Raw genomic sequence first — 72,089 nt, 5'->3', positions numbered from 1 at the left:
AAAAAATCAAAACGAGCTCTCTTCTGTTCTTATACTTTGCTTCCCTTCCCTCGAACATTCTTCTTCCTCTAGTGTTTAAGTTTTCTCACATACATACCAAGTTTCCTCATATTTCGATTCACATTTACCAATTTACCAATCCAAGTTTGTATCCAAGATTCCAATGATTCTGCTAGAATGCTTAAATTATTAAGTTCGTTATTGTTTCCAAGTTCATAATTCATTCAAGTTTCCAATTTGCTATTGCTTAATTACAATTTCTCTATGGAATTGTCAAATTTATTTTGTAACTTCCAGCTTTATGTCCTTTCCATTTCTTGTAAAGGGGTGAGGTTCAACAGCATTCCTATGAGGTTCAAGGTGGGCTCTTAGGCTCTGAAGTTCCGACAGTGACAACCACCATCTCCTTAATGGGGGTTTGAGTTTGTTGGTCGGCCATTTTGGGAAGGGCTTTCTGCATATACGAATTGTCACTTGCTCTCCACGCTCATCACACCAAATAATGGAGATGTGAGAACCTGTGATGACACTTTAAAGATTTGACTTCACGTGTGCGGGGAACGGTCCTCGAAAACATTTTGACGCACAAGTCAATAATAATTCTAGATAGAGAACGTCTTAAGTAGTGAGAGAGAAAAAGTAGACAGACCTTCTTATTAGGGATTGCAGGTCTTTATATAGAGCTGTTTGATTGGGTCAGGTTTGCTCCATGAATTTATAGCTGATTTGCGCTTCCTAAACCGGCTCCTCAAAGTGTTTGGGTTAGGTTAAGTGTGCTTGGCCCACATTCTTCGCCAACGATTAATATATACCAACAGATTACTATAAATTAACTACAGTAAAATAAAACCCCTTGGGCATGCATTTAATATAGGGTAAATTTTAAAAAAAACTCATGTGGTTTCACTAATTTTCAGATAAATGACTGTGGTTTACTTTTTGTCAAAACGATGATTGAGGTTTTCAACTTTAGCAAAATAAAGACTTTTTCGATTGATACTATTAAAATTACCCTTGACGACTTCAAAAATAACATATTTTAAGAACTACTAATAGTATAAGCAACTTTAATTCTTCAACTTTTTTATTTGGAGACTATTTAGATGATGTATGGTACAGAGAGAAAGTTAATGTTTAGAGAGAGAAAGTTTCAAAAAAGATGATTTTCGAAAATCGAAAATGTAGTTCCATAACAAATAGGAATATTGAACAACTTTAATTCTTGAAAATTTTTATTTTCAGGTCGTTAAAGATGGTTTTAATAGCATTAATTCAAAAAATTCAACTCCAAAAGGATTTTATTTGAAATTTACCTTTTAATATATGTACGATTAATTTAAACTAGTGATTATACAACTTTCGATTGCAATAAAAAAAAAAAAAAATTGCAATTTAAGTTTTGTGGTACTCTTCTTCGTGGAGTTGAATTTTGACAGGCTATAATGTTAGCTATTCCTATTTCCTACCTCTCTGTCACCTAAAACCCTAAAAATAAAGTAACTCTTATACAAATAAATAAAGAAAACAAAAGATAAAGAGGACAATATTATTTAGTTGAGAAAATTGATTCAACTAGCATCAAAATTAATCAAAATTTTAAAATAGTGACTACCATAGAATGGATTAAAATGATACAATGGGCTGGGCACAGTTCGGTCCAAGTCGGGGATTCATGAATCTCCAGTATTGGATTGAAATTCGGAGATTAATAAAAGAAAATCTCCAGGATTGGATTGAAATAATAAATCTCCAGAATTGAATTGCCCCAAAATTTCAGTCTAGTCCAGTTCGGGGATTCGGAGATTCGGTTCCGGTCCAATCCAATATAATTTTTCAGTGATTCGGATAAATATCTAATAGTTTAAGTCCTAAAAAATAAATTAAAAATTTAATTTACAAGATAATAAAATATAAAATTTTATTATCTTACATTACTTGAAATAATGATATTTTTTTAGAAAGTAAACAACATTTATTAAAAGTTACAGTAAACAACAAGGCTAAAAAAAAACCCCACAAAATCAAAGTATTAAAAGTCACGGTAGACAACAAGGCTAAAAAAACCCACAAAATCAAAGTTACAAAATAACAAATCCATAAAAACAAATAACCTTTAATTCAAAAAAGACAACACTTTATTAGCAAGATCTCTCTAATCATCATCCCAATTTATAATTGAATCTTCTTAACACAACAAATTCCTTATTTTCCAAAGCAAATGTAGTAAAAGCCAAATATCAACCTAAACATATAAAATTTACAATATTAGTGAATCAACAAATGTTAAATTAATTAGTTTTCACTTCAATAAAATTAATCAACACACTAGCAAAAAGTAAAAGAAAAAAAATATGCTTACCAAAGTGAATTTGATTCGGTTAAAAAAACCTTAGATGTCCAATTGAGGATTTTCATGATATTTATTGTAATCTCTATTCTTTTCTTCAGTGATATTTCACAATCACTTGAAGAACAAGATGTCATTGACAATTATGAATTCTTAACAAGTGATCAACAATCTGCTTTTAACAGAGAAGTTGTCCACTTTCTAATTATTCACAGAAGATTTGGATGATCAAATTTCTTTGATTCTTGGTTATCTGATTAAGGGCAGATGGGGTAGGCAATGATAACTGCATTTCTATAGGTTCAATTCATCAATGTCGGTATCTCAGTCACAGATTGATGTTGTCCTCCCTTGGCAGATTAAGCAAAACTTTTTCAACTATAAGACCCTATAATACCCGATTGAACAAGAGGTGATGAGATGGGAAAGGTGTGAGTGGCTGTCTAGAAAATTTTCCATGGCTGAAAAACCAGGTGAATAAAATTTTCCTAATTGATTTTCCATGAGAGGAAGCTTCTGTGAATTAATTAAGAACTATATCTAATACCCTAACATATAAAACTTCAAATATAACACAGAACATATAAAACTTCAAATCTACACAATGTACACAACACAGAGTTTAGAAATTGAAATATAAAAGTTCAGAGTTTAGAAAACTTACCAGAGTTTAGATCGGTAAAAGGTGGAGGTGGCGCTATGCAAGGTGGAGGTGGCAGCGTGCGAGGTGGTAGCAGCGGTGTGCGAGGTGGTAGCGGCGATGGAGTGCAGTGGAGGAGATAGAACCCTAGAAAAAAAAATCGAAGCAGAGAGAATGGGTAAAAGAAGCACGTGATTCTATTTTATAAAATGTTTAAAAATTTTAATATTTAAAACTTCTAATATTTGTTACTTAATTAAATTAAATGGTTAACAAGAAATAGAATTGGTTCAGATGGTTAAGGCGATTAACAATGTTCCATTTGGTTAGGTGTTCTAGGTAAATATTTTTTATTTCATTTTATAAACGGGAATTAATCGGGATAATTTATACGACTATATAATAATGTTATACCTTATTAATAAATTATAAATTTATATTATTGTAATTAGTTTACCAAACCTTACAAAATATATAACTATATATTATATAATATTTCTCCTTATATAAAGTTAATGTATGAAATATAAATTTATTATTGCTAAACTTTCGGTTATTTCAGTTCGGTCCAATCCAATCCAATCCAATCCGGTTATCGGTCCGGTCCTGGATAAATTTCGGTCCAGTTTTTTGACGAAAAGTCAACGGTCCAATCTAGTTCGGTTCTCCAAAAAAAGTCAACGGTCCGGTCCAATTCCGAAGTTTTTTCCTCGGATATTCGATCCGGTCCAGTATCTCCGGGATCCGCGCCCAGCCCTACAATCTACAACAATTTTGATCCTATTTATTGATGCGAGGCAATTTCTACTCATAAAACATAATTTATGAATCGGATTTTTTATTTGAATCTATAAATAAAGAAAATGAAACCTCGATTTATTTTCAACTGACCACTTACTTTTATTATTTATGAGATGTTGTTTGCATTTTCATATATATAAATTGTGTTTTTTCCTTAACCCAATCAAACGATAACGTTTTGCTTTTGAGTAAAAAAAAAAATTAAATCCAACTCATATAAATTAGGGTTCATTTATTACATTTCAAATAGTCAAAATTTGATTTAGTCACTACTAAATCAAATTATTACTATTTTTTACTTTATAAATATATCTAAATTTCTTTAAAAATATTAAAGTACGTAAAGACCTTATTCCAAAATTATAATTTAAATAAGAAAACGGATATCTTACCAAAAAAAATAAGAAAATGGATAGAAGAAATAATAAAAGGGATCGGGCAATTTTGTTTTTTTCTTTTGGTCATTTGAGTGTTTTATAAATAAATAATTACTGGAGGTGAAAAATGGGTAAAAGCAAATGGGTAGGAAAAGACAAGTGAATAAAGTGACGCATATCAATGAACCCAAACTGTCAAAAAATCTTTTCAGTTCATACTCAAGATTTGTGCCGAGTTAAAATTGTAAATGGTCCCAGTGAAAAATTCTGTTGCTGTGTACAAATCAATTTCTTTGTGGTAACAAGGGTGTAAATCAAGGATGGATGAGAATTCACAAACTATTCTAACTCGGTTCGTTTAAAGCTCGATCAAAACTCAATTTATGTAAGATATTAGCTCAAACACATTATCAAGTTGAGTCCGAGTTCTCTTAAACTCAGACTCGAAAATACACTAACATATTTGATTGTTTTTAATTATTATATATATTTCATTAAATTTTAATTCAAAATAATAAATAACTATAGAAAAAATGATAATTAGTCCTTAACCGTAACTCAAAAGAATTATAAACTGGAGACGTCATTTATTCAAAGAGTATGTGAGCTTTATTTTTAATACACTATCTGTTGACTCTATTTGTGTGTGGGTCATGATCATCTGGGATATTTGGATAGGTAGAAACAATTACATTTGGAACAATGTTAAGATGTCTCTAATAGTAGTTTTCCAAATGGCTTGTCTAAGTTTAAAGGAATGACAGGATGCACAAGTCTTGCATCACGGCATAAATGGTCTGACACAAAATTCATTAGTACATAGATGGTGCAGACCTCCTCTCCAGGTTCACAAGTTAAATGTTGATGCTTCTCTAATTCCGAGTTCTGGTTTGTTAGGGGCATAGGTTCTGCTTCGCAATATGAAGACCAGTTCTGTGGTGCGTTTTCTAAGCTTCTCCTAGGCGACTATCAAATCAGAGATGGAGAAACAATGTGTACAAGGGAAACACTGAGTTGGTTAAAATATAAAAGTTTGGAATATGTGAGATTGAATCAGATTTTGCTACGGTAGTTAATCATCTTAGGGAATGACCTTTTAGGTCTGCTTATAATTTTATATTAGAAGAGTGCAAATCTCTGTTAAGTTCTTTAAATAACGTTGGTGTCAATTTCGTTAGTTGTCTACGAATAGTGTAGCCCATGAACTTGCTCGGGTTGTCTACTCTATGTCAGGACTGATGGAATGGTCCTTAAAACTCGATAAATGCGTGATCAGCCAAAGCTCAATCAAAGATCAACTTTGGAAAGACTCCGTTCGAGACATTAATAAACTAATACTGAGTCTACCCAGAACTCGAATATTTATTTATTTATTCCTCCTCCAAAACATGTATTTTTCCATCAATTAATAATTTAAAAAAAAACATGTAATTCTTCTTCTTTATTTTAATTTTTGAAGTCAAACAAACATGTACAATATCAATCATAAGAAATTAGAGAAATGGAAAACATTGACTTCAGTTGGAAAATTAAATAATGATTCGAATTTGGAACCATAGAATAAAAAAGGAAATGGGGTTGTACCAGAGAAGAGAAGCACAATGTAGAGAATATATTCTCTTTCTATCCAAGTCGTTGTTGTCAACTATCCTTTTGAATCCATAGGATTAAACACTGCTCTTTTTAAATATATTTTTCAACGTAGTTATGATTAAAATTTATTTTTTAATAAAGGATTATATTTATTCCTCTAGTTAGGATCATTCCTATTATGACTCAATTGGGTGTAATTGATTTTATTTTATTTTTTAAAATATCAGAAAATGTGGAGAGATTAATAATATATTACAGAAATTTTTTTTTTTACCGAACACAGTAATGAGATGAGTCGTGGATGAGATCGCTCTCTTTAAGACGTTCGTGGAACCGCCTTCAGAAAGTGCAAGCAATCGTATAATCCGGACGCCTCCAAGGTAAACAGCTCACCCAGAAAAAATATAAATTCGTATTGCACATTATGAACTCGGTGAGAATACATGCAAATAATTGCTCAGTTTGATTTCGATTTTTAAAGGAAGCAGAATAAATTTTTTTCAGCGTATGGAAAACGAAAATAATGAAACTATATATATATATAAGAAAAAAAAAGTTGTTGTGTTTACTGGTCTAGTTGAGCAAAAGGTGAGAGTGAAAACAGAGAAGTGGGGAATAGGATAGACTGATTCAAGTGAATCAAATCAAAATATTTGTTGAGGAAGATAAAAATTATTTTAACTGAGTAGTGACATAAGGTCAAACATAGACAAAAGTATCTTACAATTTGAACCTTTGCATAATGAGTATAATTTAGATTATATTAGAGTGACTCGTAGTCGTAAACTCTATATCTGACATTATACCACGCCAAAACCTTTTCAGAGTTTAGTTCAAGTAGTATGTGCATTTATGGTCATGCACATCTATCCCAGTATAATGAATGCTCTAGAGTTTTATTTTAAACTCATAGGAAGCAGCCCCACTTTCATATTCATATAGATGAGTCAATGAGAAGTACTAATGTAAATATGTACTTCAGTCCAAAATGGAGTATATATCTCATTAAGAGTTTTTATTATCTCAACCTAATATCGCTTCAGGAAATTCATACTTCAAATGCATGATCTAACTCGTATTACATCAGAACTTATTATTACCCATTGAACATATTTCTTGGGATCTCCAGTCTATAGCTTGGGTTACCATTATGTGTAAAACATCACTGTAGGGGCTGTTGAAATACAATTTTCCAAAAGTTTTTTTATTCTGACAAAAATAATTTAAATAAGAACCCCAAATTAGTTTAAAAATGAAATCTTACGTTTAAATCAATTTATTATTTACTAACAAGTCTGTTAAGTGTTTTAATGAACTTAAGTGCAAGAAAATTGAATGGGCTTAATAAGCCAAGAAGTCCAGATACCATCTAGAGGCCTCAACAAATTCAGAAGCCCATAAAACAAAACGGATGGACAACTGGTGAAGTACGCGTGTTCCCAAGGCATGCCAAAAAGTATAATGATATAGAGGCCATGTGTAATCCCCCTCATTAGGATCACATGATATCTCACACAATATCAGTTATAGACATGCTTTCAATTCTCAATCATATAAACTTCAATCTCATATAAACTTTACATATTATACATAAGAGAAAGCATTTACAATTTACAATACACGTTTAAGTCATTATCCTACATAGAGGATTTACAAAACAAAAGTACATCATAAGACTCCAAAATGCCTAGATGAGAATGGACTGACACTGCCGGTGCGGCCTTAAGCAAGAAGAACTCCACCTAACCTGTAAAATTTGTTGGCAATGGGTGAGCTGCCTACTCAATAAACATATTACGCATATATATATATACAAAAGTAATATAAAGAGCACAAATCAAAATATATCATCAGTACCAAGTTAGAATTTTCAATAGAAAGATATTCACTTGTTTCACTTAGTATAGTAATATTTATTTTAGAAAGGCCTTGCTATACTTAGACGATATATATAAAATGGTCCTTGGGCCCAATCTGTATCCTGACTCACTAAATTTGGAATACAATCATCTGTGCTACGGAGGAGTTAAACTCAACTCACATACTCATATATCTCAACACATGTGCTTCCGGCTCACAATATTCGGATAGCACTCTCAACTTGGACCATTTCACATATCCATCTAAGCAAGCTCATATTCATTTATAATCCAACCATTATTCAGTTCCAGTATGCGCCCAAGGCTCAACATGCCGTATTTGCTCATAACACTGCAACATACTCAATCATATCACTTTCTTATCAATTATAACGTATCACAAACACTCAAACATTATTCACATCAGATTCAACCACATCTCACACTCAACAAGTTACAAGGCACAATACATTCATACACATATATAAGCAATATGCTTACCGTCGCACTTGGTTCGATCTATTCAACACGATCGGGTGTGCGTTCAATTGCACCTTGCCCTCCTAATGTCACATAACATTTATACAATTAGCCTTAACATAAACTTAATGAAAATATAAACTAATGAATGCTATATGATTTACAAGACACTAACTCCATAAAGTTCATGCAATCTAATCCTTTTGTCTTAGATCATCACATGACCTACTTGCACACATTCTGCCATAACTCTCTCTATATAAATCCAAATGCCCTGTTTCTTGAACCTACTGAAACTAGATATATATGGGTATAACATATCCAAAATTCAAATTAATATCACTTCTACACAATATATGGCATGCAAAATGATTCTGTCTTGTTTCCAGCCAAGAAACAGACTATCCAGATTTGCATGTACCATAATTCACTCAACCTAGCTCACACTAAACACAATGGATTGACAAATCCTTTTACAGGAATATACTTCAAGTAGTTAGAAACACTTTTGTATAAAGAAACTTTCTCAAATTCGGACGCTAAGGTCCTCAAAATGCTACATCAATATAGCTGCCTCACATGACATTCAATTTCGAGGCAGTCATGATCCATCTAGGTTTTCTTCATCTATATATGGAATTAAAGTCCCATATGTTACAGAGGGTTTCATAATAAATATAGGAACATAGTTTATTCTTTATGTATCTTCAAATTCGAACAATATCAATATGAAAAACATGCTCCAAAATGACTGAAAGCAGTACCCTAGATTTCTGTTTAGGGCACTTGATACATATCTTTCATTTGGACAGCCTAAAACCAATTCAAACAATACCAAAACTCAACAAACTCAATCAAAACTCATCCACAACAAATCCTATGATCATACCTAGGTATTTCAGAATCTCAAACTCATAGAAAACAAGCTAAAATAGCATACTAACCTTCAACTTGTGTCTATCACCTAGTATGCTTCCTAACTTGACTTGTTTGGCTTGAAAATGGAAGAAATTGGAAGAGTTTTCTTTGGAGAGTGTTAGGGTATGAAAAATGAAATTTTTCTGAAGCTTTGGTCGAAATTGTGGCTGGAAATGAGGAGGAATGAGTTGTATACATCCTTTTGAAATCAAAGAGGCATACTTTATCTTACTTGAGTGACATCATGCTTTGTGAGGTGCTTACTTACTAAACTTCATTTCCAGCCCTCCATAAGTCTAATTTAATCAATTAAGGACATGTGTATTTATTCATTTAAGTCCAAAATCAATTAACCAATCGTTACATCTTAACGACACACTAATCGCCTCCTAATCGCACGATAATAGCATTATGAATACGAAACTTCTAATGACAATGAGATGAATCTAAATTGTATGTATTCAATCATGAAAACATATATTAATGTGGAAAGACTCATATGTTAGGGTTTTGGGGATGTTACAGTTCTTCCCCCCCCTTAAAGAATTTCGTCCCCGAAATTCACTTACCAGAAACTTCAAATAGGTAAGGATATTGTGTCCTCATATTTTCTTCTACCTCCCAAGTTGCCTCATCAAGTGTTTGATTATGACTCCATCTCACCTTAACCATCGGAATTTCACGGTTTCTGAGTCGTTTCATTTCTCGTCCCAAAATCTCTAAAGGTTGCTCACGAATAGTCAAGTCTGTGTTCACTATTGCAGTCTCAGGTTCAGGAATCATATGACTTGGGTCTGGTCTATATCTTCTTAATACTGAAATGTGAAATACATCATGTATTAAAGATAATTCTGGTGGTAAAGCTAACCTATAAGCCAATGGTCCAACTCTCTCAATGGTCTCATAAGGCCCGATGTATCTTGGATTCAACTTCCCTCTTCTGCCAAAACGAACTATTCCTCTCCATGGGGATATTTTTAAAAACACTTTATCTCCAACTTTATATTCCATCTCCCTTCGGTGCTGATCCACATAAGCTTTTCTGACATTCCTGTGCAGCTTTTAAATACTTCTTTATGACATTGATCTTCTCAACAGTTTCCTGGACTAACTCAGGTCCTTCCAATTGCCTCATTCCTTCAACATCCCAACATATAGGGCTTCTACACGGTCTTCCATATAATGCCTCATAAGGTGCCATGCCTATACTCGAATGATAACCATTATTATAAGCAAACTCTATAAGAGGTAAATGTATATCCCACTCACCTTGGAAATTAAGAACACAAGCTCTCATCATATCCTCTAAAGTCTGAATAGTTCTTTCTGATTGTCCATCTGTCTGTGGATGAAAAGCTGTACTGAAATGCAATTTTGTTCCCAAGGAGTGTTGTAAACTGCCCCAAAATCTAGATGTAAATCTAGGATCACGATCTGAAACAATAAATATAGGTACTCCATGCAGTCTCACAATTTGTTGCACATAAAGTCTAGCCAATTTATCCATCGAGTCTGTTTGTTGAACCGATAGAAAGTGAGCAGATTTCATAAGTCTATCCACTATCACCCATATACTATCGTGTCTACGCCTTATTCTTGGTAATCCCATCACAAAATCCATAGTGATTGTTGGTCCCATGTGATTAGTTCCAAGGGGGGTTAGGAACTAATGTAACTTTTTCGCTAAATAATGCTGTCTTAATTAATTCTTTAAGTTACTTAACTTAGTTTAGGTCAGCACGGCCGAGAAATGTAAGACAGCTTTAGTCAGATGCTGACTAGAACTGTTTTACTTGTGAGTTGGGAATTAACACTTGAGGTCAGCTTCCAACTCAGCACCAAGATTACTCAGTGTCAGCTTTTACAATTTATATCCTGAGCAATTTAATCGGACAACACCTTTATAGATATATTGAGAGAGAGTTAGAAATTACTCAGCACAACTTATCCTGGTTCGGCCTCTCCGCCTACGTCCAGTCCCCAGAGTCCCTCCGGGCTTTTTCAATCCAATACTGAGCTCTTTAAAGGTAGAGCACAAACCGTTTACAAGGCAGTTGAATATGCAAGAGTACCTTCCTCTATTCGTCTACTCAACTCCTACTAAGTGCTGTAACCGAACACCTAGATTTCTCTACCACTGAGTACTTAAAACCGAGTACTCAGCACTACTCTCTCAATTTTACAATTGATACACACTTGTTCTTTCTAGATGAAGAACACTATAGATGATTACAAAATCAATCTAGCTTTTACACAGAAATAGAAGTTTGGTGTAAGATCTTTTTCTTGTTTGAATGTGCTTTGTATCTTTTCTCTTTTTCTCTTGTATTTTTCTTGGCAAAAATTGACGATGATCCAAGCATGAACTTGTCCTTATATAGTTGAGATCTGAATTCACAATCATTTGGATCCGGAATTATTCGTTGGATTCAAACGGCTCTTTCTATCGACATTTTTCTGGTCAGGTCCAGATTTGCAGGCCAATTCTGTCGTCTGAATTTCGCAGGCGTCAGGCTTGTCTTCTTCCCGCAGGTGAGTCTTCTAGTGCCAGTTCGTCTTTTAGCTAACGGACAGTTGACCCATGCACCTCGAAATCGACTCTGTGCGTAATTCGAAGGTTTCTATTATTGGTGCAGACAGTTGTCGGATCTTGTCTTCTAGCAAACGGATCATTCATGCTGTCCTAACGAACACTTAGCTTGACTTTTATTGACGCTGCTTTTGTTCCTTGTTTCTGAGTTACTCTTACTCAGCTTCCGTGGTCAGCTTCGTCTGCAAGCCTTAGTTTAGAGAAGGACTTCTCTTCGTTGATAATGAGTTGCATCTCACTCAGTTTCTTTGGTCAGCTTCATCTTTAAATATTTGTTCTGAAGATGGCTTTTCTTCTGTTATGCTGAGTTGCACTTCACTTAGTTTGTGCTGTGTTCTCATGCTGACTTCGTCCTGTCTTACTTTTTGATTCTGTTTTCATTTATACTTATACTCAACATTGAACAAACATATTAGTACAATTAAATCAAAGCACTTAAATTTAATTGCCCCTTAATCATGGATTAACTTAAATAATTTTGTCAAATCAAAATCATGTGGAAAGGTGTTTCAACAAACTCCCCCATTTTGATGTTGGCAAAATATTTAATTAATGGAACTCAGTTTTGAAATCCCCATGATTGAGTTATTTTTCAATCTTCTGAAGTTACTCCCCCGTAAGGGTTGCATCTATTGACTTAAATTAACTCTAAACCTTCTAAGATTTAATTGAGTAAGATTAAGACATGCTTATACTGACTAAGTTCAATTCTAGACCTTCCAAGATCTAATTCAGATGAGCCTAGGTCAGCTTTCAGAAGAGTTCGAAATTTTGGAACATATTTTTACTCAGTTTGATACATGGATAGTTTAGGTATCAGAGTTTATGGAGGATTATATCAGAGCTTATTAATCATGTATCAGAGCAAATGAAAGGATGTATTAAAGCACATGTGTACTGAGTATATTCCATTTTAATTTTGTTTGTTTGTTCAATTAAGACAGATCAACACATAGCACAAAAAGTAAGTAAGTATCACATAAGATTTGTCAATTTGAATAAAGGATGCATGGATATATATATAGATGGTCAGCATTAACAAAACATAACACGCCAGATAAAATTACAAGTCAAAAGCTACAACTAGCCAATCTATTTCTTCTTGTTGACTTGAGCTTGGTGAGCAGGATTTACTTTGCCTTTCCGTTTGGCGGTTCTTTGTTGCTGACTGTCGGATGCTTCCCCTATTTACTGAGTTCCATCAGCTTGTTCTTTCTCCCCCGTTTTGCCAGCATCAGATGAAGGAGGAAGAAATGTCTCGCGGAGAGCAGCACGAGTGAGTTTTGCGGAGTATGCATGGAGTTGACTCGTACTTTCCCGAAGACCGTTGAAGACAGCCATGCCATCGTCCATTGTAGCAGCAGGGATCCTAATATTAGCACTTAGCATGCTTAGTAGATACTCCTGTGACTTCCCGATCCAAGTGATGGATTCTGTCAGCTTGGCATATGACTGATGGTATATTTTGAGCAGAGCCGAATCATAGAACTGACGTTGGGCATTTGTATAACGGACATGGTTAAGGGTGGCTTAAGAATACTGTAGTATCTCATTTGTCTTGACTTGATCAGTATCCATTTCTTCTTTACTCAAGTTGAGTAGGCGAACAGCTTCGCTAATCTGCTCAATGGAACACTAGGAGGAGGAGGAGACTAATTCACGAGTCCCGGTCAGCTCAGAACATAGCTGGGTAAAGAGTTGATGAACCTCAGCAGAGGTTGCATAAAGTGAGTTCGCAACTGACAAGGTGTTGAGTTGACCCTGGATAGCATTCATGTGATTGACCATTGTCAGCTGGAGTTCAGCCAGCTTCACTATAGATTCTTGCTTGGGTTGTTAAGATTGAAAGGTTGTCATGACACTCATCAAGTCTTTGAGACCTTTGATTTCTGCCAGAAGCTGAGTGACAGAGGATATGTGTTGAGGCTCAACATGGATAGACCCAACAGCATCGGCATGAGATTGGTTAATGTCCTGAAGTATGGATTGAGCTGAGTCGATGATCCTTCTCCTAGACTCAGTTGCATGCAAGTAAGCGTAAGTCCCATCAGGATAATGCTCAGCGGCCGGAATTGGAATAGCACCGGATGGAGGAGGTGTTTGGTGTTGTCCAGAATTAGATGTGCCAGCATGGTCAGCGGCTGGACTTTGATTCAGATTACCAGCAAGAACTGGCTGGTTTTCATTCTGCCTTGAAGAATTTGGAAGAGGTGGATCGGCAGAGATAGTTGTTGGTCCCTTATAACGTGACAGGTTAGTTCCAAGGGGGGGGGATAGGAACTATTTTAGAATTTTGTCCGTTAAGGTTGACTTCTTTTCATATGAAAAGGTTTATATAGCGTCACTAAGTAGATTCAAGACATAAGCTTAGTCAACTTGTGACTAAGTCTGCGTATTTACTTGAGTCAGGAAATAGCACTTAGAGTCTATTCCTGAACTCTGCTTCTTAGTAGACTTAACTCAGCGTGAGTTCTTTACTTAGTCAGTTTTATAGCAAGCAATATATATTAAAGGAGTTTAAGGGTTAGAAAGATATTACTCAGCAGACTTATCCTGGTTCGGCCTCTGCGCCTACGTCCAGTCCCCGGAACTCGTTCCGAGCTTTTTGAATTCTCTACTGAGCTCTTTAAAGGTAGAGCACGAAACCTTTTACAGATAGAAGCTGAGTATAACAAGAGTACCTTCCTCTATACCTCTACTCACTCCTATATCTACTGCTGAGTACTATAACCGAGTACTCAGCCTCTCCTTTCTATCCTTCTAGAAATGATAAAGTGTTTGCCCTAAACAACAATTGCTAAGACACTTTAGATGATTAAAAATCACTCTAGACTTTTACACAATAATATAGAAATTGGTGTAAGGTATTTGCTTTGCTTTTCTCACAGAAACTTCAAGTATGAATTTGGTCAGCGTTTCGACTAATTGAAGATCTGCATCGATTGAAGCAAATGGATGGCCTTTATATAGTGACACTTGAGGCACCTGGTCATTTCGAATTTCGAAATAACCGTTGGAGGGAAACGGCTTCCTGTCGTTGTCACTCTGGGCGTGCTCAGCGTCGTTGGCCAATAGGATTCACGCATCTTCTGTCTTCGTCAGTCCTCGGCAGAATGTTTCGACATTTAAGGAAAAGTCCACGAGACAGCTTCCTGCGCCTTCTGAACTTTTCCCAAAGTAGAAATACTTTGTCTAGAAGTTGAACGTTGTCTGCCGCTGTCCAGACTGCATTGTCGTCCAACTCAGCAGCTTCCACTTGAAGCTTTTGCTTCGAAGGCTTCTCGATCCTTCTTTAGCTGAGTCGTCGTTTTGCTTGATATGGCTTCGTTTTGAACTCTTGGGCCTAATGGTCTTGATGTGTTGACTTGGGCTTGACTTTCACTTTAAGGGCCTTTGGGCTTTTTAATCTTAATGTCTTGTAAACAATTAAACTCAACATTGAACAAACACATTAGTGTAATAAATCAAAGCATTTAAATTTAATGTGTTAGAATATTTTTATCATTACTTAAATAATTTTATCAAATCAAAATCATGTGGAAGGGTGTTTCAACAAACTCCCCCATTTTGATGTTGGCAAAAATATTCAGTCAAGAACTCAGTGTTGAGCTCCCCCATGATTATTGACCTTATCTTACTCAGTATACTCCCCCGTAAGGGTTGAGCGGCTGACTTAGATTTACTTTAAACATTTCAAGTACGTCTAAGGTCAGTTTTTCAGAATTAGGTCAGCTCATGGAACATATTCTATTTAACTCAGTTTATACGGAAGATTTATATATCAGAGAGCGTTGAGTATTTCTTTGTTCAATGTGTTTAAGAAGACATGTAAAAGCGGTCAACATTTTGATCAACACAGCATGCAATCATAAAGCAATGTAAACAAGTAGCACAGTTGATTTAGTGAAGATGCGATTAACTATTCAATACAAAACGTAAGTAAGCATCACATAAGATTGGTTAATTTAAAAAGATAGATGCATCAAAGTTTTGTATTCAGGGTCAGCACAACAAAAGTACACAAGGGAAAGACTATAAGATTTAACAAAAAGACATCTAGTCAGTCCTAGTAAAGCTAAAGCTATTTCTTCTTGTAGTTGAGTTGGGCTTCATGCTATTTAGCTTTACCCTTTCCTTTTTGTCTTTGCTGACTACCTGAAGCTTCTTCTGAATGCTGGGTTCCTTGAGCTTGTACTTTCTCCCCCGTTTTGCCACCATCAGCAGGAGGAGCAATGAAAGTGTCTTCAATGGCAGCTTTAGTTAGGCGTTTAGAGAATGCCTTCAGCTTGTGTGTGCTTGTATTTATGCCATCAAAGATGGGAACACCATCATCCAAAATAGCGCGAGGAATCCTGACATCAGCAGCACTCAGCATACTTAGAACATATGCTTGACCCTTTGCAACCCAGTGTATGCTGTCCGTGAGCATTGCAAAAGCTTGATGAAACATCTTCAGCAAGGACGAATCAAAATACTCACGCTGAGCGTTGGTGTGTCGCACGTGGTTGAAAGTTACGCGAGAGTACTTCAGTATCTCGTTTGTTTTGAGCTGGTCAGTGTCCATCTCTTGCTTGCTTAAGTTTACAGATGCACAGCCTCGCTAATTTGCTCAATGGAGCATTGGGAGGAGGAAGAGAGTTGGTGATTGGTTTTCTCTTGCTCAGTATGAAGCTGGCTGAAGAGATGATGTACTTTGGCAGAAGTGGCATATGTTGAGTTCGCAGCTGACAATTGATGAATCTGCCCTTGCAGTGAGTTCATGTGGTTTACCATGGTCAGCTGGAGTTCGGCCAGCTTCATTATTGAGTCCTGCCTGGGCTGTTGAGATTGTAATGAAGTCATGACACTCAGAAGATCCTTCAGACCTTTGATCTCAGTAAGAAGTTGAGTGATAGACGAAAGCTGAGTAGGCTCAACATTAGTAGACCCAGTGGCATTGGTGTTTGATTGATGAAGATCCTGGATAAGAGCTTGAGCTAAGTCAACGATTCTTCGACCAGACTCAGAGGCATTGAGATAGCTAAAGGATTCATCATTTGTTGGCCCAAACGCCAGAGGAGGAGTAGAACCGAATAGAGGCGTTGTTTGGTTCTGCTCAACATTTGAAGTGCCAGCATTATCAGCTGCTGGTCTTGAGTTAGGATTTCCAGGAGAAACTGACTGGATTGGATTCTGCACTTGGAGTTGTGGAAGTGGAGGATCGGCAGAATGTGTTACTTGCTCAGGGTCAGGCTGAAACTGACTAGATTGTGAAAGCTGAGTAAGTTCAGTGTTCACCTGAGCAGGTAATTCCTTAGCTTGCTCAACGTGTTGAAGAGCGGAATCTTCGAGCACTTGCTCGGCATCATTTTGGCTGGGGAAAGCAGTTAAGTCGGCATGTTCCTTCGGCTGAGAAATAGAGGCTTGATTTTCTTGTTGCTCTGGTTGAGACTCAGGAGGGTTGGAGAAGAACCTAAGATGTACATCTGTAAGGTCAGAGATCTCATCCCTCAGCGGTGAGTCACCCATTAGGTCAATGACGGGTGCTCGAAATGCTTTCTTCTTCCTTAGTCTCTTTAGCTTTGGAGGAGTAGGGTCACAAGGAATGGACTCAATAGAGTCAGTAGGTGAAGCTTCCCTTTGAACATCGGGAGCATTTGCTGTTTGCTCGGTTTCTTCTTCGTCAACCAACTCAGTGTTGATTGGTTCAAGGTGCTCATCATCTGCTGTTTCCTCAGTGTCATCCTGACCACTTTCTTCTTCATCAGACTCATCATCCAGTTCTTCTTCTTTAAACTGTTCATCCTGTTCTCCTTCCTCAAACTGTTCATCCAGTTCTTCTTCCTTGACAAACTGACCACCCAATTGGTCTTGTTCTTCCTGGTCATCTAACTGTTGCTCAGCGTCAATGCCTTGACTCTGTGCATAATGTGAGTTAGGAGGAACGACGACATCAGTCGGAAGTGCATCTATAGGTCTTAACTCAAAATTGAGCTTCTTCTTCTTCCTTAATGGTTGCTCATCAACCTCTCTTTCTTCTGCCTCAGGCTCAGCTTGCCTAGGTCTTTTCTCAGCTGACCTAGATCCACCCTGTCCTTGTTGAATCTTGAGGCTTAGTTCCTCCGCATACAAATTTAAGCTTCTTTGGGGTAGAAGCAACAGCTTTAGAGGTGCTCTGGACAGCCTTCCTCTTTCTTTGAGTTCTTACCTTTCGAGTCATCGCCCCCTCAGCGTTCTAGACAGCTTCTCCTTTGCCTTTCTTCGGCACAATAGGTTGATCATATGCCAAACCGAATAGGGCAGCAGCTGTAATCTCGGTTCCCCAAGTGTGGATTTCCGCAACCATGTCCACGTTGTGATCCTTGAGGATTCGGGTGATAAAAGAGCCTAACCTAAGGGTTCCTGTACTTCGTAGAAACCCACAGATTATGAAGACGGGCATGTTTATCGGTGTGTAGGTCAGCATGTGCCATATAAAACACTGCTCAAAATTGGTTGCTGAGTTGGTGCAGTTGATTTTAGGGAAAAGGAAATTGGTCAGAATGTAATGGGCCATCTTTTGATGCTGACCCATAGAGGTACTCGAGATTTCACCTACATGACCAGCAGGTTTACAGAAGGTGTGAACGTAGTTGGTTTTATCTTGGTCACCTAATTTACGAAGTATAGCTCCTTCGTTTTTCAGTTTGAACAGTGAGGCAAGATACGCAGGGTTGATGAAGATGCCCTTCCCTCGAACATTAGAAGCCAGTTAGTTCCGGTTATCATCGGCGACCTTTAGGTTGGCGTAGAATTCTCTTACCAGCTCAGGGTAAGTAGCATCACGAACTGAGAACAGCTCGGTCCAACCATTATTCTTGATCCACTCACAAAAGGGTTGTTCGGCGTCCACAAATCCCCTTGAAAACCATCGCGAGTGATCAATCTTACACCCCTTCACACTCTCGAAGACCTGAGAGTAGGTGCGTTCCACTACTTTCTTGCCCTTGTCCTTTTTCTGTTGTTTTCCCTTTGAAGAGGTGGCTTGGACAGCTTGAGCTTTCTTGCTCGGCGTTGTGACCTTAGTGTGGTCACGCTGGGTAGGAGATGAGGGATTTTCATTGGAGCGGTTATGGGAGAGACCGGCACCGGAGATATTCAGAGAGACATTAGTCATATTCTCAGAGAAGTTTTGGGAAGTTTGGAAATTTTTAGAGAGAGTAATTGGAATGCCAAAGTTTTCTAAGCGTAAAGAGATAAAAGTGGGAATTCGTCCGCTATTTATAGAGGTATTGAGTTGATCTAACGCGTTGGGTTGTCAATTTGACCTCGAGATTCTCAATCGACAAAGATTCTGGCATTTATGACACATACGGTGCGTGTGTTTTCTAATTATAGCGCCTACGTCATCCTAGGTGACTATTTAATTCGCGTGCTTGCATTAAATTTTGCAACGGATCCTTACTCAGTGTTAGGAATTTCAAGCGTTTAAAATTCTGAGTAGTCAGTGTTATGCAAAGAAGCAGTTCTTATGTTTAGTAGCTCAGCTTAAGATAAACACTCAGCATATATATATATATATATATATATATATATATATATCTACTCAGCAAGCATAAATCATTCATCATGGTAAATCACTCAGCATGCATACTATACTTGGAATTTATTGAAGAGGATTAAACATACCAATGGCTTCTCTACGTATGTTGAATTGCTCACGAGCCAGTGGCTTTGTGAAGATATCAGCAAGCTGCTCATCCGTTGGGACATAGGTCAGCTTGATCTCTCCCTTGAGTATGTAATCTCTGATGAAGTGATGTCTTATGCTGACATGCTTCATCCTGCTGTGTTGGATTGGGTTCTTTGATAAGTCAATGGCACTTTTGTTGTCACATTTGACTTCAATTGTTTTGGTCCGAACGCCATAATCTTCAAGCTGTTGCTTAATCCATAGGACTTGAGCAACACAGCTTCCAGCAGCAACGTACTCAGCTTCAGTGGTTGACAGGGCTACTGACGCCTGCTTCTTGCTGAACCAGGACACAAGACAGCTCCCAAGGAAGTGGCATCCTCCTGAGGTGCTTTTTCGTTCAAGCTTGTCTCGTCCGTAGTCAGCGTTAGTGTATCCAATGAGTGTGAAATCGTGAGTATTGGGATACCACAAACCTGCATTCACTGAGCCTTGCAAATATCTAAGGATTCTTTTTACAGCTATGTAATGAGATTCCTTAGGGTTAGATTGATATCTAGCACAATAACATACAGAGAACTGAATGTCCGGCCTACTAGCAGTTAAGTAAAGTAGAGAACCAATCATACTTCGGTACAATCTGTTGTCTACTGACTTACCATTCTCATCAGCGCAGAGGACAGTGTCAGTGCCCATTGGGGTAGATATTGACTTACAATTCTCAAGTTCATACTTCTTCAATATCTCCTTAGCATACTTGGTTTGACTGATGAAGATGCCATTTTTCCCTTGTTTGATTTGAAGTCTAAGGAAGAAATTGAGTTCTCCCATCAATGACATTTCAAACTCAGTCTGCATCTGCTTACTAAATTCCTTGCACATTGACTCGTTAGTGGCACCAAAAATAATGTCATCAACATATATTTGAGCCAGCAGGGTATCTTTACCCTTTCTCTTAATGAATAAGGTTGTATCAGCTTTACCTCTGACATAATTTCTAGTCAGCAGGAAACTGGTCAGCCTCTCATACCAAGCACGTGGTGCTTGTTTGAGACCATACATAGCCTTTTTGAGCTTATAAACGTGGTTTGGGAATTTAGGATCCTCAAACCCTCGAGGCTGATTAACATAAACTTCCTCGTTTATAACTCCATTAAGGAATGCACTCTTAACATCCATTTGAAACAGTTTAAAGTTCATATAGCTTGCATATGCACATAAAATTCTAATAGCCTCTAGCCTTGCCACTGGGGCAAAGGTCTCACCGTAGTCAATACCTTCTTGCTGACTGTAGCCCTGAGCTACAAGTCTTGCTTTGTTTCTGACCACGTTCCCTTGTTCATCCAGCTTGTTGCGGAAGACCCATCTTGTTCCTATGGTCTTCTGGCTTCTTGGTTTTGGCACTAAGTCCCATAATTCATTTCTTCTGAACTGATCAAGTTCTTCTTGCATTGCATTCATCCAGAATTCATCATACTCATCTTCAGCGAAATTCTTTGGTTCCTGGATTGAGACGAATGCTACGTTGCTGAGGTATCTCCTGAGTTGATTCCTCATCATCAGGGTGTTCTCAGCGGCATCAAGAATGGCACTCTCTGAGTGACCTCTTGGTATTCTAATCTCCTTTGGTAGATTGATGTCCTGTGCTGGTTGTGTTTCAACAATCTCTGCAGGTGTAGATTGGTCAGTGAAAGTAATTTGAGTTCACTTTTACCTTTGGTCAGCCCTTGAGGCAATGACTCAACGGCTGTTTTTTGGTCAGCAAGAGCTGAGTGTGGATCATCCTCAGTCAGCTGCATGTCTCTTCCTGCAGGGTTAGTTTCATCGAACTCAACATGTACTGACTCTTTTAAGACCTGAGTTCGTTTATTGAAAACTCTATATGCTTTACTGTTTGTTGAGTAGCCCAAAAAGATAGCTTCATCAGCTTTAGAGTCAAACTTAGCTAGGCTGTCTTTAGTATTCAAGATAAAGCATTTACAACCAAAGGCACGAAAGTATCCAATGTTGGGCTTTCGTCCTTTCCAAAGTTCGTAGGGGGTCTTCTTTAGTATAGGTCTAACTAGAGCCCTATTAAGAATGTAGCATGCTGTGTTAACAGCTTCTCCCCAAAAGTACTTTGGAAGCCTATGCTCACTCAGCATTGTCCTGGCTATTTCAACCAAGGTTCTGTTTTTCCTTTCAACAACCCCATTTTGTTGAGGCGTTCTAGGAGCAGAAAAATTATGGTAAATGCCGTTGGTTTCACAGAATTCAACAAACTGTTGGTTCTTGAATTCTCCACCATTATCACTTCGGATGTAAGTTAACTTAAGGTCTTTATCATTTTCAAGTTTTCTTACTAAATTTGAAAACGTCTCAAAGGTTTCATCCTTGCTACTTAGCAAGATGATCCATGTGTACCGAGAAAAGTCATCTACAATGACCAAGGAAAATGTTCTTCCACCCAAGCTCAGCGGCTGGACTGGACCGAAGAGATCCAAGTGTAGCAACTCTAATGGACGCTTAGTTGAGACAATGTTTTTACTATGAAAAGATTGTTTGGTTTGTTTTCCAGCTTGGCAAGCGTGGCATAATTGATCTTTTTCAAACTTAAGTTCTGGCAGTCCCTCAACCAATTGCTTTCTTGCTAATTTGGCCAGGAGGTCCATGCTTACATGACCAAGTCTCCTGTGCCATAGCCAGGAATTTTCTTCCTTTGATACTAAGCATACAGTTTTTGAAAACTTCTTTTCTAGGTTCAGCATAAAGACATTATCAATACGAGGGGCAGTTAAAATTAACTCATTTGTTTTACCCTCGAATATTTTACATCCAGTGTCATCAAATATAACTTTTCTCCCATTGTCACATAGCTGAGCTACGCTGAGTAAGTTATATTTGAGTCCGCTGACTAGGGAGACTGACTCAATAATAGGATTGCCACCAATGGTTCCTGACCCTACTATCTTACCCTTCTTGTTGTCTCCAAAACTTACACTTCCTCCTCGTTTACGCACAAACGTGATGAACTGAGTTTCATCACCAGTCATATGCCTCGAGCATGCGATGTCAACGTACCACATCTTTGACTTCTCAGCACACCTCAGGCTTACCTGCAATATAACTAGTTGCTTTTAGGTACCCAATTCTTTTTGGGTCCTTGTTTGTTAGGTTCAACAGGTAAAGCATCATATTTCATTTTATGACGACATACTTGGACAGTATGTCCATTCTTTCCACAGAAGTCACAGCTGACCTTCCGTTTAGGATGTCTCACTGACTGGTCAGCACCCCAGTGCTGAGCGTGCCAGCACACCTTTGTGGCGTGTCCTTTCTTCCCACAGAAGTCACACTGGACATTCCGCTGAGGATTCCATCTCTGCTGACTAGTACTTCGGTACACAGTGTTCACAGGAATATTTCTTTTATTCGGAACCTTAAGTTGGTTCTGAATGGATGTGACATCCTTTCTCAGTTTCTTAGAATCTGATTGGACCTCAGAGACAAACTTTTGTATAATTTCTACATTACTATGCAAAGTTGAGTTGTCCTGGAGAAGATATCGAAGGTCACTCAGTTTGACCTCCTCAACCTCATCACATCGCCTGCTGAGTGCTCTAACCTTTTTATTACACTTTTTGACAAGTGTATAGAGGTCACTCAAGGCATTAACCATTTCATTTCTGAGCAAGGGTAGTGATATTACCTCAGTTGAGTGTTCCTCATCGTCAGATGCAATGGAGGGGTCAGTATGCTCAGAAACATATGGCTCAGCAAGTTCGTCAGCCATGAAACAAATCTTTACTGACTCAGTGGCATCAGCTTCTGATGATGAAGACTCATCACTGTCGCTCCAAGTTGCCACCATTGCCTTCTTGCTGTTCTTTCTTTCTTTCCTCAGCGTGGGACAACTTGACTTGATATGGCCAGTTTGATGGCATTTAAAGCATGTAATGGGCTTTGAGCTGTCCTTCTTGTACTTGCTGTCGCTGGACTCAACTTTGTACTTGTCAAACTTCTTGTAAGGCTTCTTAGAATATTTGTCATTCTTTCTGAACAGCCTTTTCATCTTTCTAGTGAACATAGCCATTTCTTCATCATCTGTTGAGCTCCCATCAGTGGAGTCAGCTTTCATGACAAGAGACTTTTGCTTCTTATCTTCAGACTTTTCTTTCACCTCGAAGTTCTTCATTGATATCTCGTGGGTCAGTAGCGAGCCAATGAGTTCATCATACTTGTAGGTGGTTAAGTCTTGAGCTTCCTCAACAATAGTTTTCTTTGTTTGCCAGCTTTTAGGAAGACTCCTAAGAATCTTCTTGACTTGCTCTTCCTCAGTGAAGATCTTTCCAAGTCTCTTGAGCTCGTTGATTATGTTTGTGAACCTTGCGTTCATGTCAGAGATTCCTTCATCATCATTCATTTCAAACAGCTCGTACAACCTCATATGCTGGTTGACCTTGGATTCCTTCACCTTGTTGGTTCCTTCATAGGTGACCTCCAGCTTCTTCCAAATCTCCTGTGCTGACTCACAACCTGAAATCTTGTTGTATTCTGCAGCATCTAAAGCACAGTGAAGCATGTTTATAGCCGAAGCATGATTTTGTAGCTTCTTGAGATCATCCTCTGTCCATTTAGTCTCAGCTTTGACAACCGTTTGGCCATCAATAGTTTCAACAGGAACAAATGGGCCTTGGACTATAGATAGCCATGCACTCATATTTGTTGCCTGAATGAAATTCTTCATTCTATTCTTCCAAAAGGTATAGTTAGTCCCGAAGAATAGAGGAGGCCGAGTTATGGACAGACCCTCAGGTAAAATCTCAGTTGTCAGATTTCCTGGGAGAAACCGAGTGCTGTTCTTAGCCATAGTGGGGATCAGCTCAAGGTAGTTAAACCTTGCACAGTGAGCTTTCAAGCTCTGATACCACTTGTTGGTCCCTTATAACGTGACAGGTTAGTTCCAAAGGGGGGGGGGATAGGAACTATTTTAAAATTTTGTCCGTTAAGGCTGACTTCTTTTCTTATGAAAAGGTTTACACAGCGTCACTAAGTAGATTCAAGACATAATCTTAGTCAACTTGTGACTAAGTCTGCTTCTTTACTTGAGTCAGGAAATAGCACTTAGAGTCTATTCCTGAACTCAGCTTCTTAGTAGACTTAACTCAGCATGAGTTCTTTACTTAGTCAGTTTTATAGCAAGCAATATATATTAAAGGAGTTTAAGGGTTAGAAAGATATTACTCAGCAGACTTATCCTGGTTCGGCCTCTCCGCCTACGTCCAGTCCCCGGAACTCGTTCCGAGCTTTTTGAATTCTCTACTGAGCTCTTTAAAGGTAGAGCACGAAACCTTTTACAGATAGAAGCTGAGTATAACAAGAGTACATTCCTCTATACCTCTACTCACTCCTATATCTACTGCTGAGTACTATAACCGAGTACTCAGCCTCTCCTTTCTATTCTTCTAGAAATGATAAAGTGTTTGCCCTAAACAACAATTGCTAAGACACTTTAGATGATTGAAAATCACTCTAGACTTTTACACAATAATATAGAAATTGGTGTAAGGTATTTGCTTTGCTTTTCTCACAGAAACTTCAAGTATGAATTTGGTCAGCGTTTCGACTAATTGAAGATCTGCATCGATTGAAGCAAATGGATGGCCTTTATATAGTGACACTTGAGGCACCTGGTCATTTCGAATTTCGAAATAACCGTTGGAGGGAAACGGCTTCCTGTCGTTGTCACTCTGGGCGTGCTCAGCGTCGTTGGCCAATAGGATTCACGCATCTTCTGTCTTCGTCAGTCCTCGGCAGAATGTTTCGACATTTAAGGAAAAGTCCACGAGACAGCTTCCTGCGACTTCTGAACTTTTCCCAAAGTAGAAATACTTTGTCTAGAAGTTGAACGTTGTCTGCTGCTGTCCAGACTGCATTGTCGTCCAACTCAGCAGCTTCCACTTGAAGCTTTTTCTTCGAAGGCTTCTCGATCCTTCTTTAGCTGAGTCATCGTTTTGCTTGATACGGCTTCGTTTTGAACTCTTGGGCCGAATGGGATGTGTTGACTTGGGCTTGACTTTCATTTTAAGGGCCTTTGGGCTTTTTAATCGTAATGTCTTGTAAACAATTAAACTCAACATTGAACAAACACATTAGTGTAATAAATCAAAGCATTTAAATTTAATGTGTTAGAATATTTTTATCATTACTTAAATAATTTTGTCAAATCAAAATCATGTGGAAGGGTGTTTCAACAATATTGACCTGCTTAGAGTCAGCTTGAAGTTGAGTTGAGGGTGAAGGTAGATCAGTGCTGACCTGAGCAGGATTTTCCTTTGCTAACTCTTGATTTTGAGCAGCTTGGACTTCGAGCTCTTGCTCGACAGGATTTGGATTCTCAGGAGTCTTGGCTTGTTCCTCAGTTTGAGAAATAGTGGCTTGCTTTTCATTGAGTTTGTCTAAGGTTGGTCGAATGGTATTGCTGAAGAACTGGAACTGGAGTGTGGTAAGGGCAGAGATGGGTTCCCTTAACGGAGAATCGTCCAAAAGATCAATGATAGGAGACTTTTGAGCTTTTCGCTTGAGTCATCTTCCTGTGCTGACTTTTGGAGGAGAAGGATCAGCAGGAATGGAGTCAAGTGATTCAGAAGAGGAATTCAGCTCAAGATCTTCCACAACTATGTCTTTCTCTGTGAACTCAGCATCAACTGTCTTACTCGGCACAGTTGGATTCTCAAACTGCTCAGCTTCAACTTATTTACATAGCTCAACATCATCTGTCCTTTCATCATTAAACGGACCTCCAAGATCACCCAATTCTTCTTCTTGGTCAGCAGGAGTTTTCTCAAGATCAATCTCTTGACTTCTCACAAAGTGTGAGTCTTCAGAGACAACACAGTCAAGAGGTAGTGCATCGATTGGCTTTAACTCAGAAGATTTCTTCTTCTTTTTCTGCAATGGTTGCTCCTGGGTTTCCTCACTTTCTTCTTCAGGCTCAACTTGCCTTTTTCGTTTCTCTGTTGACTTAGGTGCCTCCTGACCTTGCTCAGCAGCAGCTTTACTATGGATGATTCTTAGCTTCTTCGGAGCTGTGTTTACATCTTTTGCGGATTGGTCAGCTTTCCGCTTTTTATCCTGCCTAGTGCGATCAGCAGGTTCCTTGCTTACAACTACTGTCTTTCCTTTCTTGGTCGGCACATCCTGTGCTTCTTCCTCAACATGAACTTCTTCCACATTCTCCTCAACAACCCCCTTTCCTTTCTTAAACTTGAGGGGTTGGTTGTGTGCTAAGCCAAATAGTAGTGCTGCTGTGATCTCAGTACCCCATGACTCAGTTTCACCGACCGTGCTTACCTGATGGTCCTCAAGGATTCTCGTGATGAGGGAGCCCAACCTGAGTTTCCCAGTACTCCGTTGTAATGCACCGACGAGAAAGATGGGCATATTGAGTGGTCGGTAGGTCAGCATGTGCCAGATAAAATTTTGCTCGAAATTTGATGCCGATGAAGCAGAGTTTACCTTAAGGAATATGAAGTTGATCAGGATGTAATGAGCCATTTTTTGATTCTGACCCATACACGTGCTGGCAATTTCTCCCTTGTGGTCATTCGGTTTACAGAATTCAACGGGGTAGTCAAGTTTGGCGTTTGTGGTTCTGAATTCTTTTCCTTTGTTTGGCATCTTTAGCAAAGTTGCTAGATAAGATGGGGTTATCGTGATGTCTTTGACTTTGACCTTGGTGACTAGATGGTCAATATTGTCCTTATCCACTTTGAGGTTCGAATAGAATTCCCTTACTAACCGAGGGTAAGTTTTACCGGAAATAGAAAAGAATTCTGACCACCCGTTTTTGGAGATCCACTCACAGAACGGTTGCTCAGCAGTTAAAAATCTTGGGGAGAACCACCGGCAATGAAGTACCTCACATTTCTTTACGCAGTTGTAAACCTGAACAAATTTCTTAGGTTGCTTGTCTTTCTTTTCTTTCTTCTTTTTCGATGGGGTTGTCTGGTTAGCTTGAGGGTTCTTGCTCGGGGTGTTGACCCTAGATTGGTCATGCTGACCATGATCTTGAGACTCACTGGAAGTCTCTACATATTCCTGCTGAGCAGGAGACGATGGGTTTTCATCGGAGCGATTTTGGTCATAATCGCCGTCAGAGATGTTTTGAGAATCAGACATGATTTTCTCAAGGATTTTAGAGAGGTTTTGGGATTTAAGAGAGAGAGAGAGAGATAGAATGCTAGAAATTTTGAGTGTAAAGAGATACAAGTGGGAATTCGTCCACTGCTTATAGAAGAATCGAGTTGATCTGATACGTTGGTGTAGCCGTTTTACCTCGAGATGATCAATCGACAATAATTCTGGCATTTATGACACAATCGGCGCATGTATTTTCTAGTTATTGCGCCTACGTCATCCTAGGTGGCTATTAATGCGCGTGCTAGCATTTATTATGCATAAGAGTTTTACTCAGTTTCGATAAGCCTAAATGTTTGAGATTCTAGGAAGTCAGTTTTACTTAGAAGGAATGTTCGCGCGCTTAGTAACTCAGCTTGTGTTAATCACTCAGTATATATGTCTACTCAGCATGGAGTGATATAGTTCATATTTAGCTCAGCATGTAATAGTTACTCATATAGCACAACTCACTCAGCATGGTAATCACTCAACATTCAATTTAAACATATAATTTTAGTGAAGAGGATTAGACATACCGATAGCTTCCCTTAGTATGTTAAATTGCTCACGAGTCAGAGGCTTTGTGAAGATATCGGTAAGCTGTTCATCTGTAGGAATGTAGGTCAGCTTGATATCACCCTTGAGTACATGATCCCTTATGAAGTGATGTCTTATGCTGACATGCTTCATCCTGCTGTGTTGAATTGGATTTTTGGATAAGTCAATGGCACTCTTTTTGTCATATTTGACTTCTATTGTTTCTGTTTTTACTCAGCACTCTGATTTACTCAGTGCCAACTTAAACAATTTATATAATGAGCAAATATAGCAAGCAACACATACAGATATATATTGAAAGAGAGTTAGAAATTACTCAGCACGACTTATCCTGGTTTGGCCTCTCCGCCTACGTCCAGTCCCCAGAATCCCTCCGGGCTTTTTAAATCCAATACTGAGCTCTTTAAAGGTAGAGCACAAACCGTTTACAAGACAGTTGGATATGCAAGAGTACCGTCCTCTATTCGTCTACTCAACTCCACTAAGCGCTACAACCCATCATTTAGATTTTCTCTACCACTGAGTACCACACCGAGTGCTCAGCACACTCTCTCAATTTTACAATTGATACAGAATTTGTTCTTTTTCAGACCAAGAACACTTTAGATGATTACAAAAATCACTCTAGCTTTTACACAGAAATAGAAGTTTGGTGTAAGATCTCTTTCTTGTATTGATGTGCTTTTGTATGTATGCTCTTGTACTCCTTTTTTTGTTTTCACAATCGGCAAAGGATCCAAGAATGAACTTGTCCTTTTATAGTTGAAGTCTGAGGCCTAATGATTTGAATCTGGAGTTATCCGTTGGATTCAAACGGCTTTATCTTGAGACATGTTCTGGTCAGCTTCAGTTTTGCAGGCCAATCCTGTCGTCTGAATTCCGCAGGCGTCAGGTTTGTCTTCTTCTCGCAGGTTTCGTCTTTTTGTGCCAGTTTGTCTTTTAGCAAAAGAACAGTTGACCCATGCATCTTGAAATTGGCTTTTGCGTAATTCCAAGGTTTCTATTATTGGTGCAGACAGTTGTCGGATCTTGTCTTTTATCAAACGGATCATTCGCGCTGTCCTGAGGATCACTCAGCTTGACTTTAATAACTGTTGTCTTCGATTGTTGCTAATACAAATACTGAGTTCTTCTTTTACTCAGCTTCCATGGTCAGCTTCGTTCTGCAAGACATAGTTCTCAAGAAGACTTCTCTACTTTTAATACCGAGTTCCGTTCCACTCAGCTTCGTTGATTTGCTTTATTTTTAAGCTTCTGTTCTGAAGATGACTTTTCTTCTATCACGCTGAGTTACACTCCACTCAGCTTGTGCTGTTTTCTTATGCTGTCTTCGTCATGTCTTACTTTTTATTTTTATTTCCATTTATATTTATACTCAACATTGAACAAACATATTAGTACAATTAAATCAAAGTACTTAAATTTAATTGTCCCTTAATCATGGATTATCTTAAATAATTTTGTTAAATCAAAATCATGTGGAAAGGTGTTTCAACAGTGTGCACAAAGAAATTATTGATATTTGCGAAAATTATCAACTCATTTTGTGCAGCTAGCCATAGAAATTGCACATGGTAAGCTTCCCTTTGCCCTCCTTTACTCTTTTATTCGAAGAAAGACCAAATGAAGAATGTATTTTCTTGATGAATGGCATTTATTTCTCCCTAATAACTTGAACAACTGGAGAAGTCTGCTTGACACTTGTGATTTCTTGAGTTGTCTTGTTTGCACTCCACCATCTGAACTTTAAGTCTCTTGCATTTTTTTGTACTGCAGCAAACAACATTGCATTAGGATGTGTCGCAAAGTTTCGAGTTGTATCAGGCTTTTTAGTTTTGTCATCCTTAAGATCATCGATCTCGAGGTCTTGCTTGTTATTATTCTTGACTCTTTCTTCCTTTCCCAATGTGAGATCTACTTTTTTTTAGGTTCTCGAACCGATATTCTAGTAGTGTCTCCAGGCAGTTGTTGGCCCATGCCTTTTGAAAATATCTCGAGTAGTTCAAACTGAAGATCTAAAGGTTCCGGAATCCACGCTCATCGCACCAAACATTGGGTCTGCTCCTACCTTTGAATTTTTTTACAGACTCTTTGTTGACCTGTATTAGGACGGATCTTCTAGATAAACTTTGATGCTAAAGTTAGTAACCAGTGAGAACATAAAGAGTTGCATATAATAAAGAGAGAGAAAGTAGATATTCTATATTTAAGATTCTATAAGTGTGAAAAGTGCAAGTTTTCCTTTAGATTAGGGAGTGAGATTGTTTTGTAAAAAATATACCACGTATCTCTATTTACAAATAGCGAAAACCACAAGTTTTTTTTATATACACTTTTCCCTTTTGTATTTGTTTAGATTTGATCCGCAAAAAAAAAAAAAACTAAAATTTATTCATTAATTTGTTTTAAAAAGTATTTCATTAGTAGATATAGAATTTAATTTGTTGATAATGCTAAGATAAAAAACATTAAATACATTTAGAAATAAGTAACTGAAGTCTTTTCTTTTGTAAAAAAAAAAAGTAACAGAAGTCTAATCCAAGAATTGATCAGGAAAGATTTGATAAGAATCTAAAATTCATTTATATTGATTTGCTTCGCCTGCAACAACTTCAACAAGTAGGTGTCGGCCATTAAGAACTTCAGTTTCCATCACAACACATATTTTAAAAAATCAAATTAAATTTAATTTATATACAATTTATAATAATCATTCGGTCCTCAAAAAGTCAAAACATGGATTTCCTGTTACTCGAAGGGCAGTGAATCAGAAATCGGAAAGACAGTAATTAAGATTAAACGGGGACCACTTATTTACTGTGGGTCATCGCACCACCGAATCATTTCTCTCAGACCAGTCGCTTTTCATTACCCAAACTCAGACTTTAACAGGCTTCTCTCCTGATTTTCCCTTTTCCTTTAATTTCTTAAAAAAAGAAAATAAAACTCTTCCTCTCTTTTTCCCTTTCACTTCTTTTCACAACGGCCAAAACTTTGCTTTTTTCTCACCAGTCGCTGTGTGTAAAGACCAATTAAATCTCTTATTTATCTTTTATATAAAATTAAAGTCGATATAGAATAAAGCTGATTAATAAATAAATAAAGCAAAAATTAATATTTAATTTTTAATTTTTAATTTTCTGTTTTCCACTCCACTTCTAATTGCAAAAAGTCGCCGATTTGCTTTTCTTCTTTACACAATTAAAGCCCGGACAAGCGCCGATTCATTCAACTAAATCTTTGCTGTCTTAAAACGGCAACGTTTCTTCTTTTTCTCTTGTCTGTGTTCGCTGCCTAACATTGGAAAATGAACCCATGGAGAGTGGGGTGGGGCTCTCTTTCAGCATTTTTTGTGAAATGAACAAAATTAAACAGAGTATAAACTCAGATTTCTCAGAACTCGATACCAAAATCTATTCCTCTTCTCTCATATAGAATTTCAGAGATTTTTCGTGAAATTCCAGGTTTTCAATAATACTCCTACACTCTTGTTCATTCTCTTTTTCTTGTTTGGTTGCTGAGAAAATAGAGGCGAGGGGGGAAAAGCACACACATTTGAAACCCCCAAACAAAACCCCCCTATTTTCTCTGCATCTTCTGTTCAATTCAAGCTTTCATCTTGTACATGAAAACTGAGGCTTAACTATTCGAAAAATCAGTTGATCTCTCTTCCTTTTTACTTCTTTAACTTGTGCAAAGTGTCTCTCTTTCTCTTTAATGTTAAGCGTGAAAAGGATGGGTTTTACTTTGGCCGGTCTTTGAAGGGTCGTTTGGTTAGCTCAGCTGTGCTGTCTTTATTTTGTTATTTAAATAATTGTTTATAAAAGTATTATTTGAATGTTTCTATAATGGCGGATTCCACGAAAGTGAGACTGGTGAGATGCCCCAAATGTGAAAACCTTCTGCCGGAGCTCGAGAATTACTCTGTTTACCAGTGCGGAGGTTGTGGCGCTGTTCTCCGAGGTTCGGTTTCCTTAACTTCAATCTTTTCTTTTTTTGTTGTATTGTTCTAGTAGAAAGTGTGGGATAACTCTGGTTTGTATATTGTGGTATCTTTGAAATTCTTCTGAGCTGAATTTCAAATGTTTTCACTGAGTTTTCCTTTTTCAGCAGCTGTTAGTATTTTGATGTCTAAATTAAATGGCTTATTTTCTTTCACAAAATTTTCCCTATGATGCTATATTGCCTAGGTTTGGGATTTCTTTCTCAAATTCAAGAGAGAATGTATTTAGGAAAATGGAAGAACTGTTGATTCTCATGTTTGGTAGAAATTGGTTAAACCTCTTCATATGTTTTTCTGATTTTGAGTGTGGAATTCTTGTTGGAATATAATGCAGCTAAAACTAGAAATCGGGAGACAGATGCTTTGTTGGATGAACCTCAAATTGCTAGAGATACTGCTGAATTGCACAATTCTTTGGAGAGGGGAGTTGTGGAATTGAGTGATACTTCTGATGCTGATATTAAGTCGAACACGGGCTCTTTGAGTTGTGATGAAAAGAATCCTGAGAAGAATGAGTTTGAAGATGATGATGGAAGTAGGAATCAAGCTAAAGCTAATGGTAAATGGGTTGTTGAAAATGATCTTGATATGGACATGAACATAGATATTTTGGATAATGCTGTGGGAAGAGAAATTGGCAACTTGAATTCTGAAACTAGACATACAAGCAAATCTTGGAGATCTGGACAGATGTCAGGGTGGGAATGTGGAGAGAAAGCTGAAGCGGAGGGGTTTCAAAGTGCGACGAAAACCAAGGTTGAAGGTGTGAGATTTTCGACTTCAAACTACCCAGATGAGGGACCGTCTAGTTACAATGTGGATTCTAATTATAGTTATGGTGAGCCGTTGAGGAATCATGGTAAATCTGAACAACACCTTGAAAAGGATCGAGTGGAGCTTCTCAGGAAACTGGATGAGTTAAAGGAACAATTAAGCAGGTCATGTGATGTAGCTGAGAAATCCAAGGAGAAAGCTCCTCTCAATGGAAGGAGGGCTCCTCTAGATCCTTACTCTGGAGCAGATACTTGGTTTCCAGGTGCCTCAACTATGCCCGATCGGGCTTCTATGCAATTTTTCGGTCCTGATAAACATGCTGCCAGACCTCCTTATTCGCATCACTACCCTGATCCGTTTCCTTACACCAACGGACACGAAATGGCTATGCACAATCTTCATCCTGCAGTGCACAATTCAAACCATATTCCTGGATTTGGGGATCCATTTGGAGTCAAAAGAGGTCCGCATCAATTATCTGGTCAATACCACCAACCACCCCGGCAATATTACTCTAGACATTACTTTGATGCTAATTCTGATCCATACAATTCATACGCATCAAATGTGCCTTTTCACCAGCCTTCTTGTTCTTGTTTCCATTGCTATGAGAGGCATCACAGAGTTCCCGCACCAGTTCCAGCCACGAATCTCAGCAATAAAAGGCGTGCTGATGTTTCAACCAATCCCATGTTGTATCAACATGAAAATCCTGGTGAATTTGGCCCATATGTTCACAACTCAAGGGCTCATGTTCCTCCATTTGATGGTCCTCTGTCGTATGCTAGATGGCCAAGTGATCTTAACTCTGATATGGGTCGTTTTGCACACTCTCGTCCTCGGAAAGTGGTCTTAGCCAGTGGTGGTCGATGCTGCCTTCCGGTAGCTGGCGGTGCTCCATTTATGACTTGTTCTAATTGCTTTGAACTGCTGCAAGTTCCTAAAAAAGTGCTGCTTAAGGGGAAGAACCACAAAAAAGTTCGATGTGGTTCCTGTTCTGCAATAATCAATTTTAGTATTGTAAACAAGAAACTTGTTTTCTCTGTGAATACAGTAGCAACTCAAATTCCTGCAGTTGTTGATGATAGCTCTACCGAGCTGATTAAAGAGAGCACTTCATATCCACATGCCTTTATGAGCCGGATGAATGCGAACTTCTCATCTGATGATTATGATACCTCTGGTTATGACTTCCAAACAGTCGACGCCGATCCAATTGCATTATCTGCAGGCCAAGTTTTGAACTCGTTGAAGCATCAAGAGATGAACAGCTTCCACACTTCATCTCCAAGTACCACTGATGATGAAAATAGTCCAGATGCTCTTATTGCGCCAAGAAATGTCGTCAACTCCGTTCAACAGCCAGTTAAAGATAGTCTATCGCCACCACCTGCTGGTTCACCTCTTCAGCATCATTTTGAGTATTCTTCTACTGATCGTGACAATTCTGTGAATAGATTTGGAAAGGGAAACCAAAGTGCTCGCTCGGAGCAAGAAAAAGTGATAGGAACCAAAGCTACCATAAGGCAAAATTCCATGAAAGAGGCATCACTGGCTACTGAGATAGAGGTACCATTCCATGAATACTCTAATACTGGGGTGTCGCAGGAATCTAGTGATGCAAATAGAGAAGATAGTCAATTGAAAATCAACAAAGGGGGTGAATCATTTTTTGCAAATATTATCAAGAAGAGCTTTAAGGATTTTTCCAGATCAAATCAAACAGATGAGCGTGGTAGAAGTAATGTCTCTATAAACGGCCATCTCATACCAGATCGTCTAGTTAAGAAGGCTGAGAAGATTGCTGGACCAGTCCATCCTGGACAATATTGGTGAGTTCGAGTTCACGTTGAAATTTCGAATATTTTTCCAAATTTTTAATGCTGTAATTGTTTATATTGTCCTAGACTTGCTTAAGCTTGAAATATATATGCTTACTTTATGGCACTTTAATTTCATTGATTTGGCTGAAAACGTTTGAAGTATGGATCAGTTTATATTGATAGTTTACTTCTGCTATATTCACAATCCAGGTATGATGTCCGAGCTGGGTTTTGGGGTGTCGTCGGAGGGCCTTGTCTTGGCATAATTCCTGTAAGATGATCAAACTTTCTTTTATATGGTATTATCTAGCTACATGATCAAACTTTCTTTTATATGGTATTATCTAGCTACATTTTTCTTGATTCAAGTTCATAGTATTTACGGAAACAATGGCATTTTCATTGCAGCCATGTATCGAAGAATTCAATTACGCAATGCCAGAAAAGTGTGCTGGAGGAAACACAGGTGTTTATGTAAATGGGAGAGAACTTCATCAAAAGGATTTGGATTTGCTAGCTGGTAGAGGACTTCCAATTGATAGAGACAGATCTTACATACTTGAAATCACTGGAAGAGTGGTAGATGAGGACACTGGTGAAGAGCTAGACAGCCTCGGAAGACTCGCTCCGACGTAAGTGTCCTGTTAACGTCTTTCCTTTGATATTTGCATGCCTGAACATGTGAAAATATGTATCTGAATCCTTGTTTGTGTTTATTAACAGAGTTGAGAAGGTAAAGCATGGATTTGGAATGAAAGTTCCAAAAGCAGCAGTGGGTTCCAAGTGAGACACATAGAAGGATGTGTTGAATGGTAGAGTCTCAAGTGTTAAATGTAAAGCTTGGGTTGCATGTGTTTAATGCTATGATATATTATTTATATTCCCAATTAATAGTGTGACATCTTAAGAACTGGATGTATCTGGTGTTATATAGCAATGATTAATTAATCCCTTTGGGTTTTGGGTACAAAAGCAGAAAGACATGCTCATGGCTTGTCCCGAGTTATGATGAAACATTATTAGACAATAGACATTGTATTAGGATGTTATGTGGGGCAAGGGTCTGGGCTCACCAATTTCCTAGATAGTATTAACATGGTTCCAACCATCTCTCTTTTCATTTCATTTCTTCGTTAATTTTAGGTAACCCTCTACCTATCAAAAATGTTGGTTTTTGATTCCTTATCTATCGTTAGGTAATATTTTGGCCATGATCTAATCTAATACGCTCATTTTTATCCTTTGACCTATTATTTAGTAACATTTGCCTTCTTACCTATTCAAAATTGGTGAAACCTCAACCAGTGTGGATAGTTGAGATTTCACCAATTTTAGATAGACCAGGGGCAAATATTACTTAAATAATAAGCCGGAGAGTAAATACTAACATTTTGAATAGTTTAAGGAGCAAAAGTTTACATGATTATTGATACCCTAAGGATATTCTTAAGACAATATTCTTGACATGTGAATTGATGCTTTTTTTGTCATGCCCGACCTAAAATAACCTCAACCAGTGTGGATAGTTGATAGTTACTTACCTTAGCTATGAATTGAAGAAAATACACCCGTTCAATTCTCCGCTAAATCAGTCTAAGACGTTTCCCCTCCAAACACTTCCGAAAAATTCAGAAACTCTTCGATTAGGATTTCGATCTATGCCTAAGGATGCTATAGTTTAAGTTTCAAGTGATTTGGACGGTCGAATCTCCGTAAATCAAAGAAACGGTGGAGAAACGGCTCAGGAACGAATTGATACGGATAAAAAAGAAAAGAACAGAGAAGGAAGTAAAGAAGAATAGAGAAGATGCTCGAATGTCTGGGATTTATATCCAAATTCGGCAAATATCCCTTTTGGTCCTCCATCTTTATATAATTTTTTACTAATTACCCTAAACTTTTAATTTACACCTAAACCCATCGAATTAACTCAAAATTTTTCCTATAACACCAAATTAATTTCTTACACCCAATAATTATAATATATATTAATGTCTAGATATAAATTCTAGAAATTTAGACACGGACGTGACAATTCTCCCCACATACGGTGCAGGTTGTTCAGCTTGAAGATTAACAGGTCGACGTGGAGGCAATGGTTGTTGTTGTCTTTGGGGTTGGTTAATGGGTGGAACTCTTGCATCTGAGGCTTCACTATCCCCTATGCCCTCAAGATCCCATCCTAACTCTCTTCTTTCCTCATCTCTACCTCTACCTCTACCTCTATTTAGAGGCGGTCGGCCACGCGGTCGTCTTGGATGCATCTATATGATAAAGACACAATTATAATTATATGTAGATATATGCTATGCATGAATGTCATGTGTGCAACACAAGAAATACAAAGAATCACATTATATTACCTATATATCCACTTCTGGATATGGATTAAACCTATGCTCTGATACCAAAATGTCATGCCCGACCTAAAATAAGATCAGATAAGACGGTGAGACATTACCACTGACTTATTATATAAACCAGTAGCAATATCTCTCAAATAAGGAGAAAAATCAAAGCAAAAACGAAATTCTAGTTTAAAGCTAAAATGACCAACATATGTCATTTCCAGCATAACTTTTTCATACGGAGTCTGATTAAGACGATTCAAAAACCCCTGGAAACATAAGATAAAAATAAAGAACTTTCATTTAGGACTCCATGACAAATTCGGCCTATATCTGGTCGAAAAATGCATCACAAGATTCAAGTACGAATCTGATTTTCCAGCATCACCTATACAGACAAGTTATGACTTACTCATAACCCATATCACAGTATTCCACAAATTCTCAACTTCAGCTAATTATATATATCTATATGTAGACAGTACAAACCAAACAAAAGGACACTGCCAAAAACAAGTTCTTCAAGTGTCCGTATACTATCCACATATATGTACATGAACAAAATGGATGCAATACCCTAGAGACGACTTGCACCTCGTAGATGTAACCGAACCTCGCCCTAGGATCGAGTACCCCTCTCGGTACCTTGCACTTCCTCGCCTAAAACAAAACAATAAAAACATTTGGAAAACATGAGATAAAAATCTCAATAAGAAACTATCAGCTATAAAAATCAACTTTACTTAACATAACTACATATATATACATTTATCAAGGATTTAATCAAAACCTCGTAAAATATACTCAAAACTAAAGTTCATAATAGAATCAAGGTATTAAACCAAAAACCAAAAATATATAATCTTGTATCCATTCTTGAGTTCATCCCCTTATAATTCAAATCACAATTCACAACATATACGAGACGTCTCTTAACAGTGCCTATCCCATATGGTCTTACCCAACACTTCTCTGCCATACCCAATAGGTCTTCAGACTGTGTACACAGGCCATATTTCTCACTAAATATGGTCTTTAAAATTAAATCCACCATACCGGACTACTCTCAATGGATACCAAACATTTAATTCCATATATATATATAGATTGAAACCAAAAATATATATATATATATGTATATACTTCACTTGATCATAATCAAGCTCACAAGGGTTCAATTCTCCAAAATATCAATCCTTAATCAAATAAAATTCCAAAGTTATCAATCAACGAAAACCTCAAATCAACATAACCAAGTAAAATCTGTAATTCATATATAAACATAGTTAATAGTTCATTGGAACTATAATTTCACAATAAAAAGCAAGATTGTGAAAAACCTCAATTTTACAAAGTTCCGGCATAACCCTAAAATATCAATTTCTAGAAATTCTTTGATTATATATATATATATATATATATCTATATACATAAAACTCAAAATATAGTTGATAGTTACTTACCTTAGCTATGAATTGAAGAAAATACACCCGTTCAATTCTCCGCTAAATCAGTCTAAGACGTTTCCGCTCCAAACACTTCCGAAATTCAGAAATTCTTCGATTAGGATTTAGATCTATGCCTAAGGATGCTATAGTTTAAGTTTCAAGTGATTTGGACGGTCGAATCTCCGTAAATCAAAGAAACGGTGGAGAAACGGTTCAGGAACGAATTGATACGGATAAAAAAGAAAAGAAACAGAGAAGGAAGTAAAGAAGAATAGAGAAGATGCTCGAATGTCTGGGATTTATATCCCAAATTCAGCAAATATCCCTTTTGGTCCTCCATCTTTATATAATCTTTTACTAATTACCCTAAACTTTTAATTTACACATAAACCCATCGAATTAACTCAAAATTTTTCCTATAACACCAAATTAATTTCTTACACCCAATAATTATAATATATATTAATATCTAGATATAAATTCTAGAAATTTAGACACGGACGTGACATTTTTTTATGATTTGGATCACTCACAAGGATCGTCTGATCCAAATTAAAGAATATCCCATAAAGATGCTTATAGTATCATTTGGTCATGTGGATCAATATCCATCGTTCATTCAAGAATTACGACGAATGAAGGAGAGCCTTTGGATCATGTGAGATGACTATGTAAAGGATGACTGCTATATGGTAGAGCCACATGGATCGATATCCACCATTCGTACCTGAATCAATACGATGAAGGGAGGATAGTCATATGACAGGGCGCATCGCCTTACATCATAACGCTTTGAGGACCTCAAGATCAATCAGATGATGACACTTGTCCGATGAGTAATTAACACATACATTCCCAAAGATTACATCAACTACCTTTGAAGCTATTATATGTAAATAAACTGAGCACCCTAACAAGGTATGTAAGACCATAGTCACTAACATTCTCACTGTCTCAACCCTCCTTTAACTTCTGCTAACTTAAACATCAAAACAGTTATTTCTCCCTCTCTGACCAGTTGTTTCTCCCTTTCAGGCCACTCAGCAGGATACTAGAAGGCAACATATATTAAGCGATATCAATTGGTGCTGTGAGCGTGGATATTACACGAGCTCCCAACAAGCAATGGATCTGATTACTAAAACAATCCTTAGCTACAATCGGTCGAGTTCCAAAATCGATAATCCAGGAGGAAGCAATGGCGGAATCCCAGGCAGATTTTCTACAGGTCTTCCACGACCAATGCCATAAGGAACCCCTGGATCATTAGCACCATAAGTTTGTTGATGAGATTAACACGTAGTTCAACCGTAATCTCACTCATGTTTAGAGGGATATGGACGGAATGAGAGCAACGCACGTGACATAGATGGTAGAAATGAAAGAAAAACTACATGTAGCAGACGAAACCATATGGCGGGCGTACACGGGGAATATCTATGCAATAGGGCATCATTCTTCAAGACATTCAGACCGCCATGCAATGAGCCATCACCAGGGAGAGGATGATCTAGATCCCATGTCCGGATAACATTGTGTGGTATGGTCCAACATTCAGGCATGAGGGCAATCACAATCGAGATCTATCGCTCAAGACTTAGAGGGAGGTGCAAGAGCGGCAACAAGTGGTGGAGCGCATGCGTCGCTCCAGAAATAGGGAAGAGAGGAAGATGAGTGATCCACGAAGTCGCCGCTCGGTAAGAGACAAGCTCGTTTGGTTGACGCTGAGGACCATTTTTTGGTCATTACTCCTTGTGCAGTAGCCTGCACCAGCGCAACCTATTCGGAAGGGATTGTTCTGGCCATTGGGACCACGATAAGAGGGGGAATAACAGAAAGGTTGCCTTGAGTAGCCAGTTGGGATCCACTTGGTTAACAACCGGATACTGAGTCATCGACCCCCCAAACCTACTAGACATCTTCCTTTACATGATCTAAGAGGGGTTGGATGTCCGAAATGGAACTAGAATAGGAAGACGAAGAAGAAGATACTAGAATTATAAGAGGGGGGGGACTCTTTTCCTATTGTTTGGAACACAGAGTCGACCCAGAATGACTTGAGGGATGAATGGAAGGACTTGGGCCACGAAGAGAAAAGTTCGGAGTCACCGAAGATAGAGAAGCATTTGGAGTCGCTGAAGACTTAAAAGCATCCAGAGTCGCCGATCTATAAAAGCGGCCTTCTCTACGGCAGCTTGGGCTATCAGGGTTTTTCGCATAGAAGACATGTTAGCACCTGCACAAAAAGGAACCAGAATAAATCAACGAAGATTAAATAATAAAAAAAGGTTCCTTTAAGAAACTCATCGTATTCATATGTGCTCTCAAAGTACACACTCCCTTCGTCATCCCTAATGAGGAAGGGGATGTCTTCTTAAAGGTGCTCCAAGAAGTCCTTAAGGGTAAAAGTCAGTTTAACGAAAATGAGGAAGTCATTGGCCAATTTTTCATCGACCGTAAGCTCCCTTTTTTGTTTCCACGAAATTCGAAAGGGGGAACCCCTCTGGATATAGGGCACCTTCAAGGGCCTTCCCATCATTATCCCGCATGATCCAGATCTAGAACCAATAGGGCTTAAAGTATTTTACGTTGGAGGATTTGTTCGTAATAAAAGGGTTTTCTCTCCAAACGGTATTTGTTAAACCATACAACGTCATTAGTGGCATGGAAAATAGTGGGGGTCTAGATACTTCGAAAGAGCGACACTGCCATAATAAGCTCTAGATCATCACAAATTTTGACTATGGAAAGGAGGCCGAGTTAGCCATTCATCGTAATTTGGCTAAAGGAAAGATCAAATTCATTCAAGAAAGTCACGACGCTGTCGGCAAGGGAACCTCACCCTTTGCTTTAAGAACATATTGTAAAAGGCTAGATGGCCTTTAGGAACACGGGTAATAACTTGATTATCACCACGGAGCACCGCTCCAGGTTGACGAATTCAGGGTATTTAGCGGTGAGGGTAACTAATGAAAGATTGTTCATGAAGGAAACATGCTCATCGTTTTTAGGTTTTTTCTCTCGAGGTTTTTTAGGTTGGCTAGTACTAGTGTGGTTTGTCGGATCAAGGTTTTTAGGGACCAATTAGATGGACGATAAAAGGCAAAAGAAAGAGAAGTTTGGATAAACTTACTTGGTTGGAGAAACAGAGATCACAAGAAAAAGAAGGGAGCACTAGCAACTCACATAAAAATATCAGAAGAAAATAACACAGGTAAAAGGTATAAAAATGTTGAATGAGAGTATTTATATGAAATTAGGCAATTGAAACAATGGCAACATTACAACGATCCTAATTAAGTTTAACGATGGGGTTGAAGGTTCGAAGAGTTTTAGCCAATCCCAAAAGGAGAGAGAAAGTGATAAGCAGATATCTGACGTTGCGTCTACAGATTGAAGAAGTATAATTTCCTATAGCTAGCTACCTCATGCAAGCACTAGAGAGTAGCATCACATGCTTCATCGAACCGTTGAAAAAAAAGACAAAAATGACTTTACCTTTTTAATTATTCAACCATGCCATTTTACCAAGTCCAACGTGAAAATTGAGCTTAAAGTACTCATATATACCGAGGGGGAACATATGATGCCCTAAGGAATATCATCTATATATTCTTAAGAGAGCATCATTGACACATGGATCGATGCACTCCTTACGATTCTGATCACTCATAGGGACCATCCGATCTAATCTAAAGAATATCCCTTGAAGATGCTTATAGTACCATCTAGCCATGTGGATCAATATCCACTGCTCATCTCAAAATCCGTACGATGAATGGAGGAGAGTCTTTGGATCATGTGAGACGGTTACATAAAGGACAAATGTCATATGGTAGAGCCACATGGATCAATATCCACTGTTCGAATTAGAATCAGTATGATGAAGGGATGAGAGCCTCAGATCAAGAAAGGCGGTTATATAGGATGGCTGTCATATGACAGGGCAATGTCGCCCTACGTCAAAATGGTTTGAGGACCTCAGGACCAATTGAAGGATGACACTTGTCCGATGAGTCATTAGGACACACATTCCTAAATATTAGAACAACTACCCTTAAAACCATTCACAACCAAGTTTGAAACATAAAGTAAGCACCCTAAAGAGGTATGTAAGATCACATTCACAACCATTCTCATTGTCTTCAACTCTCCTTCAATATTTGCTAACTTAAACATCGGAGTGGGTTCGCTAGACTTTAGCCCCTCTCTGACTAGCTGGTTGTCTCTTTCAAGTCACTCAGAAAGATACTACAAGGCAATATATATTGACTGATATCAAAAGATATATGATATAAATAATACAAAAGGCTTAATATATAATTACACACCTAAAACTTAATTTTTTTTTGTTGTTTGACAACTTATATTTGGATTTTTTACATACCTAAATTTATTTATGGGATAAAAACCAAATTTAACTTTAGGATTTTCGGTGATGTGCATATTTGTCCCTAACATTCAAAATTGTCATAATTTAACCGTAACGCTTCCAAACAAGGTCAAAGACAGTCGTACGTTACTTAAAATTTGAAAAGACTGGTTTGACTGTTATATAACTATCACATCGGACTTTCCAAACATTAATTATGTCTAAGATATTTAATGTCTTACTAACACAGTTACAAAAAAAAAAAAAACATGTTGAAATACAAACAACTAAGTTTGACACATGTAAGTTAATCACAATTTTTTTTTTGTCAAATTGTCTTAAATGCTTATTGTGTTACTAATAATAAAAAGATATACAAAACTGTTTCAGTTTATCGAAAAACTTGTTTGGAACGTCAGATGTGACAGTTAAATAAAAGTCAAACCAGTCTTTTCAAATTTTCAGTAACATAACGCTAAAATTGATCTTACTTATCCCTTTATTTGTTTATTTATTGAAGTTTTGACTTCCTAAACTTATTAATTTTGGAATTCTGATTATTGATTTGACAAACTACAATTAAAATTGGCATTACATCCGTTTTGGTCCCCAAACTAAAGCTTTAAAATCAATCAGGACTTTAAACTATCAAAATCATTAATTAAGTCAATGAACTAAGCAAAAATCATCAATTGAGTCTCCATCATATCCTAAAATCAGAAACTGTGTATATTTGATATAAACTATAATAATTTCTTTATTGGTTCAAAATGATTTTAGAGAAAAGTGTTTAAAATTGTTCAACCGAATGATTTTCGATGAGGTCCCAATTGATGATTTTTGTTTAGAATGAGGATTCGATTGATGATTTTTTGTTAGTTCAGAAACCTGATTGATGATTTAATAGTTTAAAGTCTAAATTGACTTTAAAATTAAGGGAGCCAAATGAGTATTATGTCATTAAAATTCATGTGGCACGATTGCTTAAATTTAAAGTGTGTGAAATAAGCAAATAAGGGTGTCATGGTCCAAAATTGACAAAAGTTACCAATTTAAGTGGGATATGATCAAAGTATTGTATCAAATGCTAAAAAATTTACAAGTTTAGGCGTTAATGTGAAATAGTAAAAAATTAAAAATTGAAGTGTGATTAGGGCTGCAATCGAGCCGAGCCGAGTTTTGGCATGTTCAAGCTCGGCTCGTTATAAAATTAACGAGCTCGAGCCCGAGCCGAGCTTGTTATAAAATTAACGAGCCGAGCTTTGGCTTGCTCAACGAACTTGAGCCGAGCTTTGAGCTTGTTTCGAGCCTAAAATCCTCTTTGGACTTCGTTCATTAAGAAAATTATCTAACCATGAATTGTTTGTGAGTAAATCGTTAATTATATTTGTGAAGTTTGCTCGCAAATAACTCTTTAATTGTATACATAAACAAGCTCACAAGTAAAGTTCGTGAATAAATAAACAAGATACTTACAAATAGTTCGTCTATTACTCATTTATTATGTTTGTGAACGAACTCATCTAATAGCAAATGAAATAATATTAAGTTTAGATATTTGTGCACTACACAAAACTATATAGTTTTCTACAAAATTAAAATTTGTTCATAAATGTTTTAATCGAACATGCTCGCGAGATTTCGAGCCGAGCTTTGGCCTGTTCAAGCTCAGCTCGTTTACGAACCGAGCCAGTAAATCATGTTCACGAGCGGCTCGTTTATAAATCGAACCGAGTCGAGCCGATCTTTTATCGAACCGATCACTGAACCGCTCATAAGCGGCTCAGCTCATTTACAGCCCAAAGTGTGATATGCTCAAGTACGGTATCGAACTCTTTCTCTTGTATCTAGTTACTTTAATTATTCAGTAGAACAATAATTTATGATTTAGTTATTCACTAGAGCAATTAAAGTTTGGAAGTTGATCAGTGTTCGGACAGCTACGGAGCTTTTTGTGGTGATTGGTGACAAGGATAGTAATAACTCAGGCCCAGAGGGTAGATAGGGATCTGTGTTGATTAAGGACATTGAGTTGAGTTGGGTCCCCACCCACAACCACAGGCCTTGATGAACTAACTTATCCAAGATTATCCTATACCACCACAAATAAGTATTACTTCACTTCTATTATGGATATTTATTTAGGTTGGATCCCCACTTTGTTTATACTTATACTTATATTACTCTATCCAAAGTTTATGATCGGAATAACTTTATTCTGAAATAGTCTAGAATTAAACCAAAGTTTCTTGTTCTTCAAGGTAGTCGGAAAACTAGCAGGCACATAAATTTGTTACAGGGATACTTAAAAGTATTTGGTTAGACATTTCCTAACTTTTTACAAAAGTAAAGAATATTGTTTTTTTGCAAAAGTAGTTTTTTTTAAAGGTAAACAGTCGTAGCCATAACATCAAATAGTTCCTTTGTTTATTTATACTTGTATTAGGATTGATGTATGGTCAGTTTAATTTCTAATATAAGTACTTCCCTATCAGTTTAATTTCAAATTTGCTCTATTTTTTTTAACAAATTTGAAATGAATTCAGTCAGTGATATTTGTCTTTTGTTCAATAATGTCCACCGAGTGTTTTGGCTCTACTCCACTAATTTATCAATGTAAATAGTAACTAGATTGAAAACCACAAAACAGACACGCATTAAAAACAAAAAACACTATGCTGTATGTATGTATGAATACAAATGGTTAAAAAGATCTGAATTAGGGATTTAGAAGAGCAAACAAAGTATAGAAAATGGATGGAGAAGAAGAAAGAGAATCTCTGAATTCAGAATTATTAATTGTTGACAAGATAACAAAGGAAGAAGCAGTAGAGGAAGTAAAGAAACAGTTATGGCTAGCAGGACCATTAGTAGCAGTCAGTTTATTACAGTACTGTTTACAGATGATATCAGTGATGTTCGTCGGTCATCTTGGTCAATTAAGCCTTTCCGGTGCTTCCATGGCTACTTCTTTTGCTACCGTCACTGGTTTCAGCTTGCTGGTATATTTTTCTATAATCCTTTTTCCATATCATGATTAGAGATACTAAATCTTCAATTTAATTTGGTGAATTTTGATAGTTGGGAATGGCAAGTGCCCTAGATACATACTGTGGGCAATCATATGGGGCAAAGCAGTATTGGATGATGGGGATACATATGCAGAGAGCAATGTTTGTATTGGTAATAGTTAGTATTCCTGTTTCAATCATATGGGCTAATACAGAATCTATTCTAATTGCTTGTGGGCAAGACATTTCAATTTCTGTGGAAGCTGGGATTTATGCTCGTTTTATGATTCCAAGTCTTTTTGCTTATGCACTTCTTCAATGCCTGAACAAATTCCTCCAGACACAGAACATTGTGTTTCCAATGATGATATTTTCAGGAATAACTGCTTTGATTCATGTGTTAGTATGCTGGATACTGGTGTTTAAAAGTGGGTTAGGAAGTAGAGGAGCAGCTTTGGCAAATGATATATCTTATTGGGTAAATGTTATTTTGTTGGGAATGTATGTCAAGTTTTCCCCTTCCTGTTCACAAACATGGAAAGGCTTCTCACTCCAGGCTTTACAACATACCTTTGGTTTCTTGAGGCTTGCTATTCCTTCTGCTCTTATGGTTTGGTAACTTGTTTTATTAGATTGTTTCACTTAAGAGACATGACATGACATGACATTTGTTGAATTTATTCCCTTTTTCTGGACTTGGAACAGCATGGAAATGTGGGCATTTGAATTAATGGTTCTTTTATCTGGTCTTCTTCCTAATCCACAGCTGGAAACATCCGTCCTTTCTATTAGGTGAGTTTCAAAACTATCAATCAAATTGAATAGCTTATTGGATTGAAGTAATTAAAACTTGGCATGGATGTCAGCCTAAATACAGCAGCAACAGCTTGGATGATCCCGTACGGACTGAGCGGTGCTGTAAGGTGAGTTTATATGTATATATATATGTTGAGGTTGAGATTGAGATTGAGATTATAGAATAGAATTGATTTGGAAAGCACAAGACAGCACAAGGGTGTCAAATGAACTAGGAGCAGGAAATTCAAAGAAGGCAAGATTAGCAGTATATGTGGTGGTAATGATGGGAGTAGCAGAAGGGATAATAGTAGGAGGAATACTGATATCAATAAGGAAAGTATGGGGTTATGCTTATTCTAATGAATTACAAGTGATCAAATATGTATCAGTTATGTTGCCTTTTGTTGCTACTTCCAACTTCTTAGATGGGCTCCAATGTGTTCTTTCAGGTTCTTTTCTTACTTTCTTACTTTCATATTTCATGACATGAGATTAATATGGTAGCGGATAGGACGGAGTGGAGGGAGAGAATTTATGTTCCTGACACGACTTGATTTCACGATTTTGTATGATGGTTCATGTGACCCGAATCATTTCGGAACTAAGGCTTTGTTGTTGTTGTATCAGGGAATGCTAGAGGATGTGGATGGCAGAAGATAGGTGCTATTATAAATCTGGGATCTTATTATCTAGTTGGACTTCCATGTTCAATCTTATTTGCTTTTACACTCCACATTGGAGGAAAGGTAAGGTAAAGGTAGTATTAAAGCATAATAATTTCTGAAATTAGTGTGAATGATTAATTTGAAAAAAAGAGCAGGGGCTGTGGCTTGGGATTACATGTGCACTTACCACGCAAGTCTTATGTCTTCTAATCTTTACGATTCGCACTGACTGGGATCAACAGGTATTTACTATAAATTCATTCATTTCATAAACAGGAGGAGGGCTCAAGTATAGAAATATTTGTTGGTTAGTTTTTCAAGTATTTTTCACCTTTTTATCAGGCAAAGAAGGCAACTGAGAGAGTCTACAATGAAGAAATGGTTTCATGAACACACTTTTTGTCAGAATAGCCATCAAAGATAGATGAATCACTTGAGTTTCAGCACAACAATTGCATCTTCTTCACACCATAAATGCATAAACTCCTTTTCTTATTTGGTGTTGATTTAATTGCAGCCAGTATATCATATTGAAAATCCTTAGTAGTATAGAAGAATTATGGATAAGATGCTTTATTTGGGGTTAACTAGATAATTAAGTTAATAAAACCTCCAAACACAAGCTGAGTTACACATGGTTACCACATTCAGATTTGCAATTGAAGATATATTGTGACAATGGTTATAAAGGTTTTAATCTTGACACATAATCTTTATTACAAGCCTATAATGATGCTGATTAGGAAGGATGCAGGGAAACATGGAAGTTAGTTTGAGGATACTCATTAATTTCATGGAAGGTAAAGAAACAAGAAATTATTAGTAAGTCCTCAGCAGAGTTATTTTGTTAGTTGTAGCATAGATTATGTTATGTTATGCTTATACTAGCATATTATTGGTTGATATAATCTATCTATAGCAGACATGAGTAATGCTAAATGAAGTAAATGAAATTCATTTTTCCTCTTTTCCACTCTCTAGTTTCTTGTTTTCAATTTTGTTAGGGATTCATGGGTAAATTATACTCATGGCTACTAAACTTTACCTATTTTAATATTGTGGAATTGCAATTCTTAATGGTATGACCGATGGTGATTAACTTTAACTAATTCCTCAAAATGACCATTAACAGCCTCAAAATGAAAATATTTAAGAATTAAAGTTATTCAAAACAATATTTACTATGAAACCACATTTTTTATTTTCCAAAATCACCTTTTTTGGAGTTTTCTCTCTCTCAAAATTCACCCTATTCCTAACTAAACAATACATAAATGACTTCAAAATGAAAATTTTCAACAATTAAAGTTCCTTGTAATATCATTAAGGTCTTGTTTGATAAAGCACTTAATTACTTAAATTAAAGTGTTCAGCACTTATTTAATTTAAGTGTGTTTGATAACGGTTGTTTCTCCACCACTTAAATTAGTTAATTAAGTTAAAAATCACTTATTTTGGTAAGTCAAAATATTTAACTTAACATTTTAAGTTAAATATTATCAACTAATATTTTTATAAAAGTTATATCATTCAATATTTTCAGCACTTATAATATTCAGCACTTAAAATTCAGTACTTATTTTTTCAGCACTTAATTTTCAGTTTTATCAAACAGCACCTAACTCTTCGAATTTTTTATTTTGAGCCGTTGAGGGGCTACCAGTGTTAAAAATTCTAAAGTTCTATAGCCATATCGTTAAAAATTGAAATTTAGGGACCACAATGTTAAAATGGGTAACATTCAATAGTTAAAAATTGAAATTTAGGGACCACAATGTTAAAATGGGTAACATTCAATGGCCATAGATGTAATTTACCCGGATTTCATAGCAGTTAATTATCAATCTTGTTTATATTTGATATAAATTAAATCATTAATTGTAATTGGAAGTAAAAAAAAAACTTAATACAGTAAAACCTCTATAAATTAATAATGTTGGGACCATGAAATTTTATTAATTTATAGAGTTATTAATTAATCGATAAATTAATAATTATTAATTTATAGAGTGATTTTAAATTTTTTCAAAATAAATTTTAAATTACTATTTAAATAAAGTTTTTGTCTAAAATCAATAAACAAATAAAATTAAATGTGCATTATATAAGTTAATTGAAGTTGGAAGTTCATTGTATTTATGTTAAAAATATTCAATGTATCATAGTTAATGAATTACTATATAAATTTATATGGAGTGTTGTTTCAAATCATACCAAAAATGAGGATGAAGCTGAGGATAATTCAGTACTTTTGAAACCAGTCAAAGTAAAGGAAGCAGTTATAGCATCATCCACTGTTTACCATTTTTTGTTACAATTTGACAAGAATACACCAGAACTTTTGAATGCACTGAGAATAGTTAGAGATGAAATTCAACTAGATTTAAATTTCAAAGAAAAAACAAAATACTATATATTCATATTTTGCTAAAGTATCCTAAGTATATATTTCGCATATGTATTTGAGAAATTATTAATTTATAGAGGTAATAATACAATGTATTTATAAAGGGTTGTTTTGGAAAATTATTATTTTATTAATTTATTAATATTGATCATTTTTTGAACTGGCACAAGTCAGGACCAGAAGAAATTATTATTTTAAAGAGTTTATTAATTTATCGAGTATTAATTTACAGAGGTTTTTACTGTACATATATGTTGCACTTTTGCACTTTGTACTTGACTAAATCACCTCCTAAATTTTAGAAAAGTTTCGAATAACTTCGTATTCTTATCCAATTTGTGTTTAGTAATTCTTATTTTTGTTAAATTACATACAATAATCTCATATTCTTATCACATTGCATTTAATAACGTTAATACTTCAACTGCCTCATGAACTTTTAAAAGTCCCTAATTATTTGTTTATTTGTCATTTTCTTTTTGATAAATCGCGAGGACTTTAACACGTGGTGGAACATATCTCCCATTTTTTGCATCCAACAAATTTTATTAAGAAATATGAGATTATTGAATGCAATTTGACTATCTTGTAAACTTTCAAAAATTCCAAATGACACTATATTCTTGTCCAATAATAATTAGTAACTCTCTATTCTTATTAAATTACATTCAATAACCTTATATTTTTACCTTAAAACTCCAAGTGTCTGTAAACTTTAAAAAATCTTTAATTATTTATCTATTTGATATTTTCTTTTTGACACATGATAAAGATTTTGACACGTGGTGTCTCTTATTTCTGTATCTAATAAATTTTATTGAGAAATATGGGATCATTGAATATAATTAAACAAGAATACATGGTTATTTATAATTTTGAAATTTTAAGAATACAGGTAAGAGCATCTCCAAGAGACTGTTAGTGAACTCTCTAAAAATAATATAAATAATTGACTCTTAGAGTCCGTTTGGTATGCCGTAATGCAATGTAATGTAATCAAGATCGTAATGTAATCAAAGTTGTAATGTAATGGAATGGAATAGTGATTCTATTACCATGGTTGGTTGACAATTATGATGAAATGTAATAACCATTACAATACTTATATTTTTCTAATTAAATATAATCATAAAGTTTTATTTACATAATTAAAATCAACGAAACACATGAAAAACGTGAAAAGCACGAAAAATATGAAAAATCGAATCGAAATCAAATACAAAATTAGATTAACCGAAATCAATAAACTAGTATATAGTTTTTCACTTTTTCATATATTTTTTTTACATTTTTCTCATAATTTCCATTTTCAGCATTTTTCACTGTTTTTTAATTTCCATTTTGCAATATTTTTCGCCGTTTTTCTATTTTCTCCTTTTTTCTGGTTTTTCGTTTTTTTTTCATTTTTCGCATTTTTTCAGTTTTTATTTTTTTTTTTCATTTTTCTCATTTTCAATTTTCATGTTTTTCTACTTTTTGCGTTTTTGACAAGAATGAGAGATAAGATTGAGATGTGAGATTTGAGAAATGAGAGGTTAGATGACAATGTAATGAGAATTCAAGTCATTTTTCTATGTAATTGGAATTACAAGATTTCTGTACAAAATTTAACTCAAAGTTTTCTCATTCCATTATAAAAAAAAAAAATTGTAACATGTAACCAAACATGGTAATGAGTCTTCAATGTAATGGTCATTCCATTACGAAGGTCATTACATCTTACCAAACGAGACCTTAGTGATTTATTTTAAGAGTAGTTAAGATATATCATCTCCAACAATGCTCCTTATATTCACTCTTTATTTATTATTTTATTATTAAAATTATTATTTATTGTTACATTATCAATAGTGTGAGGAGAGAGACTCATTAATAATAAAAAATAAAGTTAAGAGGCACTAAAAAGTGGAGAGAGACTCTCTATTAATAGAGAGGATGGAGATGCTCTTAGTGATTTGAGGAGCCACTAAGAGACTGTTGAAACTGATTTTTTATTTTCTATTTAAATTTTAATTTAAGAGCTAATTTAAAGGCGGTTGGTGATGCTATAAGGTTTTTACCCAAATACAAATAGCAAACTATGTATTAAAAAGAATAAAATAAAATAAACTGTATTGGCCGTCATGCGAATCTTGTTGATAAGGAATATATAATAATAATAATAATAATAAAAAACTGGCTTAAATACACCTACCAACATGCTTCCTCTCGTAAATCTGAAATATTGTTAAATTTGTTTTGTGAAGAAATAGTATTTTATTGAATCACTGTTTCTGAGTTGTCATCGCATCTAACTATAGCCCAATATTTATTATAATATGAATAATATAATTAAAATTATAATATAAAAATATGTGCTGCAGAACATAACACAACCAATAACACTCATTGAAATGTTTGTTTAAATGCCTTTTTTTTTTAATTTGATAAAGAAGATTTTGCAAGTATCTTATTAATTTTTCACAAATTGTGATACTTTAGGAATTATAAAAGAAAAATGCTAAATTTATTAAGAGCCTAAATGATAGGAAGTTTTCAATAGGGTTTCGAACCAACTAGAAGTATACTATATATATATATATATATATATATATATTTATGTTAGTTGTATATTTTATAAGTTTTATTGCTTTTTGTAATATTTCTTTTTTCCATTACGAATCTTGGATTTAGAGTTCGTTTGGCTACTTTTTGTTTATTGGTTGTTGTTTCTATTTACTGGTTGCCTTTGAAAAATGCTGTTTTTCCAAAAAGCAGATATTCTCTGTTTTTGTAAAAAACTATTTTTCAGCTGTAAAAAGCAAATAAGGAATGTCTAACCAAACACTTAAAACTCTGCTTTTTAAATTGAAAAGATAAACAGGAGGTGAAAAATAGATAAATAAACAGCTCTGTAGTCTGTATGCAATATTTTATACCAAGGGATTATTTTTTTTTTACCACATCGAAAGAGTGGTAATGAAAGTTGTAAGAAATGTGTAAGGAGAAATACAGATTTTGGGGTTGCCAGCGTTATTGTGGTTCACAGATTTTAGTCAAGCTATAGTAAAAATGTGTGAAAGGGACCCACATGAGAGCATATAGGAAATGGTCAGCAAATAAATATGACATCTAATATCTAAGGTGGGAGGAGAAGGACATAGCATAGCATGTGCATTACAGATCTCATTTGCTTTCTTCCATTTTGTCCCTATTTATTTAACATGATTTCTTTTCCATTATATATGTTTTAATTATTATATTTTGTTTCCTACAAAAACAAAACAAAAAAAAATAACGAAAAAAAATAATACTCCTTTAAGAAAAATAAAACAATACTCAGACCTTTAATCTTTTCGATTTTTAATTTGACATGTGAAGCTCACTCGATAGTATACACATAAGGAATCAACAGATTCCCTGAAGACAGTTTGGATATTCAGAATAGTTCATTAGAATCGCCTATATAACCGTAGAAAACTCTCGTGGAAGGATACAGTTATACGGCATGTTATCGAGGAGGATGAGTCAATGGATCACGTTTCTGAAACAAGATTTGATTGATTGGAGGATTTCTTACTTGATTCGGATGTAGAAGATGGAGAGGAAGATGACCCTAGATACCCTACAATCCTCCTAAACACAAAGGAGAAACGCTCACTTTGGAAAAAGTGGATAATATCCCTTATTCTCACTGTTTTAGGTAAAAGGATTGGATTCAATTATTTTGCCCAGCGAATCACTGCCCAATGAGCCAAAAAAGGCAAGGTTAGAATAATTGATTTGGAAAACGATTACTATGTGATTAAATTTACTAGCCCTGATGATTATGAGGATGTTATCAATGAGGGACCTTATATTATTTCGAACCATTGTTTAGCTATTAGGCCATGGATTCCTAATTTCAATCCTTTTGATAATGAAGTTAAAAAGATCCTTACGTGGGTTAGGTTTTTCGGCCTTGCCATTGAATAATACAATGAGGGGTTCATGACAAAGTTGGGTGGTTATGCAGGAAAAGTCCATCATGTTGACAAAGCTAAAATTGGGGTAGAAAGGGGGAAATTCGCTAGAGTGTGCATTGAAGTTGACTTATCTAAACCGCTTCTATCGAAGTACATGCTTCCTTGGTCAGTGTACCGTATAGAGTATGAAAGGCTTCATAATATATGCTATGAATGTGGTATGTATGGTCATGTGTTTGATGGTTGTCCGGCAAAGAAGAAGCTTGATGATGGCAAGAATGCTCCAACTGAGAGTGCCAAGGTTATATCGGGTCGGTATGAAGTGCTTAATGATTATGGACCTTGGATGGTGGCCAAACGGACAACTCGAAGACGCACTACAAAAGCGCCCATTACTGGTGAGCCTTCGAGGGACACTCTCAAACGAAATGATGTTACTGCTAATTGCTTGGCGAAGGAGAGCAAGCTTATTGAGACTAATTATGTTGAAACTAAGAGTGTAGCTTCTGCTCGAGGTTTGCTGCATTGGGTCAACTTGGTATAGATCAGCAGAATTTGGTCTCCCTCGTTACACAAAAGGAAGACCCCACACTTTAAGAACCTATCTCCAAAATTCTGAATCAGCCTGTCACATTGGTTGAGAATGTGAATCCGTTGTTTGAACCCTCTGATACTATGTATACAGAAATGAGGGACAGTCGAGTTTGGAGGGAGGGGGGAATGAGACTTTGAGGGAGCCATTTGGCATCCGAAAGAAGACCCAATTTCAGCAGCAAAGGCATTTAAACAAGAGGTTTCAATGTGCAACAAAAGAGTATTTGGGCACATTATTAACAAAAAGAGATGTCTTCTTAACAGGATTGCATGGCTTCAAAAAAGAATTGAGCAAACTTACGATGATAATAGTTCTCTTTTTCTTCGCTCCCTCCAACGAGAATTGGAGACTGTCTTGATTCAAGAGGAGCTCATTTGGTTCCAAAAATCAAGAAAAGCATGGATCACAGACGGAGATAAGAATTTTAAGTATTTTCACATATTTACCATTATTCGAAGATAAAGAAACCTCATTGAAGCTATTAAAACTCCTTAGGGGGACTAGTTATATGAAGACTCTGACATTAAAAACCTTGCTGTGAATTTCTATAGTGACCTCTTCAAATCTGATGCGAATTGTGGTACTCCGTTACTTACTAATCATTGCTTTCCTACCATTCCTGCTTCAGATGGTGCTCATGTGGTTGGTCCCGTGTCAACATCATATATTAAAGAAGTTATTTTTGGGATTGGGCCAACTAAAGCTCTTGGGTCAGACGACCTCCCAGCTTGTTTTTATCAGAGGCATTGGCATGACATGAAAGATGGGGTTTGTAGTTTCGTGAGTGGCATTTTCTCAAGGTTTCACAATATTTCAGAGGTGAATGACAATCTTCTCATTCTTATTCCTAAAGTTGAGAATCTGACTTATTTTACTCAGATGAGGCCTGTTAGTCTTTGCAATATGATTTACAAGTCGGTGATAAAGATTATTGCTAACCGGATCTGGCATATACTACTGATTCTTATTAGTCAGAATCAGTCGAGTTTTGTTGTAGGAAGACAGATGGTTGATAACATCGTTATTTCTCAAAAGATGGTGCGCTCCATGCGTATAAAGAAAGGAAAAAAAGGCCTTATTGCTCTGAAGCTCGATTTAGAAAAAGCATATGACAGATTGGATTGGTATTTCCTTGTAGATACTATTAAGCTTGCTGGTTTTCCTCTGGCCTAGTGTGAGATTATTAGAAAGTTTATTTCTACAGTTTCCACGAGAGTTCTTCTTAACGGGGATATGTCTGATCCTTTTATTCCATCTAGAGGGATAAGACAAGGAGACCCAATGTCTCTGTATCTCTTTGTTCTAGCTATGGAAAGGCTAGCCCACCTCATCTAGGATGCTATTGCCGATAAGAGACTTCGTCCAATGAAAATTGGCCAAGCTTGCCCACATATCACCTACCTATTTTTTTGCACGTGATGTTCTCTTTTTCTTAGAAGGAGATGAGGAGCAACTTAGCACTCTTATGGATATCTTGAAGACATTTTGTTCAACTTCTCTCCTCCTTTCTTCCATCTTCTTCAAAGTTCATCTCCATTTTCTTTCTTCTTTTCTTCTTTCTTTCATCTTTTCCTTACTTTTCTCCTAATTCCTTTCTAACCGGATCTATCCCGAGGTCTTCCTTCTTCCTCCTCCTATCTATGTTTTAGATTTGCATTTTCTTAGTTTTGTAACTTTAGTTGGTTTGAAATCTATTACTTTTTTGAAGTTCTTTTCGTTAGATCTACATCTACTAGCCATACTTCTATCTTTTATCCTTGTTTCGGTTTTAGCACAAGCGGAAAAGATTTATTTTATCCGTAGATCTATAGATCTGCATGGTTGCACAATAGAAACGGACTCAGATCCGATTGTCCGGAAGAGTTTGAAGGATGAAGAACGGATTGTAGCAGTATTTCAACGAGATTCGACTTTCAAGGAGTATATGGTTTCTAGTTTCTTTGTATTGTTTCTATCTTTAATGGTTTTTATTACTCATTGTAGTCTTTTTTCTTTCTGTAATGGATCTTGTACTGGCACTAGCCTATATGGGTATGAGGTTTTATTCCTCCTTTTTTATGTATCGGTATCTCTGAACTTACTTATCTAATGAAATGATACCTACTATTTTATATAAAAAAAGACATTTTGTTCAGCTTCTGGCCAAAAGTTTAATGTTAAAAAACCTCAGCTGTTATGTTAAAAGAATATGTCACCCTGGCCTATGTAAAAAGCTTAGTAATAATACTGGCATTCCTCTTACAACTTCCTTGGGGAAATACCTTGGTGTTCCCATTTTTAGTGGCCGGGTGTCCAAATCGCCTTTCAAGGATCTTTTTTACTCTATGAATTCCAAATTTCATCTTGGAAAGTTAACTCTTTATCTTTTGCAGGTAGGATGGCCCTGATCCAGTTTATTACTAATTCTACGATGAACCATCCCATGCATTCTAACTTGTTGCTTAGCAATGTTCTACATAGTCTTGACAAACTGAACCACCATTTTTTATGGGGTGGAACTGAGGAGGTGAAAAAAAATTCATTTATTACGTTGGGAGAAGGTTTGTTGTCCAAAACATGCAGGAGGGGTTGAGATTAGAAACTTTCTAGAGGATTATTTTGAATTATTCGGTTTTTTCGGTTCGGTTTGGAACCGATGCACATCCCTAACTATGATACTTTAATACTATTTGGTAAAAAGTTTTTTAAGGTAAAATTAGAGATTTGAGCCACTTTAGATGTTATTTAATAGTGATATCTGGCGAAGAGATGTTTGAAAAAGCTTACTTGGTCTAAAAATTTAATTTTGATAAAGTAGTTTTACGATCTTTTTCAATTAGCTTATTACTCCATCTTTTTTAAGGACATTTTTACTCCTAATTACTACATTTTAACCCAAATAAAGGGTTTGTCATATCATTATTTATCATTTTACACAAACAAGTAAGTTTTACCGAACAAGTTACACAATCGGCTAGTCAAATCAACTAATAAAATAATAATCAGATAAGAGTTAACAACTATTTTGCAAAGAGAACCTATATAATGTATTAACTTAATTTATTAAATTAAAATTTTTTATAAAAAATAATTGTGAAAATGTTTTTTCCAAATAAATAAATAATGCATGAGTTCTTATCTTTTTTCAACTGAATAAAATAATTACGACAAAAGCTGTTGTACTGCTTTAAACAAACAAAGGGTGTGTGCAGTGCAGGCAAACGGAGCTCCTTCATAATCATATTAATAAATAATTAACAGCTGCTAATCACCTTCTTACTAACCACTAATCCTTTCTTCTTAAAACGCCGTTTTCTTTGTTCTGTTGTCTTCTCTTCTCTTTCTCTCACATCAACATACTTCCTTCGCCTCCTTTTCTCACACTAAAATGGCGAAGGAAATGAGGTCTGATTTAAACTCATTTTCCTTTTTCTCTTTAACCAAACACAATCATCTCTTCATCAAGTTCGCAATCTCATTTTTTCTATTAGGTCTCGTTTTCCGTCTTCTTACCTCCGATTCAATTCGCTTCTCTTCCGTCGTTGAAAACCCTCCCGCAACTCAAACGGACTCTCCGCTGCTTGATTCTTTGCCTTTTCAACAACCGGTTCAATCTTCAAATTCTAATTACTTTTCGGATAATCAAAACCAAACTATCCAGACTCACGGTATGTGATAATTCAATTTTGCTCTATTTTCTCGTTTTTCAGCAGATGTGTCTGATTTGTTGTGTATTGAAATTTGTTGCAGATGAATGTGATTTGTTTGCCGGAGATTGGATACCGGACCCGAAGGGTCCGGTTTATACTAATCGGAGTTGTCTAATAATTGAAGGACATCAAAACTGTATGAAAAATGGAAGGCCTGATTCAGGGTATCTATACTGGAGGTGGAAACCGCTTGGGTGTGATTTGGCCAAGTTTAATCCTAACAAATTTCTTAATCTGATGAGGAATAAATCATGGGCGTTCATTGGTGATTCAATTTCTCGTAATCACGTTCAGTCATTACTTTGCATTCTTTCTCAGGTAAATTTCAAGCTTCAATCAAAATTCTAAAGTTTGTCTCTGATTTTTGGTTACATATGTGGCTGTTTGGTTTGGTGGTGGAGATGGCAAAACTAACCAAACACCCGAAACACAGTCCAACAGAGTAACCAAACACTATGTTACATATGGTCCAGTTCAGGTCAAATCTATATTTATTTATTTTTACTCGCAGGACTATAAGATATAATTCAGTCAATCCTGTGTGGGATTCAATTCATGTCACCATCTTTAATGATGGGATCGTTACAATTTAAGTGGCCTAATCATTTATTTGAGCCTCTTTTAACATCAGGATTCTAATTGTCTAAGTTCTATTACCAGTTTGGAGTAGAAGCCAAGTTTGATTTGAAAATAATAAAGGCTTCAGATTTAGCCTTACCCACCTTTATCTTTGAAAGTAAGCCTATTTATTATTTGGTACTTAAAATCTTGTCATTTATTTCTTCAAAAAAAAAAAATCTTGTCATTTATAACATTTTTTTTTTTGATAGGTGACATTTAACCAATTTGGAATAAAAAGTTAATTGATTTGATAATTATTGTCACATGACATATGACATGTTACATAAAAAAAAGGATTAAATATCGCCTATAGAATTGGCTTAATACATTAAAAGCTTCAAAAAGTTTAATTGGCCGGTTGAATTTACACGGCGTTTTGCTAGTCTCATCAACTTGTTTAAAATAATATATTGGCTACCTGAATTTGTTTAAAGTGACTCATTGATCCCTGAACTCGTTTACAGTAAAGTGGTATACATTGCAATATCTAAATCCGAAAAAGAATTCAAAAATTTGAAAATAAACGCCTAATTCGTGATTTTAAGTCTTTAAAACAAATTAACTTTTTATTTTGTATTTTTATGATATTGTTATAGATTTAGGAAATTAATTATGATACTTTAAACAAGTTTAGGGACTAATGAGACAACATATGTATAATTTTTTGAGATCAATCAACCTTTTAGAACAAGTTCAAGGAGTTACTGATATTAATAGACTATAGAATTTTTCATGTTATCAAATGATTGAGAGCAAATGACATGATTTTATGTAACACAAGGGCCAAATAGAAATTTAATTCTAATATATTTGTGTCATGTTCATTGCTTGAAGAAAATTATTAATTTTCCTATTTTAACATTTCCTTGATTATTCAACTATACATAAGAGTGCTGCAAGATTTTTAGGGTAAGTCCTGATTACTTCTAGTACATTCGGTGGCAATTCATATATAAGTGGGTCATGTTCTTCTCACATTAGTTATTACCTAGTGCTATGTTATGTGAGTGAATTTTAATTAAAAAAAAAATTGACCTCAACCTATTTAATAAGTTCCTAATTCGCTTATATTATGGTCAGTTGTGTAATGTATCCGTATGTTTTGTACAACCTTACTATGTTTTTTTAAAGCCTAATGCTTTTCCAGCCCTCTTAATTTGTTCAATTGGTCATTTTACCCCTTCAACTCATTGAATGTTCTATTATCCCCTTAACTCCATAGAAATGATATTTCCCACCCCCTTAACTTGTCCAAATTAGTCATTTTATCCCTCCTCAACTCATCGAATTTCCTATTTACCACCTTAACTCCATAAAAGTGGTATTTCTCACTCCTTATGACCATATTTACCCTCTTAGTTCTATAAAAGTGGTATTTCTTACCCTTTTATAGTGCAAAATTAATAACACTTATTCAAATGAGTTTGAAAATATATATTTTTAATATCAACTTTTTATTTTGTTTTAATTTGATAATTATATAAATCTTTCATGTGTTTATTATAATAATATTGTATTATAATAATTAGATAATCAAAATTTAACTAGCAAAAAAAGTTAAAAAGAGAAAGAATGAATAAAAGATACAAATAACAAGAACTTTTTGATAAAAAAAACAAGAACATTAATATAAACAAGTTAAAGACATTATATGTAGGGAAAAGTATCAAAATAGGCCTATGAATTTGGGGAAGTATCAATTTAGGTTCCACGTACAAAATAGCACCAATATAGGTTTAACGTTTAAAAAATGTATCAATTTAGGCCTCAATGACGGATTGTAAGGGAAATACCACTTTTATGGAGTTAAGGGGGTAAATAGGACATTCTATGAGTTTGGGAGGGGGTAAATGGACAAGTTGAGGGGGTGGAAAATACCACTTTTATGAAGTTAAGAGGGTAAATAGGATATTCTATGAGTTGGGGGATAAATGGATAAGTTGAGGGGGTAAGAAATACCACTTTTATGGAATTAAGAGGGTAAATAGGATATTCGATAAGTTGAGGGGTAAAATAACCAATTTGGACAAATTAAAGAGGCTGGAAGAGTATTAGACTTTTTTTTAATGATGACATGTAAAAGTAAGAGAGATTCAAATCATGTTGATGATAATTATGATTTTATTGTTCCTTAATAAAATATAAAAATATAAAAGAATATAATAATAATTTTATATATTCATATGATTTTCGAGTTATTAAGTTAATTTTAAAACAATTTAAAATTTATATGTCAATTTCGTATTAATTAAAAAATGATCCATTACTTATTTAATAAACACTAATTCAATAAATTTGTATTGGATTTGTATAGCGTATATAACTAGACCTGGCAATTGTCGTGTTCGAGTCGTGTTCGTGTCGTGTCATTTCGGGTTCGTGTCAAAAAGAGTAAATCCAAACCCAACCCAAAAACTTTCGTGTCAAAGTCGTGTTAACCTATTCGGGTTAGTGTCGATTTCGTGTCGTGTTTTCGGGTTACATGTAATTTTGTTATGCATATATATTAATAATAACTCTTAAAAATATAAGAAGATATGGTACTGTTTTTAAACATTTTTAGATTAGTTTGTTAACAATAATTATCGAAAAGTTCAATAATATCATGTTAGAGGATCATGTAATGTGTTTATAACAATTTAAGAAATTCAAATCAATATTTGTAACTAATAATTATAATTTTATTATCTTTATTAATAAAATCACATAAAAAACACGAGAGAATATAACAATAATTTTCAATATCCGTGTCATTTCGTGTCGTTTTCGGGTTCACATATCAACACTAACCCAACCCACAAATTAGCGTGTCAATTTCGTGTCAACCCAAAAATGACCTATTACCTATTAAGCTCAACACTAACACTAAAAATCCGTGTCGTGTTCGTGTCGTGTAATCGGGTCGTGTGTCATTTTGCCACCTCTATATATAACTGCCACCTCTACTTGGACACAACGGCTTAAACAGGTGAAGAGTTTAGGTAAAAAGTATCATTAGGTCTCTAATCTTTTTTTTTTGTTTATTAAGTCATTGATGTTTTATTTGGATACATTAAACCTCTGATGATTTATTTTTGATCCTATTAAGTTATTGCCTACCAAATTAGTAAGTTATGAAAAGATATTATTAATTTCATCTGAATTTGAAATTATATATATAAAAAAATTACAGTTTGGATTAAGGTTGTTACAGTTTTTCTATAGTCACATTACAAATCTAAAACTACTTTCAAGCAGTGAATAGATACAAATTTCGAATGCATGTCCAATAAATAACACTTTGTTAACCGAATTTTATGTTTAAAATTGATTCTTTGGGTCATCAAGAGCTTAATGGGACCAAAATTAAATGATTAGGAGTTTAATGTATTCAAATAAAAGATCAAAGACTTAATGAACCAAAAAATGAAAGAGGAAGGGTCTAATGATTATTTTTGCCAAGAATTTAAGACACAACGGCTTAAATTGTTAATCAACAATCAATCTTGATTTCATTTTCTAATACAGCTGGGTTAGAGAGCACTCTTTTGGCAGGTTCTAATGTCTCTTTCCATGCTGGTGTACCTACCTCACATTATTATGCTCATTTTAATCTTTATGTCTTATCAAGAATGGGTGCATTATCCTTGTTGTTTAGTTCATTTTAATCTAATTATCTGTATCAATACTCAACAAGCTGTAATTTGTTAAATTGTTATACCCTTTAGTACATTATCCTTTCTATACAGGGTTGGTTGGGTCCTGAACCATAAATTGAAATTTTAGACCCATATGATTGGCCATTTACTAAAAATGTGTAATGGATGTAGTATGGCCTACCACTATCAGAATGTCTCATCTCTGATCTAACTGTCTGCATTCCATATGTTGCCATCTAAAAAAAAGTATGTTTTCTGATTGGGATTTTCCAAAATAGTTTGATAGAATGGACAATAAATGATGGGCTGTTTTATAGGTGGAAGAGGCCATTGAGGTTTATCATGATAAGGAATACAGATCGAAAAGATGGAACTTTCCAGTCCACAACTTCACTCTTTCAGTCATTTGGACCCCATTCCTACTCAAAGCAGACATTTTTGAAGACCAAAATGGAGTTTCATCTTCAGAAATCCAGTTACATCTAGATAAACTTGATACCATATGGACTGATCAATACAGCAACTATGATTATGTAGTAATTTCTGGTGGCAAATGGTTTCTCAAAACTGCTATATATCATGAGAACAACACTGTTACAGGATGCCATTATTGCCCTGGAAAGAACTTGACTGATCTAGGATTTGACTATGCGTATCGCAAAGCGATAGGCTTGATCTTGGACTTCATGGTTCAGTCTGATCACAAAGCTTTCATTTTCTTGAGGACAACAACACCAGACCACTTTGAGAATGGAGAATGGTTTAGTGGAGGTACTTGCAATAGAACAGTACCTTTCAGAGAAGGTGAGATTCAGATGGTGGATGTAGATGATATAATGAGACGGATTGAATTGGAAGAGTTTGAGAAAGCTGCTGCATTAGGATCTGAGAAGGGTGTAATTTTGAAGCTACTTGATACAACTCGGTTATCGTTGCTGCGACCGGATGGGCATCCGGGACCATATAGGCAGTTTCACCCATTTGCAGAGAATAAGAATGCTAAAGTTCAAAATGACTGTTTACATTGGTGCTTACCAGGGCCAATAGACTCTTGGAATGATTTGGTGATGCAGATGTTATCCGATGGCAGATAACAGTGATTATTATTTCAATTCTTTGAAATTGTATTATGATTATTATATTATTTCACCCTACTTATTTATACAACCCATCTCTTAGCTAGATACAATCTGCTACCCTTCTTTAGTGAAGTATACAACAATTACCTGTAAATTTTATACAAATAATATGGATGACAGTGAAAGTAAGGTATTTTCTCACTTTTCTTAGAGTTCAACAAAACTTAACATGCTCTCAGGCCTTAAGATAAGATCATAAGGGGGACTAGAGTTCTTGATTCTTGATTATGAATAGAGAAAGACATGTAATCTACGCCAAGTTAATACTAAATGATCATTGAATGAGATATTTAGTGCCTGTTAGGTTCATTTATAGCTTTTTTTTTTACTTCAAACTGTAGAGAATGCAATATAAAGCGTTCGGCTAAAATTGAAAACAACTGTAAACAGCTACGGAAGGAAAATCAGTTAAAACAACAAAAAGCAAAACCAAACAGACCCTTAATTATAATCTCCTTTACAATTTCATAGGCAAATTGCACAATTCTGAGTGGATCTAAAATAGTTTTATGGGGGTAAGCGAAAGTGACACAAGACATAAGCTTGCAAAAATTGAACAATTGTAGCTGCAATCATTTCCTCTTTCGTTATACTCACCACTCTACATCAACCCTATAACATCAAAGACCCCAGATTTGCTTAATTTTTCGAATAGCAATTGCTCAATTATGGTAAACCAAACCAACCTATAAAATAAAACTTGATGACAACAAAATCAAAGGCCAAATTATTATAAAGTGACATACAATTATTAATAGAGCTCTCTTCCAAACTGCAGTTTTGGCCAAAACATATGCAACTACAGACCACCAGAAAATCTTACATCACATTCACAATGGCTTTCTCCTTGCTTCCTGTCTATTTGGTTGATGGTGACGAAACTGGCTTCCTTTGCTCTGGTTTAAGGAATCGATCCTGCAATTCCCGAATATATTATAATATGTTAGAATGAGTATGACTACACACTGTCGTGATCATCAATTTATGAAATCATCCAGCATAAATGATTTCTTCAACAAAAGCAAGAAAAACAGATAAGCATATTCCGAAACAACAACTTTGAAAGCATTGTTATTGAAGGCGCAAGGGGGTCCTAGATAGAGGTGGCAATTTTGAGTTTCGTGTCAAAATCGTGTTATCTCATATATATGTTCCATATGGTTATATACAGTATAAATGTTAGAAAGTGATAATTGTGTCAGGCGTGTCGTGCCAGTCCTAGAGCCTAGGCACAAGGCTCAGATGCGCGCCTGAGCAACACAAAGCACACTAAGGAAAAATAATACGGTTCCCTTGTATAAGTCATTCTAGGGTATATCACACAAATTAAAAAATACAATTAATATAGAGTCAAATTAATGAATTTACATTGGTTAACTAAAAAATAATTCCATGGTTGGGGAATAAGAATTGGAATGTTCAAAAACACATGGACAACACTAAAAATTTAATGGTTGTACCGAAAAACTAAACTAAAAATTCTTGGAAAACTAGAATTACTTATATTTGGAGAAAAAACTAATTTGCTAGAATGACTTATATAAGGGAATGGAGGGAGTATATAAAATCCTAAATAACAATAATTAACATTTCTAAAATGCAACAAATAGTCAAATACTAAAGCATATCCAATTATCCATAATCTTAATCACAAAATGCATGAAATAAACTCCAAATTAACTAGTAACTCTTCAATAATCATACTTCATAATAAAAATTCTAAATCTGAAAACAAAATTGAACCAAATCCTAAGTTATTTAATTAATAGTCTAATAACTAATTATCGCCAAGACTAAAGTCTCCATTTGCGATATTCCTGTACTCTTCAAAATAGAGCAGCGTTTTTCTGTTCTTTGTGATATTTCTGCTGTCAAAATCTTCTCTCCTTTTTCATCTATTTCTTTTTCATTCTAATTTAATTTCAGCTGTAGATTACATAAGTAAGAAAGAGCGGAGATTAAAACATCCTATTTTAACTTGAACCCTGAGAAAAACTGTGTAGCTTCTAAAATTGCACCTTGCTTGACACACCTTTGGCAAGGCGCTAGGATTAGAAAGGTGTCAGGCACAGACCTCTTGAACAGAGGCCACCTTTTGGCTTCTCAGACGACATGCTTTGACCTTAGCGCCAGGTGTGCCTTTGATAACTATGTTCAAAAGCCATGAAAACAAATTGATAACATCTAGACTATGACATAGAAAAGGATAACAAAAGCTTGACTTCGATGATCTAAAATCCTTAAATGACAAATGCAGTGTTTCCATTGGAGTACGGAACATATAACATCTTATATTCTGCAAATTTGACACCAAGACTTGACAAGAGGTTGTAGATCACAGCGATAGAAATTGCAAAAGTCTCCTATCAATTAATGTTGGCTTGAGTAGGAAGGGTCTAGTACTTAAGTTACGTTTCAAGTTCAATTCCTGCAGCAAACTTGAAAGAAGAGCCACCTAAAGGATTTCTAATCGTGCTCCAACTGATTAATCGAATCCATCTACCACTACCAAAACTTTGCAAATGTCTCCTAAAAGAATTCTTGGTCGATTTCTTTTATTTTTGCACTTACGTGGGGCAGACAGAACATCACAAGAGTCACAATGAAGAAAGATGCAATTCATGAACACAAAATGGAAAGAGATTCGACTCAACAATCTCTATCCCTTAGCTGCTCATAAACAAGGAGTGAAATCTCAAGTTGCAGGCATACAACACATGTTCATTCGTCACAAACACTCTGAAAACGACAGATCATATCTCTTTTTTTCTTTGATAATGACAGATCATATCAATCACAACACTATATTCACATGATGATTTCCAATTACAGGCACCTCTCCCCAACCCAAAAATTAAAATCTATTAGGGTTCAATCGAGTCAAAATTTTAGTAATCAGCGATTCCACATCGAAAATCATGTATAGTAAAACTACATAAACTCCGAAAGTACATAAACAAGGATCGATAACAGTTCCCTAGAATCTGTTATCTATTCGGAGCTCAATGCAATCGAACAGGGAAAGATCTAACACCGAAGAATCTCTTCTCGTTATCGAAGTATTTTTTCGATTCATCGAAGAAAATTCGACTTCCTAAATTATGTGGCAAATTAAGGGATTGAAAATCGAAAGAAAAGAGGAGAGTTTACGTTTTCGACGAAGATAAAGTTGGCAACGACAATCGTAGCCACGACACCGCCGACGACAGCCATGGGACCGGTTAACAGACTCCATCTTCGGTATATCATCTTTTCCGTCTCTGGTTTCAGCTCTCTTCCTCCTTGATGCCAATAACAGCCGATAGACAAAGAAACCCTTGAATTTAGGCCCAATTTCAGTACTTATGTTATATGACTGGGCTTTTAATTACCCAACAAAATCAATTAATTTAGGGCCAATTACAACACTATCATAATTAGATAAATTCTATGGCTACTTTATTTTGCAACAAAGTAATCATACTTTCTTTTAGTATCCAATAGTATTTGAACATGTGTTAATTAAAATTATATTAATTAAAATTAATAAAAAATGTAACCTGTTATAACAGGTAATATTTAATTATGGAAATTTTAAAGATTATTAATTATAAGGTAAATAATATATAAGTCCCTCTATTTTAATTTAATTATTATTTAGTTATTATATGTTAATAATACACTATTAAGTCCTTAATTTTAACTCAATTCAACAGTTTAGTCCCTTATAAAGGATTAATCTGTTCAATAATTTAAAAATTTAAGTGATAAAACTGTTGATCAAAATAAAAAATCAGAACTAAACAATAAATTTTAAAATACGATAACTGAACAATATGTTAGATATTTAACATAGGAACTGATAAAATAAAAGATTTACGTAAAACTCTATTTTAACAAGGTTTATGAATTTTTTTCTCCTAAATAAAAAATGTTATGTAAATTTAGTCAAGCTATACGTAAATTATCTAAAAATAAAAGATTTATGTAAAGTTCAAAAGTTTTACATAAAACTCCAATTTTCATAAGCTTTGTAGATTTTTTCTCCCAAAATAACAAGGTTACGTAAATTTATTCAAACCTTACGTAAATTATGTCAAAAAAATAAAAGATTTACGTAAATTTCATAGGTTTTACGTAAAACTCTATTTTCACAAGATTTGTGAATTTTTTTCTCCTAAAATAAAAAGATTACGTAAATTTAGTCAAACTATACGTATATTATATTTAAAAATAAAAGATTTACGTAAAGTTCAAAGGTTTTACGTAAAATTCTAATTTTCACAAGGTTTGTGGATTTTTTCTCCTAAAATAACAAGGTTACGTAAATTTAGTCAAACCTTACATAAATTATGTCTAAAAATAAAAGATTTACGTAAAATTCATAGGTTTTACATAAAACTCTATTTTCACAAGGTTTGTGAATTTTTTTCTCCTAAAATAAAAAGGTAACATAAATTTAGTAAAACTATACGTAAATTATATCTAAAAATAAAAGATTTACGTAAAGTTCAACGGTTTTACGGTAAAACTCTAATTTTCACAAGGTTTGTAGATTTTTTCTACTAAAGTAAAAGGATTACGTAGATTTAGTCAAACCTTACGTAAATTATGTCTAAAAATAAAAGATTTACATAAAATTCATAGGTTTTACGTAAAACTCTATTTTCATAAGGTTTGTGAATTTTTTTCTCCTAAAATAAAAAGGTAACGTAAATTTAGTCAAACTATACGTAAATTATATCTAAAACTAAAAGATTTACGTAAAGTTCAACGGTTTTACGGTAAAACTCTAATTTTCACAAGGTTTGTAGATTTTTTCTACTAAAGTAAAAGGATTACGTAGATTTAGTCAAACCTTACGTAAATTATGTCTAAAAATAAAAGATTTACATAAAATTCATAGGTTTTACGTAAAACTCTATTTTCATAAGGTTTGTGAATTTTTTTCTCCTAAAATAAAAAGGTAACGTAAATTTAGTCAAACTATACGTAAATTATATCTAAAACTAAAAGATTTACGTAAAGTTCAAAGGTTTTACGTAAAACTCTAATTTTCACAATATTTGTGGTTTTTCATTCTATAATAACAAGGTTACGTTAATTATGTCCAACTTTATGCAATTTATGTCAAAAAAAAAAAAGATTTACGTAAAATTTATAGGTTTTATGTAAAACTCTACTTTCACAAGGTTTGTGAATTTTTTTCTCCTAAATAAAAAAGGTTACGTAATTTTAGTCAAACGATACGTAAATTATATATAAAAATAAAAGATTGACATAAAGTTCAAAGGTTTTATGTAAAACTCAAATTTTCACAAGTTTTGTAGATTTTTTCTCCTAAAATAAAAAGGTTACGTAAATTTATCAGACCTTACGTAAATTATGTCAAAAAATAAAAGATTTACGTAAAATTCATAGGTTTTACGTAAAACTCTATTTTCACAAGGTTTGTGATTTTTTTTCTTAAAATAAAAGGTTACGTAAATTTAGTCAAACTATACGTAAATTATATCTAAAAATAAAAGATTTACATAAAGTTCAAAGGTTTTACGTAAAACTATAATTTTCACAAGATTTATGGATTTTTCTCCTAAAGTAAAAGGGTTACGTAAATTTAGAAAAACCTTACGTAAATTATGTCTAAAAATAAAAGATTTAAGTAAACTTCAGAGGTTTTACGTAAAACTCTATTTTCACAAGGTTCATGAATTTTTTCTTCTAAATAAAAAAGGTTACGTAAACTTAGTCAAACTATACGTAAATTATATCTAAAATAAAAGATTTACATAAAGTTCAAAGGTTTTACGTAAAACTCTCATTTTCACAACGTTTGTGGATTTTTCATCCTATAAAAACAAGGTTATGTAAATTATGTCCAACTTTATGTAATTTATGTCAAAAAATAAAAGATTTACGTAAAATTCATAGGTTTTACGTAAAACTCTACTTTCACAAGGTTTGTGAATTTTTTTCTCCTAAATAAAAAAGGTTATGTAATTTTAGTCAAACTATACGTAAATTCTATATAAAAATAAAAGATTTACGTAAAGTTTAAAGATTTTACGTAAAACTCCAATTTTCACAAGCTTTGTAGATGTTTTCTCCTAAAATAACAAGGCTACGTAAATTTAGTCAAACCTTACGTAAATTTAGTCAAACCTTACATAAATTATGTCAAAAAATAAAAGATTTACATAAAATTCATAGTTTTTACGTAAAACTCTATTTTCACAAGGTTTGTGAATTTTTCTCCTAAATAAAAAAGGTTACAAAAATTTAGTCAAAATATACGTAAATTATATCTAAAAATAAAAGATTTACATAAAGTTCAAAGGTTTTACGTAAAACTCCAATTTTCACAAGGTTTGTGGATTTTTTTTCCTAAAATAACAAGGTTACGTAAATTTCGTCAAACCTTACATAAATTATGTATAAAAATAAAAGATTTACGTAAAATTCATAGGTTTTACGTAAAACTCTATTTTCACAAGATTGTTTCTCCTAAACTAAAATGGTTACGTAAATTTAGTCAAACCTTACGTAAATTATGTCTAAAAATAAAAGATTTACGTAAAACTCTATTTTCACAAGGTTTGTGAATTTTTTTCTCCTAAAATAAAAATGTTACATAAATTTAGTCAAACTATACGTAAATTATATCTAAAAATAAAATATTTACGTAAAGTTCAAAGGTTTTACGTAAAACTCTAATTTTCACAATGTTTGTGAACTTTTCTCCTAAAGTAAAAGGGTTACGTAAATTTAGTCAAACCTTACGTAAATTATGTCTAAAAATAAAAGATTTACGTAAAATTCATAGGTTTTACGTAAAACTCTATTTTTACAAGGTTTGTGAATTAATCAGTCAAACTATACGTAAATTATATCTAAAAATAAAATATTTACGTAAAGTTCAAAGGTTTTACGTAAAACTCTAATTTTCACAATGTTTATTGATGTTTCTCCTAAAGTAAAAGGGTTACATAAATTTAGTCAAACCTTACGTAAAATTCATAGGTTTTACGTAAAACTCTATTTTCAAAAGGTTTGTGAATTTTTTTCTCCTAAAATAAAAAGGTTGCCTAAATTTAGTCAAAGTATACTTAAATTATGTCTAAAAATAAAATATTTACGTAAAGTTCAAAGGTATTACGTAAAACTCCATTTTTCACAAGATTTATGGATTTTTCTCATAAAATAAAAGGGTTACGTAAATTTAGTCAAACCTTACATAAATTATATCTAAAAATAAAAGATTTGCGTAAAATCTAAATTTTTTACAGAAAACTTTATATTTCACAAGGTTTCTGTATTTTATCTCCTAAAATAACAAGGTTACGTAAATTTAGTCTAACTTTACGTAAATTATGTCTAAAAATAAAAGATTTACGTAAAGTTCAAATATTTTACGTAAAACTCTATTTTTCACAAGGTTTCTGGATTTTATTTCCTAAAGTAACAAGATTACGTAAATTTAGTCAAACTTTACGTAAATTATATCTAAAAATCAATGATTTACGTAAAGTTTAAAAGTTTTATGTAAAACTCAATTTTTCACAAGGTTTGTGAATTTTTTTATCCTAAAATAAGAAGGTTATATAAATTTAGTCAAACTATACGTAAATTATATCTAAAAATAAAAGATTTATTTAAAGTTCAAAGGTTTTACATAAAACTCTATTTTTCACAATGTTTGTGAATTTTTCTCCTAAAGTAAAAGGTTTACGTAAATTTAGTCAACCTTATGTAAATTATGTCTAAAAATAAAAGATTTACGTAAAATTCACAGGTTTTACGTAAAACTCTATTTTCACAAGGTTTGTCAATTTTTTCCGCCTAAACTAAAAAGATTACGTAAATTTAGTCAAACTCTACGAAAATTATATCGAAATATAAAAGATTTACGTTAAGTTCAAAGGTTTTATGTGTAAAACTCTAATTTTCACAAGGTTTGTGGATTTTTTCTCCTAAAATAACAAGGTTACGTAAATTATGTCCAACTTAACGTCATTTATATCAAAATATAAAAGATTTACGTAAAATTCATAGGTTTTACGTAAAACTCTATTTTCACAAGGTTTGTGAATTTTTTTCTCCTAAAATAAAAATGTTATATAAATTTAGTCAAACTATACGTAAATTATATCTAAAAATAAAATATTTACGTAAAGTTCAAAGGTTTTATGTAAAACTCTAACTTTCACAATGGTTGTGGATTTTTCTCGTAAAGTAAAAGGGTTACGTAAATTTAGTCAAACCTTACGTAAATTATGTCTAAAAATAAAAGCTTTACGTAAAATTCATAGGCTTTACGTAAAACTCTATTTTCACAAGGTTTGTGAATTTTTTCCCCCCTAAAATAAAAAGATTACGTAATTTAGTCAAACTATACATAATTATATCTAAAAATAAAAGATTTACGTTAATTTCAAAGGTTTTATGTAAAACTCTATTTTCACAAGGTTTCTATTTAACGTTCATAATTTGCTTTTTACGTAAATAAAATCTAACAATAGAGGATAAGTTCAGTTTTGCCTGAAACTTGATTTTTCGCAAAGTTGGTGGATTTACATGAATTACTTCTGATAATATAGGATTTAAATTTTACATGAAATTAATGATTTTTTTGGATAATAATAAATACTAATAATTTACTAAAATTAAGTATGATTTCATGTGAATAATGTGTAAACTGAATTATTTTTGGTAAAATTTAAAGGTTTTAAGTGATTTTTTCCATAATTAGTGATTTCACTTTTTGGTTTTATACTTTTGAAGCTAGTTTATGAATTTTTGCCAACATTAGTAATTTTTTTTCTTTTAACAGTTTAAGCCAATTTGTGAGTGGGATGAGAATA

The 72,089-nt window shown here is 34.9% G+C and overlaps 3 protein-coding genes across 3 annotated transcripts; all 3 read left to right on the top strand.

Annotated features, from left to right (window-relative positions):
* The first annotated feature begins 31,195 nt into the window (after positions 1 to 31,195).
* On the top strand, positions 31,196 to 35,614 carry LOC136217584 (protein ENHANCED DISEASE RESISTANCE 4). Its single transcript, XM_066004173.1, has 5 exons — positions 31,196 to 31,937; positions 32,312 to 34,583; positions 34,785 to 34,845; positions 34,983 to 35,206; positions 35,298 to 35,614. Exons 1-5 carry the CDS (start codon positions 31,823 to 31,825, stop codon positions 35,359 to 35,361), a joined length of 2,736 nt encoding a protein of 911 aa, XP_065860245.1. The 5' UTR covers positions 31,196 to 31,822; the 3' UTR covers positions 35,362 to 35,614.
* Positions 35,615 to 44,930: 9,316 nt separating this feature from the next.
* LOC136217583 (protein DETOXIFICATION 16-like) lies at positions 44,931 to 47,732 on the top strand. Its single transcript, XM_066004172.1, has 8 exons — positions 44,931 to 45,744; positions 45,824 to 46,368; positions 46,459 to 46,545; positions 46,620 to 46,676; positions 46,762 to 47,000; positions 47,179 to 47,297; positions 47,372 to 47,458; positions 47,559 to 47,732. The coding sequence occupies exons 1-8, from the start codon at positions 45,496 to 45,498 to the stop codon at positions 47,604 to 47,606; spliced, it is 1,431 nt and encodes a 476-aa protein (XP_065860244.1). The 5' UTR covers positions 44,931 to 45,495; the 3' UTR covers positions 47,607 to 47,732.
* Positions 47,733 to 57,368: 9,636 nt separating this feature from the next.
* LOC136217582 (protein trichome birefringence-like 25) lies at positions 57,369 to 63,429 on the top strand. Its single transcript, XM_066004171.1, has 3 exons — positions 57,369 to 57,809; positions 57,892 to 58,169; positions 62,428 to 63,429. Exons 1-3 carry the CDS (start codon positions 57,530 to 57,532, stop codon positions 63,202 to 63,204), a joined length of 1,335 nt encoding a protein of 444 aa, XP_065860243.1. The 5' UTR covers positions 57,369 to 57,529; the 3' UTR covers positions 63,205 to 63,429.
* Positions 63,430 to 72,089: the final 8,660 nt, after the last annotated feature.

This window comes from Euphorbia lathyris, chromosome 2 (genome assembly GCF_963576675.1).
Source record: "Euphorbia lathyris chromosome 2, ddEupLath1.1, whole genome shotgun sequence".
Classification (NCBI taxonomy): Eukaryota; Viridiplantae; Streptophyta; class Magnoliopsida; order Malpighiales; family Euphorbiaceae; genus Euphorbia; species Euphorbia lathyris.
This window is presented reverse-complemented; position numbering and strand designations above follow the sequence as displayed.

Coding starts and splice junctions, on each gene's coding strand:
- LOC136217584 (XM_066004173.1), top strand. CDS start 31,823: ATGGCGGATTCCACGAAAGTGAGACTGGTGAGATGCCCCAAATGTGAA. Junction 34,846..34,982: donor CTTGTCTTGGCATAATTCCT/GTAAGATGATCA, acceptor TTTTCATTGCAG/CCATGTATCGAAGAATTCAA. Junction 35,207..35,297: donor CTCGGAAGACTCGCTCCGAC/GTAAGTGTCCTG, acceptor GTTTATTAACAG/AGTTGAGAAGGTAAAGCATG.
- LOC136217583 (XM_066004172.1), top strand. CDS start 45,496: ATGGATGGAGAAGAAGAAAGAGAATCTCTGAATTCAGAATTATTAATT. Junction 46,369..46,458: donor CCTTCTGCTCTTATGGTTTG/GTAACTTGTTTT, acceptor GACTTGGAACAG/CATGGAAATGTGGGCATTTG. Junction 47,298..47,371: donor CACTCCACATTGGAGGAAAG/GTAAGGTAAAGG, acceptor AAAAAAGAGCAG/GGGCTGTGGCTTGGGATTAC.
- LOC136217582 (XM_066004171.1), top strand. CDS start 57,530: ATGGCGAAGGAAATGAGGTCTGATTTAAACTCATTTTCCTTTTTCTCT. Junction 57,810..57,891: donor CCAAACTATCCAGACTCACG/GTATGTGATAAT, acceptor AATTTGTTGCAG/ATGAATGTGATTTGTTTGCC. Junction 58,170..62,427: donor TACTTTGCATTCTTTCTCAG/GTAAATTTCAAG, acceptor GCTGTTTTATAG/GTGGAAGAGGCCATTGAGGT.